This window comes from Elgaria multicarinata, chromosome 3 (assembly GCF_023053635.1).
Source record: "Elgaria multicarinata webbii isolate HBS135686 ecotype San Diego chromosome 3, rElgMul1.1.pri, whole genome shotgun sequence".
NCBI lineage: Eukaryota > Metazoa > Chordata > Lepidosauria > Squamata > Anguidae > Elgaria > Elgaria multicarinata.
This window is the reverse complement of record NC_086173.1, coordinates 62,937,564-62,998,511: the sequence shown is the minus strand read 5'-3', so window position 1 is coordinate 62,998,511 and position 60,948 is coordinate 62,937,564. Positions and strand designations below refer to the sequence as shown.

General features: G+C 46.4%; 2 protein-coding genes across 2 annotated transcripts; one reads left to right on the top strand and one right to left on the bottom strand.

Moving 5' to 3' along the window:
* The first annotated feature begins 334 nt into the window (after window positions 1-334).
* On the top strand, window positions 335-20,492 carry LOC134394772 (transitional endoplasmic reticulum ATPase-like). Its single transcript, XM_063120490.1, has 18 exons — window positions 335-456; window positions 2,198-2,309; window positions 4,531-4,703; window positions 6,769-6,911; window positions 8,745-8,875; window positions 9,596-9,727; window positions 10,067-10,169; window positions 10,653-10,786; window positions 12,011-12,146; window positions 12,931-13,043; window positions 14,082-14,246; window positions 15,388-15,510; window positions 16,134-16,346; window positions 17,182-17,360; window positions 17,925-18,054; window positions 18,285-18,443; window positions 18,650-18,801; window positions 19,652-20,492. The coding sequence occupies exons 1-18, from the start codon at window positions 437-439 to the stop codon at window positions 19,776-19,778; spliced, it is 2,445 nt and encodes an 814-aa protein (XP_062976560.1). The 5' UTR covers window positions 335-436; the 3' UTR covers window positions 19,779-20,492.
* A 763-nt stretch (window positions 20,493-21,255) lies between these two features.
* Window positions 21,256-24,955, bottom strand: PTGER1 (prostaglandin E receptor 1). Its single transcript, XM_063120494.1, has 2 exons — window positions 24,054-24,955; window positions 21,256-22,717 (listed from the first exon to the last, which is right to left on the bottom strand). The coding sequence occupies exons 1-2, from the start codon at window positions 24,882-24,884 to the stop codon at window positions 22,463-22,465; spliced, it is 1,086 nt and encodes a 361-aa protein (XP_062976564.1). The 5' UTR covers window positions 24,885-24,955; the 3' UTR covers window positions 21,256-22,462.
* Between the last annotated feature and the right edge of the window lie 35,993 nt (window positions 24,956-60,948).

The window sequence follows — 60,948 nt, the reverse complement described above, 5'->3', positions numbered from 1 at the left end:
TTTCGTTGTCTACAGCGGTTGTGTGAACTGAGGAAGACCGGGCCTTGAAACGTGTCAACTACTGCCTTAATCTGACGGGCACGCTTGCAGTCGACGGGGCTGTGTAACCAATTCGCCCCAAGCAGACATATACGCCCCGGCCGCGTGGTGTCCAAGCCACCAGCCTTCTGTACGGGAAAATCTTGGCAGGAGCGCGGGCTAAGAGGGCGGGCCTGGAGGAGGCTGGAAGCGGGGCGGGGGGCAGAGCTGGGCGACGGTCCAAGTGTCGTGAGCAGGCACGGGGGAGGCAGGCAGGCAGCGCGGGGCACCCGGGCAGAGTCCTCCTGTGTGACCGAGGGGGAAGGGGCGCAGGAATCAGCGGCCCTGCTGCAAGGGCGTGAACGGTACCGGGCAGGGGCGGCCCCAGGAAGGAGGGGCCCCGGCCAGAACAGCCAGCATGCCCGCCACGGGAGGGGAGTAAGTGGTCTTGCGCGGAGTGAACGCGACTCCTGTGTTCTCCCTCCTTCCGAGGGGCTATGTGGGGAGGGGGCGATTCGGGCGTGGGAGCCGGAGGGCCGGATTTGCTCCCCCTCCCCCTCCCACCAGCTCTGGGAGCAGCTGCGGCGTAGGAGGAGGGAGTAAAAAAAAAAAAAGCTGGCCTGCGGAGGGGCGGCAACAAGCAGGGAAGCTTTGCTCGGGCCTGCCGCGGGGCCCTGTGAAAAAAGTTTGGAGGAGACTTTCCCAAAGTCCAGACATGGTTGCTTAGCAGCGGCCGGGCTATGGGGGATTCCCCAGACGTGGGAATGGTTTTGTTGTGGTGTTGCTAATGCCTTTTCCCTCCGCGTAAACGCGGAGTTTTCTAAGCCTGACGGGCGGGCCTTTGCTCCTCGAGTATTTCCAGAGCTGGTTGTTTTGGGTAGCCCGAGTAGGGGGCAGCTGATGTTTATCTCCGACAGTGATCACACAGCCTGGGCATGGAGGAGGGGGGTGGAGAGCGTTACCGGGATATTTATAGGTTCTGGAATCTGTCCTGGGGGCAAGACTTGAAAGAAACATGAACCTCCTACTGGTTATTTGTCTTCCTCCTCCCTCCCTCGGAAACAGATATATAAAGAAAATATAACAAAGGGTCTAGTGGCGCCTTATAAACTAGTAGATTTATTGCAGCATAAGCATTGTGGACGAGAGCCCATTTTGTCAGATGCGTCATGGAATGGATTTTTGTCCACAAAAACTTATGCCACGGTAAACATTAGTCTTTAAGACATTATTTTGCTTCATCACACCAAGGGCTCCTAGTGTTAACCTTCGAAAGGCATCTTGCAACTATTCCGTCTTGTCTTCCTTAATAGGTTTTGTTTTTGTTTTGATTTTTTTTGGTAGATACAAAGGAGAAGCAGTGGAAAAGACACAGAAGGGCTACCGATAGAAGACAACGTCATTTGGACCCCCCATAAAATTCCGTGGATAAGGCAGGGCAATTGCACAATAAAAAGTGTTGTCTGGAAGTGTCCTAAGATGGCAACCTCTCTAGAATTTCCTGGAAAGGAAATTAGAACTGTGGGTGCTTTCAAATGAAACTTTTATTGTGCAATCAAGCTGCCTGATTGACAGATTTTTAACAGAGAGTTCAGACGTCACTGCCTTCCATTTGTAACCCTCCTGTGTTTTCCCACTGCTTCCACTGTCTTTTTTCTTTCCACAAAAAGGAAAAAAGAAAGAAAGAAATCCATTCAGGAGTGAATAACAGAATAACTGCACAATTTCTTTTGATTGGTAGTGCTAGGAGCTGTCTGCCTGATAATACTTGCTATGTAGGCTATGAGTTATTTTCACAACGTATGGATCTGGTACAACAAAGACAGCTACATCCAGTACAGCAAATGTCACTTATTGTAGGGTGATTTGACAGCTTCCTTCTTTCAATCTACTTAGGCCATTTCCCCAGCATTCAAACCACTACTCCATGGTGATAATGAGGGCTGTGCTGTTGTGCAAGTGTCAAAGGCACCTTTTAGATAATCGCGGCAATACCTACAACATGAACAGCATTTAAGAAGGATGGGGGCTCAGTACCCCCCATCGTGCCCACACACATTAAGTTCCCTCATGTTCATAGATCTGAGAGACCTTTTGTCTGCCTAGAGATATTTTTAAAATATGGGAAATGGTGTATAAATGTATGAAATCATCATCACCATCGTCATCTTTCCTGCAGCCCCAAGGAAGAGGATTATTCCACAGCCATCCTACGTCAGAAACATCGTCCCAACCGCCTCATTGTGGATGAAGCAGCCAATGAGGACAACAGCATTGTGAGCCTGTCTCAGGTAACTACATGCACTGCTCTATCTTTTCTGTCCCTAGTAGACCAAGCACTATCCTGTGCCCCACTTTCCACAATCAAGTGAGGTACCACTTCTTCATTCTTAACAGTATTCATTTATTTATTTATTACATTTTTGTACTGCCCAATAGCCAAAGCTGTCTGGGCAATTCACGACAATTAAAAAACGTACAATATATTACTATTATTATTATTATTATTATTATTATTATTATTATTATTTATATAGCACCATCAATGTACAATAAAACATAATATAAAACTTAAAAAAATAAAAATTTCTTACCCATCTCTCTGATCGGATCGAGGCAGGGAACAACAAGCATACACAAAATGCTGATTAAAAACATAGCATACACTGTTAAAAACATCCTAAAAACATCCTAAAAGCATGTTAAAAGTATCCTAAAATTCTACTGGATAGGCCTGCCTGAAGAGATCAGTCTTGATAGCTTTCTTGAACGCTAAAAGACTGTCAAGCTGACGAGTTTAAAATAAGACAACAGATTTAAAAACAATTAAACGGAAGGATTAAAATGCCTGAGAGAATAAGAAGTTGCCCCAAAGACCACAACATAGGTGAGCCTCTCAAGAGGGCATTCCACAATTAAGATGCCACAACAGAAAAGGCTCTGTGTTCCATAGTTAATGCACTTAATCCACTTTCCCAAATCCTGCACCCAATAAACAAAATGCCCCCATCTCACTGAAAACTATGATGCCAACCAAACCTGAACAGAACACAATGGGGAGGGGATATTTATGCTTACCCTTTCCTATAGTGTATGAGAAAGTTTAATAGGGAGAAACTAAGGTCAAGGGTTGTGTATTGTATTGTTCATATCCCCCAAATACATTTTTATCTCAAATTCCAGGGTACTTTAAGCATTTGGGAGTTCTGACTCCTTTATAGGTCTAAGAGTATCTGGGTGGATTAATTAGGATTGGAGGAAGTGTTTCCTCTCTAATCCTAATACTGCTTTCTCTCTCCAAAGGAGACTTTTAGTTTCAAAAGGTCAGAACCCTTAAAACATGATGGAGAATCTCTGGACTGTAGGCCGAATTTGGCCTGGCAGGTCTCTGCATCCAGTCTGTAAAGACCTCCTATAAGGCACCTCCCTGAAGCTTCTTCCCCTTGGAGAAATGAGAGGGCTCAGGTGAATAGCTCCTGAACAAGCAGCTGACTTGAGCATTCCTTGAGTTGCTAGCTTGATTAGTTTCATTCCCACCTTGCTTTCCCAAGAAGGAAAAGTGAGGGACGAGCAAAGCCAGTTCGTGGCTGAGCTGCTCACTGAAGGAGTGGTCCTCAAGCTGGTGGCTGGGTCTGCTTCACTCCCCCTTTGCCTTTACTAATAGGTAAAGGCAAGAACACAACGAAGTTGGCTCACTGGATTAGAAGACTGGGTAGCACTTTCCTGGCCAAAATTGAAACAGTTCAGAGACAACAAGAAGATTTAAGGAGTCAAACTTTGGCGTTTCAAGGAGCCTTTTGGAGCAATTCAGCAGTTAGAATCAAGTGTGGCCTGAGACACAGATCAAATATTTAAAGATGGGTTTGTGGAAGGTGTATCTGAGCCAGATTCCAGCTGGACATCAGCCAGATTCCAGCTGGACATCAGGAAAAACTTCCTGACTGTTAGAGCAGTACGACAATGGAATCAGTTACCTAGGGAGGTTGTGGGCTCTCCCACACTAGAGGCATTCAAGAGGCAGCTGGACAAGCATCTGTCAGCGATGCTTTAGGGTGGATTCCTGCATTGAGCAGGGGGTTGGACTCGATGGCCTTGTAGGCCCCTTCCAACTCTGCTATTCTATGATTCTATGATCATGCATTGTGAAGGAAATTTAAATAGCTCCTATGGCAAAATGGGGAAACACCTTTTGTGGATTTGATGTACTGAACATTTACATGAAGGACACACCTGAGAAATACACATACGTAACCCATGTATGCAGAATTATGCCAAAATGATTTGAGCGCATGCCGTGAACTCAGAAAGGTATCCTATAGATTTGATTTTCTCCAGGAACACAGGCACTAACACACATAACGGATATGCAAAAAAAAAAAAAAAGAAGTTCCTTCTCTTATAGATGTGCCACATGGACACACTCAGAAACAACATCATAAGCAAACTCGAGTAACTGCATGTCCACTTAACGGGACAAGTTGTTACTTCATTTCCATTCTCGGTTCTCTGAAGGTCAAAATGGAGGAACTGCACTTATTCCGGGGGGACACAGTGCTGCTGAAGGGAAAGAAACGGCGGGAGACTGTGTGCATCGTCCTGACAGATGACTCCTGCCAGAATGAGAAGATTCGCATGAACCGCGTCATCCGCAACAACCTCCGTGTGCGTCTTGGAGATGTGGTCAGGTAGGGCTGACCCAAGTTGGGAATGGCGACAGGAAAGCTCTTTCAACCGCACTGTGCTGTGTAGAGCAGAGATGAGCAGAAGATAGATCTCCAGATCTTTTGGACCAGAAGCCCCTGCCAGCTTGACCAGTGGTCAGGAATGCTGGTAGTTGAAGTCTAAAACATCTGGGGGCTGTCTATGCCTGGGGAAAGCCCCGAGGTGGCTCCGCGGTGGCATTGTGTCATTTATATGATGCAGCAGCCATTGCGGAGCCATCCCAGGGCTTTTCCCCGAATCTCCGAATTAAAAAAGTCAGTGACTTACCTCAACTTTTTTTCTGTGGAGCAAGGCGATGTCAGTGCATCTGTTGCCTTGCTCTGAAGTTGCAGCAGAGGCGTGGTTGGGTTGATGGTAACCTCTGATTGATCTCCATCAGCCTGGACAGGGGGGCGGGGGCGGGTCAGTGAGCCAACTAACTGCAAAATCTGCACAGAACTGTTTACTTTTCATCTTGCTTTATTCATTTTATAGGCTGTTGCTCTCTTCCCTCACTAAAACCTCTGGTGGTGGAAGAGGGGCGGGGAACACAATGCTATAGTTGTTGGCCTGGCTCAGAGCAAAAACCTTCACGCCTCACCCCCACCATTGAACAGTCGTTTTTGTTGGTAGTAGGTAACAGGGGAGACGTTAGCCTGAGGAAGAGGCAAGCGAGCCGCCTCGAGAGAAAGCCACTTAACATCGATTGGGGCCAAACTTGTGCAGCAGCACTGAGTAACCAAGCAAAGTCTTGTTGAGCCCTTCAAAAGCCAGCGAGTGCTGCGTGTTGAGATCATAGGACTGAAAAACTGCCATGCAACAGCTGAGGAACAGAAGCAACTGGGCACACCCACCCACACCCCGGAGGGAAAATCCTTCCTTCACCCTATTCCAAGCAGCCCTCATAATTCCCCCCTTTTCTATTGGGGGAGGGGGGTGTCAGCTGAGGGAGGTAGAAAATAGTGCCCCCCCCTTTAGGTTCCCCTGCCTGAAACTGTCCATTGGGGAAATTCTCTGTTTCTATGGTCAGGAAGCGGGCGGGGACGATGACGGGGACACATGCAGCCGCGCTCTAGCGGCAAAATGGCAGAGCATGGAACGGTGACACGGGGGCAGCTCCTCGCAAACCCTGCGCTCACTCCTTGCCGTGGGGACAACCCCACAGGAGCGGTTAGGGGTTGCGGTGCCATTGCATCATCATATAGACACCTCCCTGGAGATCTTCTTTCTGCCCCCTTGTGTAAGAAATTGGGATGGGGGGGTTTCTGGAAGTTAACACGTGCCATCGTCCGCAAGAATCATTACTTTAAGGACTAAATACGGGGATTTGCACGTGTTGGGCATTGCTAAGCCTGAGTCCATGGGTCCTGGGCCCCGAATGTATTTCCCAGGGCCTTGGATCTATTCCATAGAGCCCACAGGTGTCAATTGGTGCCAATGGACATCATTTTCCTCAGCTTAATTGACATGCAGGGGGCAATTTTCAAGGGGGGCTGTTGGGGAGGGAAGGCTTAATTACAGCACACACACACACACACACACACGCCATTTTCCCTGCATGGCAATTGCTTAGAAAAAGAAGTTTTCCATTAGTTTGGGATAATACAAATTAATTGAAGCATTTATTTTATTTGAGATGATCTGGATGAGATTGTCTGGCTTTGCCTCCTGTGAAATTTAAATCAATCCTGGTAATGACTTCTAAATTTGCATATATAGATATAAAGTAGCAGATGCAGATTTTAATGCAAATTTGTGTTCTGTGGGTCTTTTAAGTGCCTAGCGATGCCCTTCATAACAGCCTTAATTATTGGGAATTTGCATGTGTGAGCTCATCTAAATATATATTTATTTAAAGTTGGGCAACATAGAATCTGAGGTGTTAAATTCAGTGACAACCACTAGAACTTTGTAAGGGCCACTGTGTCAAAGTAACATACAGGGCTGTTCAGTACGTTGCAGTGCCACAGGATTCAGGCTGACTCTAAAGTGATGTATGTGTTGTGCTGTGCTGTATTCTTGGGGCCAGCGGAGTCTTCCTCTGTATAGTGTGCAGGCCTGCCCAGACGTGAAGTATGGAAAGCGGATCCACGTCCTGCCCATCGACGACACAATTGCAGGCTTGACTGGGAACCTCTTCGAAGTTTACCTCAAACCGTACTTTCTGGAGGCCTATCGACCTGTCCACAAAGGTAAGGAGGGACAAGATGACATAGATCTGTGAAGGGGAACCTCCTGCTAGGACTCTCTCTCTCTCTCTCTCTCTCTCTCTCTCTGGCCCACCAAACCCTCCCACCAGGCTACGCCCCCTTGGTCATGCCCCCACATCTCAGGCAGGAAATGTAGAACCCTGTATTGGCTGATTGGGCTGACCAAGCAGAGTGCTCTGTCCCTGTTTCGCCAGCCTGATAGGCCTCTGTATTGGCTGTGGAGAAATTGAAGCCATTTCTCCATGGGCAATATGGAAGCCAGTTGGGCCGGCAAAACAGGGACAGAATGCTCTGCTTCACCAGTCATAGAATCATAGAATAGCAGAGTTGGAAGGGGCCTACAAGGCCATCGAGTCCAACCCCCTGCTCAATGCAGGAATCCACCCTAAAGCATCCCTGACAGATGGTTGTCCAGCTGCCTCTTGAATGCCTATAGTGTGGGAGAGCCCACAACCTCCCTAGGTAACTGATTCCACTGTCGCACTGCTCTAACAGTCAGGAAATTTTTCCTGATGTCCAGCCGGAATCTGGCTTCCTTTAACTTGAGCCCGTTATTCCGTGTCCTGCACTCTGGGAGGATCGAGAAGAGATCCTGGCCCTCCTCTGTGTGACAACCTTTTAAGTATTTGAAGAGTGCTATCATGTCTCCCCTCAATCTTCTCTTCTCCAGGTTGATTGACTAGATCAGGGGTGGGCAACTTGCGGCCCTCCAGGTGTTTTGGCCTACAATTCCCATAACCCCGTGGCTAGGGCTGAAGGGGGCTTGTAGGCCAAAATGTCTAGGGGGCTGCAAGTTGCCCACCTCTGGGCTAGATCATCCCACTAGAGTTGTCATGAGAGACAAGCTTAAGTGGGAGGAAAGCAATTCTGAGGAGAAGGTAGTTGGAATGAAAGGGGGTCGTCTAAGCAGGCATGGCATCGACAGCTAGCGTGGTGGGGCAAATACAGTGACTCACAGGCTCCATGGCTGGCCCTGGCCCTGGCCTCCATTCCCCCTTTCTTTTTAATGACCTAGCATAGTAAAGAAAAGTGCCAGGCCAGGCTTCTGCCACTGCATCTTGGTGCTCACCCCAACATACACCGCATCGCAGGCAGGGCCCATAAGCACTGTGGATAATGAAATGGTGACTGAAGCTGCCTTACTTGGCATTTCTGTTTTCAGTGCTGGGCTGAAGGAGCACCAGGTGGCTGGAGCTGTGCTGTTTCAGTACTGCTGCCCATTCCCTCTGTTACCCACCTCTTTTATCCATCCTCTCCACCCTTAGTCAGCTTTGGAGGAGGAGAGCGCTGGAAGACCTGCATACCCAGAGTCCTCCCAAACCCAGCACTGGCCCTGCTTTTCAGTATCCAGGAGGGTGATAGGAGAGGAAGCGTTTTCTCATCCTCAGCATGGATTGGGTGGGGGTGCTTGGCAGCCCTACTGGGATCTATATTCCCAGTTCCCTCTTCATTACCTTTCTGTTTTACCCCTGTATCACCATCTCCTAGTCCTCTCGGTCCCAAAATGCATTGGTAGGTGTAATCTGATACCTGCAACAGCTACCACTGACTAATTCATTCAGACTGCAAATCTCCATTTTGAGAGTCTGTCTAAACTGGCCACAGCTAGCCCAGGTTTCTTCCCCCATCCCCTGCATTTTGTAGATGAAGAGTTTTGGAGAACTTTTAGTGGAATTTTGATGGATCTTGGATTCTTTTTCTCATGGACCAGCATGGCTGTCTTTGCTTTTTATATCCGCCTTTATTTTGTGACTGATGAGGATAATGAATGTGACACAGTTCACACTAAGAACAGGCTTCCTCTTTCTTTCTCAGGCGACATTTTCCTTGTGCGTGGTGGGATGAGAGCTGTGGAGTTTAAGGTGGTCGAGGTGGATCCCAGTCCCCACTGCATCGTCGCTCCTGACACCATTATCCACTGTGAGGGAGAGCCCATCAAACGAGAGGTGTGTGTAGCGACCAAAGCGAGCCACTTCAGGGCTGGGAAAGCTGGCAGCGGGGTATCTATCCCTGGGTGCCAGTGGAATATTCCCCAGTACAGATGGTGCAGATAAGGAAAAAGGAGGAAAAGCACCACTAAGCGGTGTGACAAGAGAGACGGGCTCTGGCGCTGTAAAGGATGATGAATCTTTAATGGTATTTGTCAAAAGATAAGAGTTTTATTTTAAAAAAGCTCAACGTTTCGGATACCAGGATCCTTCATTAGGAGCTACAATCAAAATATAATATAAATACCATATAAGTATACAAAACAACACCCGTACTTTGAAGAATATTAAACATGATTTTTCTCAAAGGTTTTTGAGCTTTTTTAAAATAAAACTCTTATCTTTTGACAAATACCATTAAAGATTTATCATCCTTTACAGCACCAGAGCCAGTCTCTCTTCTCTCACAGGTGGTGCAGAGCCATACATTTGGGGAGTGAGATCTGCCATACAAAGTTACCACGGTGGAGGTGGATCCCAGGGGAAAAAACAAACATTGGTGGAAAAGAGAGGGGCAAAGGGAAGAGCTTAAGATAGGAGGCCTCTTGTCTCCTTAGAATAATCATCAGGTTGGGGACTATGGTACAGTCTTTGATGGAAAGGGCAGTGGGGGGGGGGCATCGTGCTGTCATCATAGAAACGTGGCCCTGCTTTCTGTCCACCCTTCTGATCTACCAGGACGAAGAGGAGAGCCTCAATGACGTTGGCTATGATGACATTGGGGGCTGCCGTAAACAGCTGGCTCAGATCAAGGAGATGGTAGAGCTGCCACTGAGACACCCAGCGCTCTTCAAAGCTATTGGTGTGAAGGTACAACAGGGGAAGTGGGAAGGTCAGGACATAACGGGCTCCGTAGTATCCATGCATCATCATTGTTGATGTCTAAAACCTATTACCACAGACAGCATGGACATTCCCTGCATTTATTCCCTCCACCTTTCTCTCCAAGCAGGATTGGTCTGACTCACTGCTTCTGAAATAGCAGGAGCCCTTTCCCTCACTGGAGGCTCCCTTGCCTTGCATCCTCACCCAACTCATTGGCCCAAGTGTCTTTCCTCATCCATTGGGTTCTCTCAGGGTCAGGTAAGCCACTTATCTTGCACTGATGCATCTTATATGACTCCTCTGCTTTCTCTCCTTCTTCCTCAGCCTCCACGAGGGATTCTTCTTTATGGTCCCCCTGGTACTGGGAAAACACTTGTGGCTCGTGCAGTTGCAAATGAAACTGGAGCCTTTTTCTTCCTTATTAACGGTGAGAAACATGGCATGGAGGTAGTGGGGTGAGTGAGCAGGTGGGAATCTTTGGAAATGGTTTATCCAATCTGAACATCCCAATCCGCTCTGTCCTACCTAAAAATATGATAATGATGATGACGATGATTTGTAGGTACATGATGCCCTACAAAGTGACACAGCAGAATTTCAGATTAGAAACCCTGTGCTGCGTCCAAAGTAGTTTCCAGCAGGACTGGCATATTGTTTTCTGGGACCATGCGTGTCCTTTTCCAGCTGTCATCTGGGGAAGCCTTCTCCAACGTGGCGCCCTCCATATGTTTTGGACTACATGTAAGCCCCAGACAGTATGGCCAATGGACAGAGATGATGGGAGTTAAATTCCAAAACCTCTGGAGGGCGCACCATGCTGGAGAAGACTGCTTCTCAGTGTCCACTTCACCTACTCCAAAGTATAGAACAGGTTGGCCACGTGTGTTTATGGTCTTCTATTCTTCCATAGGCCCAGAGATCATGAGCAAACTGGCTGGGGAATCTGAGAGCAATTTGCGCAAAGCCTTTGAAGAAGCGGAGAAGAACGCTCCAGCCATCATCTTTATTGACGAGCTGGATGCCATTGCTCCGAAGAGGGAGAAGGTAAGGGATGGCGTCACTGGAAGCGAAAAGTAAACCTCAGGGGGAAACATTCATCCTACTCCACCCAAGGGCAGCTTCATCTCCAAACTGGGATCCAGTTGGCTGTCCTCTCCTCAGATATGTGGGTGGGGAGAGGCATCCCCCTATAAAGGGCTGCCTCTGGAAATCTCAAAGGCAACTACATCTCATTATTGGTTGGAACATGAGTTTAAACCGGGCTTACTCAACCTGATCACAACTCCCATAACTCCTGACCCTTGGCCATGCTGGCAGGGGCTGATGGGAGTTGTAGTCCAAAACATTTGGAGAACACCAGGTTGATTTAAACTAAGCCTGTACTCTGCCCTCAACACAACATGTGCAGTGTGTCTGGACAGAGATAAGCTGGCCTTTTCCTGGTTGCATTTCTTGGAAATGCAGGTGGGACTATTGATTGCCCTGTCACATTCTGTACAGCTGGTTAGCATGAAAGGGAAGAGGAAATGGTGAAATGGAAGAAACCCAATGTGATGTGTGTGTTTAGAGTCCATGATGTTTTGCACCAGGATAAGTAGCAAAAGCAATGGCTTTCTCAGCCTTAGCTGGAGCCAAGCTGTAGAAGCCGAGTTCCTATTATACATCTCTTCAGCTTGGCAGTAATGGGACACAACACAAAAGCACTGAACAGATACCCTAATGTTTTGCTGACATGATAATGTTAGTGGAGGAAAGTACATTTCCCCATCTTCCAACCCTCTGGTATTATTTCTTTACTACACATATATCCCTCCTTTCAACCAAGGAACTGGAGATAGTGTACATGGTTCTTACTCCCTCTGTTCTGTACTCACAACAACCCTGTAAAGTAGGTCAGGCTGAGAGATGGTGACTGCCCCAAAGCCACCATGGCTGAGTGGAGATCTGAACCTCGGTCTCTGCAGTCCTAATCTGACACTCTAACCACTACAATGAGAACCCCGCAATAGCTTATCCTGTTTCCTTTTGTGGATCCAGATATAGGAGATACAGTGCTGCAAGCAACACGTCCCCATTGTCTTGATTGCTCCTCTCACCTTGTCTCCATTCATGGTTCCATCCCCAATACTTCTCTCATGAATATCCGTCATTAGAGGGTGCTGTGTTCACACCTTAGGCCCAGGGCAAATGGTTGACTTTTCCAAGAGGTCTGTTGCTAGCATGATTGTCAAGATGAATCCTCACCTCCCTTTTGCGCACCCATTTCAGACACACGGAGAAGTGGAACGCCGCATCGTCTCTCAGCTGCTCACACTCATGGACGGCCTGAAGCAGCGCTCTCATGTTGTAGTCATGGCTGCTACCAATCGACCCAATAGTATCGATCCTGCTCTGCGCCGGTTCGGTAAGAGACTGTTCCATATCCTACCAGAGTGGTCTGGGCCACACTTTACAGAGGAGAGTCCTCTGTTTGAAGGACTGCCAGAGAACAGTCCTCTATCTGAAGGCCTATCCAGAGAAAGAACCATAGGAGGGGGGAGAGCAGCAGGGACCTTGAAGTGGCCCATCAGCAGTGAGCACTTGGGGACCACAGGCTGAACTGCACAGGGTATTGCTGCAGTCTTCAGCATTATAGCAAGACACATTGTATTTCTTTTAAAATTATACTAATTCTTTCTAAATTTGCATCAATAGGTTTAAATTAGCACATGCCCATTTTATGTAAACCTGTGTCCCTTCTTGTCCCCTTTTTTGGTGATGCATTTCCTCTTTGGGGACAATATATAAGTGGCCATCCTATATTCTCATCCGTCTGCCCTAGACATTCTCCTCCCTTGCAAGTGGGCTTTAAATCCATTCAGAAAGAAACCAGACTCCCAATGTTACCAGTTGCTCCTAGGATACAAGCTGAAGTTTTTTTCAAAAAATTATACTTAACATCCTGCCTTTCAGCCTAAAGGTGCTGTTATGAATTACAGGCTTCTACTAGACCCATTAGGCTATAGCCTCCCCACACACCAACCTACCCAGGCAACACCAAGGCACACATCCTAACTTGCTAGACCCTGATCCATTAAATCAATTGGTTCCTTGTTCATAAGATGTGATAGTTGCATGGACAAAATCACACATGCAGTGCTGGGCAATCTGGTTCTTGGGCCTGGGCTCAGTGCTTTTCTACTCTGCAGGGCGCTTTGACCGGGAAATTGACATTGGGATCCCAGATTCAGTGGGAAGGCTGGAAATCTTGCAGATACACACCAAGAACATGAAACTGGCTGATGATGTGGACCTGGAGAGGGTGAGGATCAGGGAATGGATGTCTGCAGGGAGGGAGGGTGGATCTATGGGATAATTAAAGATGTATAGATTATATAGAGATTAGTAAGGGCTTGTTCACCCATGCATTCTCTCTCTTGATTTCCTGCAACATGACTTGTGTGTCTTAAGGAGCCATTCCAGATCAAATACAACAGCTGGAACTTTCAGATCATCTTGAGCAATGCCTTTCGAGAGGGTCACTTCCCTCATTGATCAAGACTTTCAGAATCACCTGGTAGACCCCACTATGTGAACGTATCTGGGTGGTGGAGTGGATAGCCATTCTCTTACTTGCAATGCTGTGATGCACAAGAAAGAAAGCAGAGCTCCAATTCTGTGGTGCTTAGGTTCTATGGACTCTGGGTTGTTCAGGCAATCTAGAGAGTCCCCAGTGTGCATTGAGGATTGTCTGATTGGGCTTCTGCAGATCCTTGCTCATGAGATTGGGGATGGAGGAGTAGATCAACAGTTTCAGAAGGTACTCTGTGTGTATTGGAGGATGTCTTTAAGTATAGACTGTTGGACCTGGGATCTGTCTTCCGCAAGAGGAAGGGACCTTCTTCTGCTCAATTTTGGGAGATCCCCACCTCCCCCAACACCACCGCTCACCCCATTCAGCAGTTGTCTCCTGACTCTCTCTGTTGCACTTTCAGGGGATTGGATGGGCTGCTGTGGGAAGGACAAGGTAGAAAAGTCCACTTCTGCCAGCTTAAATCTGGATCTAGCCCCAGAGTATGGGGTGCATTACCTTTTTCTGAGCTTAACTAAAATGTGTGTTGCCTGGGACAGCTGGCCATCGCTCCAGCTGTGTTGACTGAGTCCTGGCAAAGACCCACTTTGCCTAGGACCAGAGACCTAGGCAAAATGGGTCTTTGCCAGGACTCAGTCAACACAGCTGGAGCGATGGCCAGCTGTCCCAGGCAACACACACTTGGACTTGTCTCAGGGACCTGGCGCCTGTCCCCAAAGTACTTGTATGATGAAAGTTCCCACCAATGCATCCAGCCTGTGTTTGCAGGTGGCCAATGAGACACACGGTCATGTGGGTGCTGATCTGGCAGCGTTGTGTTCTGAGGCGGCCCTCCAGGCAATCCGCAAGAAAATGAGTGTCATCGACCTGGAGGACGACACAATTGATGCCGACATCCTCAACTCCATGGCTGTCACCATGGACGACTTCCAGGTAGGACAGTTCCAAGAGTGAGCCGCCCAAAATTGTTTGCCCATAGTAACTTACACGGTTTTAGGACTTAATTGGATGGAGTTCTCAAAAGGCTAGCCATCTATAAAAATTAAGAACAGAGTTGCAACCTTACTTCCCCCAGTCCTGCCTCCAGCTTTATTGATAGTGTAAAATTACATTTTTATATTCTAGAACTTCAGTTGCTTCTGTAGTCAAACTTTAAATACTGCTTACAAGTAAATGAAACTCAGCAGTTGTTCAAGTGATGCAGTACACAAAAGTCATACGTTTTGATTCCTGTGAAAATGTGTTTCTTTTCGTGTCCTGAATAGCTCCAAATTGTTTATGCTGTAAGCACTGATATTCTGGGTTCGATTTAATTTGAAATATCTAATGTTTCCCATTATCTTGTAGTAGACATTCATTACTACTGTTATTTCAGTTCTTGATTTCTCCCTCACTCTCACAGCCATTAACAGGCATGTGAATTGTTTTGTTTAGCCCATGTAGCTGTATGCTCTAGGTTAGGCCTAATACTCATACGTGATGTTATAACTGTTCCTGGAGTCAACATAATGTGCTCCCCAAAATAGAAGTTCACTCTATCACTGTTTCAGCTTTGATTATCAGTATTATTTAATGCTTGTATTTCTGTCAAATTCCCTGCAACATTGTTAGAAAATCCATCCCAGTCCAAGATTTCAGTGGGCTGCTTTGCATGACACGACAGCCCACCATGGGCTATTTAACCTACAGTGAGGCTGCGGGGCAGGGGCAGCCGCCATTTTGTAACAGATCATGGGTTATGTGAAGGTTGTTTAGCCTTCGCTTCAACCACACTTGCTGGGTTTCCATGACACAACAATCCCAATATGCAACCCGAGCCGTGCTGTGTTGTCTGAACTAGGTCAGGGTCTTGCATGTTTTCCACATGAGCTGAAACTGCTGGCCCATTCTGTCCCTTGTTGTAAATCCATTCCCAACACCTATTGCACCATTCCTATGCTGGTGTTCCAGTTTCCTTGTGGACAGTTGGCTGGGAAATGGAGACAAGCAAGGTGTGGCCTCTGTCAGGGAGGCACGAATTTCAGCCCGCTGCTGTGTCAGTCACAACGCTGTCCTGCTGTCTTCTGCTTTGCAGTGGGCCCTTGGCCAGAGCAACCCCTCAGCCCTGCGTGAGACTGTAGTGGAGGTGCCGCAGGTCAGCTGGGATGACATTGGAGGCCTGCAGGAAGTCAAACGTGAGCTACAGGAGCTTGTGCAGGTCAGTAGGAGCGTGGTGTGGTCCTAACTTGCCCAGCTTCTAGTACACGGAGAGGCAACCTGGTGCCCTCCAGATGTTTTGGTTTACAACTCCCATAAGATCCAGCCAGCACAACCAGTGGTCAGGGATTATGAGAATTGTAGTCCAAAATATCTGGAGGGCAGCAGGTTGGAGTAGCCTGATTTTAGTTACATCATCTACATTTACAGGTACCCTGTAAATGTAGATTGCATTTACAAGTGGGGAACTTCTGACCCTCCCAATGTTATTGGACTCCAACACCCACCAGTCGTGGCCGGCATGGCCAATGTTCAGGGATGGTGGTAGCTGTAGTCAAACATTGGAGTGTCCTCACCCCGACCCTAACAGAATCAGCACACTGCTCTGATTGCTCAATGGACAGAGGTGTGATTGTATGAGGGACGGAGTGTTGACACAGGATAACACCGACTCTTGTTTAACGGGAATGTGGTGTTTTCTCGCTCCGTTTCGGCCCAGAATGGTGGTGGGTGGTGCACATAACCCACAGGTAATGGAGGCAAAGTAGGGGAAATTCCCTACTGGAATGGCTAAGAAGAGGGCAGTACCAACTCCGTAACCCTTTGCTCTCTCGCCCTCCTCAGTTCCCAGTGGAGTATCCTGACAAGTTCCTGAAGTTTGGGATGACGCCATCCCGAGGTGTGCTGTTCTACGGACCGCCTGGCTGTGGCAAGACCCTACTGGCCAAGGCCATTGCCAACGAATGCCAGGCCAACTTTGTCTCCATCAAAGGCCCTGAGCTACTCACCATGTGGTTCGGAGAGAGCGAGGCCAACGTCCGTGATGTTTTTGACAAGGTGCAAAATGGGGGGCTGGGCAGATGAAGAGGGCAGAAATTCAGGGGTCCCGTTACTTGCTAGTAGGCCGTGCCAAGAAGCTAAAAGGAGAAGGGGGCTGTAATAAGCCTGCAGATTCTTTGAGCTTTCTGTGAAGCGAGTTCACTGGTGGACCTATTTGCCTATTGGTCTCCCACTGGAACAAACAGCACACTTCCTGATAGCCCTCTTTGAGCCCAAGGGGTGACTTTTATTTTGGAGAAGCTCTCTGAGGCTGCATCCCAGTGGTGGGTGGAGCCAAGGGCAAAAGGGGCAGGGCCAAAATAGCACTCTGTTGTAGTTTAAAGCTCTTCCTGCCAATAACAAAGCCTTAGGAGAGGCATTTCAACCATTCAGAATGGAGGGAAATTGTGCAAAAGCATCCTGCTCCCCCCAAATGATTGGCAGTCAGGGAGAAGGGTGTGTGGCCACCTGGAGAACCAGATTGGGACCACAGGCCAACCAGATTCAGCCAGTGGGCCTGAGGATCAACCCCCCTGCTACAGCCCTTGTTTTGTTCACAGCCTGATGAGCTGCCTGCTAAGGACCCATCTTTCCTTGGCTTGGTCCTAACATATCCTTTGAGAGTTATTGGGTTAGGAGCCTCTAGCTCTTCATTGCCAGTAGGTCAGAGTGGGAGCTACCCAGCCCGCACTTCACTTCTTTGGAAGGATGCTTCTCTAATGAGGGACGGCCCACTGCTGGGATGATGCACTGCAAAGGACGCAGAGCTTTTGAGCACTAGCCGTCAGCCATCACCGCCCCCCTTTTTCCTTCTCGCATTTTCTAGCTCACCTTGGTCCTTTTTCTTCCCCAGGCCCGGCAAGCTGCTCCCTGCATCCTGTTTTTTGATGAGCTGGACTCCATTGCCAAGTCCCGGGGTGGTGGTGCAGGGGATGGTGGAGGCGCAGCTGACCGTGTCATCAACCAGATCCTCACAGAAATGGACGGCATGACCAACAAGAAGACTGTTTTCATCATAGGTGCCACCAACAGGTGAGTCTTCCCTTTCATATGGGAGGGAGGGAGGGAAGGGTGAGAGGGAAGGTGGGATTCTGGGGCTCTTCTCAAACAAAACTGCTCTGGTGATGTGTGGGTAACAACAGCCCATTTGCCACCGTGCCAGCTTAGCCGCTCAAGCCCCAGATTTTGTTCCCTTGTACCCTGCTAGGTATTGGGGTGGGATTGGAGGTAGAGCTGCTTCCAAGTCGCAGGGCTCCCAGCACTACCAAACAAAGGGTGTCGTACGCCTGTTCCATCTTTTCCTTCTTAACATTTTGTTGTTGTTAAGAAAAAGGATGGAAGAAGTGGTGGGAAAAGATGGGTTGCAAATGGAAGACATCATTATTTGTCCCCAACCCCCAGTAAAGTTCTGTGAATGAGGCAGGGCAATGGCTCAATAAAAGCCTTATCTCAGAGCACCAGAGGCTGCTTTGAAGACACGCCATTAAGGCGAGATGCCAAAGAATGGAGCCACCCCTCTGTGCTGTTGCTGAGCTGAGCTGCAGAGTGCTGTTCCCAGGGTGAGCCTTAACTTGCTTCTGCCTCTTTTGCCTCCAGACCAGACATCATCGACCCAGCCATCCTACGTCCGGGGCGCCTGGACCAGCTCATCTACATCCCCTTGCCTGATGATAAGTCCCGTGTAGCTATCCTCCAAGCTAACTTGAGAAAGTCGCCTGTCGCCAAGGTCAGCTGAGGGGCAGGGCTGAAAGTAGGGGTGGGAAGTTGAAACAAGGTGGGAAGCAGACGCTCAATGTGGGAATTGGACTCCAAACCCACCCCACCCCACCCACACCCGCTGCCTACCTGCAGAGGAGGATGCTCTGCAAGAAAGGAAAATCTCTTTCTCTTTGAAGTGGGAATGTTTCTTTATGCTTGCAAGGCACTTCCTGTTGTCCGTGGATCTTTTTCCAACAGGACGTGGACTTGAACTACCTAGCTAAGATCACACACGGCTTTTCGGGAGCTGACCTCACTGAAATCTGCCAGCGGGCCTGCAAGCTTGCCATCCGCGAGGCCATTGAGATGGAGATCAAAGCAGAACGGGAACGCCAGCGCCAGAAATATGCAGCCATGGTATGGGAACAGGACTTGCCCTCCTCTCAACAGGGCCTGGCCAAATTCCTCCCCATAGTCTTACGCCCTGCTCTTGGCTCTCAGTACCTGACAGCCACCATCTATCTTAGGGCCACGTTGTCCTACACTGAATTGATCTCATTGAGCTATGTAGCCAATAAAGACACAGGCGGACAGAGTGGTGTTTTTTCTCCCCTCTGGAACAGGATGATGATTATGACCCAGTGCCGGAGATCCGACGGGATCACTTTGAGGAAGCAATGCGCTTTGCACGCCGTTCAGTCAGCGATAATGACATCCGCAAATATGAGATGTTTGCCCAGACTTTACAGCAAAGCCGTGGCTTTGGCAATTTCAGGTAAACTTTTTGCTTCCTCCACCCCAGAGTTTCACAACCTTAGCTTTCTTTTCAAATGGGATAGAACAGCCTTCCCCAACCTGATCTTTTGGACCACAACTCCCAGCTTTCCTGATCATTGGTTATGCTGGCTGGGGCTGATGGAAGTTGAAGTCAAAACATGTAGAGGGCAGAGTATGGAAGGCTGAGATAAAGGTACCTCAGCTTGACTATCATCTGAATTTGTGTGGGATGCATTGTCCAGCAGATTAGAAATATTAATTGTATGCCCCAGCAGGGCACTCAAGGTAGCTCATCAGATGGAATTCCATTTACAAAATACTGAATGTTACAGTGTGGATTATTGCTGTTCAGGATTCCAGCTTCTCCTCTCTACTCCCCAATTTTCATTTTTTTCCTCCAACAGTCAGTATTTTGTGGCCACTGAGTATGCTCAGTCCTCATTGGCGTTTCCCCTCCCATAGGGTTTTTCTGAGGTTTCCCCCCCACCCACCCTGTGCTTGTACAAAGCTTGGGGTTCTCCCCTAGCCTGCTAACACTTCCCTGTTGTGTGGCCATGGGGACTACATAAGCAGTGGCTCTCACAGCCTGAACATGAAGGGAATGTTTCAGACTGGAGGGATGTAAACTGGAAGTGTATTGTAATGAAGATTAAATTGATCTGTATTGCACTCCTTTAAATAGGAGGTCTTCTGATGCCCATTCACACCCACATTCCAGCAGAACTAGCTGGATGTTAGTACCTTGTTTGTGCATGACTAACAACTGGATCAGGGCCCACATTCGTTATACAAAATGCAGAACCCAACTTTCCCCTGTCCTAAACCAACATGGCGCTCTTTGTCCACAGGTTTCCATCTGGAAAGCAGAGCGGCAGTGGAGGAGGAGGAGGAGGCGGCAGCGGCAGTGGCAACGGAAGCAGCAGTGGCCAAGGAAGCCTCTTCCAGGAGGAAGGCGATGATGATCTCTACAACTGATTGCCTGGGAAACGGCCACATTTGCTGAGGTTGTTGGCCCTGTATGCTCATAGTTATTGTGCTCTTTAATGTAAGGATTGGTGCTTGAGGCCCCTCACCCCTGTATGCAGAATCTGAGCTACTCAAGACAACACACCTCATGCCTAATTGTGACAGGTGAAGCCAGGTGCCTCCTCCAATTGTTTTGTCTGGTTTGGCCCCCGACGGAAATCTCACGGCCTGCATAGCTGTCAGATGTTAAAGCAGTACCTATGGCAGTCAGCAGGTGGAGCCAAAGCCTAAGCAGCTCTCAGAAGAATTTTTAAGCCGTGCCCCTCTGGATCAGACCAAAGGCATCTACTCCAGCATTCTGCTTGCAACAACCGCCAGCCAGCAGCCTATCAAAGCTCAGGAGCAGGCTGGAAAGCTGCCCATATATTGCCCCCTCCCTCACCCCCCACCCCGTGTCTCATCTCAAACCGTTCCAAGCTGGTGCCTGTTCCTTGCAGTGTTTGTATTCCGATGGCTTCCAGTTTATAATCCAGGTAACTGGAGGATCTGAATGCTCCCATCTCCCCTTCCTGGTTGGGCCCAGCTGTCTCCCAGCAGCCCTGTCTATCCCATAACAAAGTCAGCTTTTGAAGCCTGCTTTATTCACGAGGTCAAAGATCTCCGGTTTGTATTATCAGGTGACACAGACTTCTGGGTAACCAATAAACTGAAATTGCATGGCAATCATATTGGGAGGAATTCTGTAAACAAGACAAAAAAAGAAGAAGTACAAAGCAGTAAAAGCATGATCTGTGTGGTGCCTGTGTGTGCTTTGAGAGGGGACTGGGTGGCTTGGGAGGCCATAAGATCTGAAGTGGCAGGGACGGACCCTCTTCCTACCTCTCCCACCAATTCTCCTCTGTTCTGGGATCATAAGGAAGTTTCTCTTCTGTTGTTGGCCCCCTTTGCCAGACTTCAACCAGGTTTCTATAGGTTGAATTACACACATGCTCTGCACCACCCATTAATAGGCTAGGTGGAGCACAACAGTCACAGAATGAAGACTAAACACAATGAAGGATAACCGGGGAGCTCTGCCAACCAGATAAGTAGGGACGGCAGAGGCAGCCGACAGCAGGAATGTTGGGACTGAGTCAGTGACTCAAAGACAATAAAGTGCAACAGGCCAGAATGTACCATAGAAATGCTTTATTGTAGAGCGTCCAGCGCTTTTTAAGAGCTCTCTCACAGGCCAGGGTGCTGGTATGCTACTTCACAGACCCTGCAGACAGGTTTTTCCTTACCCCTGCTGCCCCGTGTAAGAGCACACAGGAAGGCCCTCAGGAGCCAATCAACATCCCAGCGTACGGGGTAGCATCCCACCCAAAGGTACCCTGTTTACACTCAGTTGGCCAGCCCCACCTCTCCCAGGACAGTCCATTGCAGGACTCTCAGCAGCCTCCTAATTGCTCATCCTGGGCCAGACAGCAAACTCCTAGACAAGCAATGTCATATGAGTCCATTTTATAAGTGCCCAGTCCTCAGAGGAGCTTTCCCCTTGAGTTTGGGAGCCCATGCGACACCACTATTTTCTGAGATCACACTTCCAGCCGCCTTCACCATCCATCATACTCACGTTGACATCGAAACTAAAGGCCACCCCGTGCCATTGTGCCGCTATCTCCAACACAGTTTACATAACTATCTCAGAGCTATACAAGGCGATTTCTCTTGGATCAGTTTCCTCTGAGCAAGGGCTATAATATTTGTATAAGAGTTTCCTTGCACAGAGCTGAAATGCAGCACCCTCTGGATTGGGATGTGGAAAGTGCATCATGGGCTGTGAATAATCAGGTCACTGCAAGGTAGCATATTAAACAGAACACAGCATGTCCACTGCTCTGCAGCTAGATGGTGAGTTTCCTGAACCCAATCATCCAGAGATGAGTACTACCTGAGGACCTCCTTTTTGATCTCCACAGATGTCCCCTTGCCTGGTAATCAATCCACAAGCCAGCCCAATGCTCCTGTCAGCTTACGGTTGAAACATACAAAGAAGACATGGACGACATTGTGCTCTGAACCACCAACATCCCACTACTTTAGACAGCAGCACTAGTAACAGCCCAACAACAGCGCATGGCTTGTACCAGGAAGCATTGCACGCATTCAGAATGCACTGAATGATGGCTTTCATCCCTGCTATTGACAAAATTGCCTGAACACACACAGCTGCTTTAGACTGAGTCACACTGTTGGTTCATATGGCCCAGAACTGCCTCTTCTGAGTAGTGGTGGCTCTCCTGGGCCTGAGACAGAGATCTTTCCCAATCCTGCTTAACTGGAAGTCCCGTAAATTAACCCGGGACCTTTTGCATGCAGAACATGTGCCCCTCCCCACACAGAGGATGATCAATCCTTAGCAAGTCTCCCCTAAATATCCAGTGTCTCTCATTCATGGGAAAGTTCCAACTATGCAGGGAGCTGGCCCAGTAGCGTGCTCTGCTTCACCACCTTGGGTCCCACAATCATGCTCTTGCTCCAGGATCACATTCAGAGGGCCGTCTTGGCTGCCGTGTCACCTACAGCACCATCAGCCAAGGGACCTGGTTAACCAAATCCCAAGGAAACCATTGTGCACACACTGGAGAATGTGCAAAGGGCCTCTCAGAAGGCCTTCAGAGTAGAAGTACTCCTGCTTGCTCCAGCGGGGGCTAGATGCGGCCAGCAGCGACACTGCGCTCAGAGCTTTGGAAGGAGCTGGCCTCCCAGCGGTCAAAGCGGACCGTCTTGAGATCAGGGCGCCGGAGAAGGAGCGTGAGGAGCTTGCGCAGCACAGCCCGCCGCAGCAGGATATATACCCAGGGGTCCAGGATCTGGTTCCAGGAGGCAAGGCGCACACCGAGGAAGAGCAGCTGGTCATAATTCAGGGCTCCACGGCGATTGCTCACTGACAAGATGATGAAAACCTGGGAACAGAAGGGGGAAGGACAATGGTGAGAGGACAGGACTTCTGCAGGGGCCTGACAGTAGGTTCCTACTATCGGCCCCTCTCTAGTGATTCTAAAAACCTGGAAACAGAGAACTAGGAATACTGCACACGCACATACCAGCTCCTCCCACACAACCACCAAACTAAATCTGCAAGTGCATCCCATCCACCCCCAATAAGCCAGGGGTGTAGAACCTACGGCTTGGTGGCCCAATCCTGCCCTCCTGGGTTCCCAGACCACACCTCCTTTTCCTGCCCCACCACTTTCCCCCTAACCACCAACTGTGTGGGTGGCTTCCCAGCTTTTGTGCAGTTTTTCTCTCCATTTTAAAAGGCTGAAACGCCTTTCCAGAGGCTTAGTTACTGGGAGCAGGGAGCTTCAAGCTAAAACATGCTGGGATTTTGGCAATGCACCCTTTGCCTTTGGCACTGCCCAGCATTGGAATGAGGCCACTGAGAATTTCTCCTAAATGGAATTAGGGTCTCCTACTGAATGGAAATCCAGGCCCCATGCAATAAACACACAACTGTTCCCTGATAAGGGCTTCCTGGTCTCCATGGGCTCACGAGGGGATGGTGGCTTCTTTCATTCTCTGGACCTCCAAGAAGAAAAGGACCTACTAAGTCTGCTTTGAAGATGCCCACACACCACGTCAGTTTGAGCTGATGCTCTGGCTTCTGGATGGCAAAATTCTCCCTAGAAGACACCTCCCCTGACCGGAGAGTCCCATTCCTCAGTCAAGGAGACAACTGTGTGTCTGCATCCCACAGTGCCATAGAGTCTACCCAGCTTGGAGACCTCCCTACTGCTCAGTGGTTCAGCTAGATAATTTTAGACCCTGGACTTCAGGGTCATATGGTGGGAGGCCGTTAGACAGCCATGCACACACTAGCATTTCTGTCCCCCTCCTCCAACTGCCCTGCTTTAAAACTGCTTCAATGTTCCTGAGATGTCAAAACAAAACTATTTGCAAACCCTGATAAGAAATAATAATAATAATACTCTGACTCAGAGTATTACTCTGAGTCAAGAGTATTATTATTATTTGCTATCTGAGCCTGTGCAGCTTTGCATTTCAAACCCACTGAAATCATAGCACCATGACTACACGAATAAAACAGAGTTTCCTTCTGCTGCTGCCCTGATCACCAGCTGCTGTTGGGTGGTCCTTTGGGGACTCCCAGGCCCTGGTCCACTCCCCACTGCAGCCCTGCTAATAGTTCATCATCCTGCTGCAAGCCCTCTCCCAGCTCCCTCCGAGAGACTGTTTGACCCTTTCAATGGCCTTTGTGCCATTCATCCCCCTACTCACCAGTAAGGGGCTCCAGCAGATGCAGGAAACCACCATGATGCCCAACAGCTGCACAACCATCTCAATGTCGTGGGCCTTGGCTCGCCGGTACCCAAGTTTGCGCTGACCGCGGAGCCGGGCTCGCATCAGGGTGAGTCCACTGAATGTGTTACAGACAAAGGAGGCCACCAACGAGACCAAGCCCAGCAAAGAGAAGAGCAGGGCAAAGGCCACATCGGTCCAGGCTTCTACCTTTCGCACCTTGATGAAACACCAGACGCCTTGGGCCTGGATTTCATAGCTCCCAAATTTGCAGAAAGGCAACAGGGCAATGGCTAAGGCGATTGCCCACAGTCCAACCAAGGAAAGCTTTGTCCGGCTTGGTGTGACCAAGGCGGCATGCAACAAAGGACGGGTAATGCCCACACAGCGCTCCACCGCCATTATGAAGCCCAGAAAGAGTGGGCACAATCCAAAGAAGACCATAGAGGCACCAAAGAACTTGCAGAGGGCTCCAGAAGGGTCCATGTCTGCCCAGCCACGCTGCGTGGCGTAGAGATGCAACACAAAGGAGCCCGGGATGACATGGCCTGCTAGGTCCGTGATCACCAGGCTGCTTGCAAAGAGCAGGAACGTGGCCTTGGAGCGGCGCCGGAAGCGAGCGTAGGATTGCACCAGGATCACCAGTGCCACAACGTTCGAGACGGCACCCAGGGTCATAGAGAAAATGGGAGACGCCGCCGAAGGAGCGCTGCTTCGGGACTTCACCAGCTCTGTGTGGCTCGAGGAGTTGTTCATCCGGAGGAGGAAAGGTGGTGTCTGGGAAGAATTGGGAGGGAGGGTGGCAAACATTATGTCAGTGGCTGCCTCCAGGTGCAGGCATCTGCAAGGGCAAAAGAGACATAAGAAACTCAGGCCCTGCCTTTGGGAGCTGTACAGAATCCTATACATTTCACTTACTTTAATTAATAGCTCAACCCTATGCATATCTACCCAGAAGTACGTCCCAGTGCGTTCAATAGGACTTACTCCCAGGTAAGTGTGCATAGGATTGCAGCCTAGATGATGATGGCAATGATGATTAGAAGAACAAGCAGGAAGTTAGGGGAAGAGGGACAAACTTTGGAAGACATCAGCAAAGTCAAGCTACTTCTAGATTCTAGAAGATTAAGGATGCTTCCAGATGGGAAAGGCAGGATAGCTGCACACTGGCTTTTTTAAAGAGTGCAACCAAAAGAGTTGCCCGTACTTCTCCTATCAATTGGGTATCAAGGGTTGAATAGTTTAGGAAACCACACACAAGAGTGGCACTGGGGAGTATTTGAAAAGTACAGCAAGTATTAGAAAATAAAGAACATAAGAACCATGCTGGATCAGACCGAAGGTCCATCTAGTCCAGCACTCAATTCACACAATGGCCAACCAGCTGTTTGCCAGGGACCAACAAAGCAGGACATGGTGCAACAGCACCCTCCCACCCATGTTCCGTAGCAACTGGCCCAAATAGGCTTACTGTCTCAGATACTGGAGGCAGCACATAGCCATCAGGGCTGATAGCCTTCTCCTCCAGGAATTTATCCAACCCCCCTTTTAAAGCCATCCATATTAGTGTCCATCACTAATATGTAAACTTGTAACATTAATTTTCTTTTGCAAAAATAAAACACATCTTCTTCTTCTTCTTCTTCTTCTTCTTCTTATTATTATTATTATTATTATTATTATTATTAGAAATCAAAGTTACATTGTACTTTCCATTCCCCATCTCACAGTAAATGAGGAGTGGTGTTTTTTTTAGTTTATTTCTAACATTAGGATTAAACAATGTAAACACATTTAACCTATTATTACATACACAAGAAAGCTTGTGACGAATGCTCTGTCACATTCTTTGGATTGTACAAGTCATCGCAATTTTTAAACAGGAACGAAATGCCCCAAACCCCCCTGATGAGGATGAGTTGGGCCTCTCCCTGGGAACTAGAATCTACTCTTCCAATGGTCGTCAGGTCAAGAACAAGCTGAAACAAATCATGAATCTAGAAGAGTAATCCCAAAATATCAGCCCATTATAATTTATACTTTGCCATTAAATACACAGCTGAAAAAGATCCAAAAGCCACAGAAGGATAAAACTTTTATGAAGACCAACTAAAATGTCACATAATAGTGTAGGCAAGCTTTCAAGTTTTCTGTAACTCTTTATGCAGGATGTTAAGTAAAATGATAAGAGTTGGTGGGAAAGTCCGTAGTTTCTGGAAAGGTCTGCAGTTTCTAACAGTTTTAATATTTATTTATTTATTTATTACATTTTTATACCGCCCAATAGCCGAAGCTCTCTGGGCGGTTCACAAAAATTAAAACCATCATAAAACAACCAACAAGTTAAAAAACACAAATACAAAATACAATATAAAAAGCACAACCAGGATAAAACCACGCGGCAAAATTGATATAAGGTTAAAATACAGAGTTAAAACAGTATAATTTAAGTAAAAAATTAAGTGTTAAAATACTGAGTGAATAAAAAGGTCTTCAGCTGGCGACGAAAGGAGTACAGTGTAGGCGCCAGGCGGACCTCTCTGGGGAGCTCATTCCACAACCGAGGTGCCACAGCGGAGAAAGTTTTAAGACAGAGAACACTAACTCAAGATTCTAGATCATCTATAAAAATGAGGGACCAACCATCACTTTGTCCCTATAGCCCTGAAGTCTGTTTTTCACCTAGTTGAGTCTAATCTGAGTTCAATGGGACTTACCCCTAGGTAAGTGTTCTCAGGATTAGACTGTTAGGGTAGGGTATATGTAGGATTCCACCCTAACGGTGCACTCCTACACATATATACTCAGAAATAATAAGTATTAAGCTCAATGGGGCTTATTCCTAGGGAAATATGATGGTTGCTTTTGTCAGAAAAACACCTCCCGTCCCGCAGTCTATCTTATTATTATTATTATTATTATTATTATTATTATTATTATTATTATTTATTTATTTATTTATTTATATAGCACCATCAGTGTACATGGTGCTGTACAGAGTAAAACAGTAAATAGCAAGACCCTGCCGCATAGGCTTACAATCTAATAAAATCATAGTAAAAGAATAAGGAGGGGAAGAGAATGCAAACAGGTACAGGGTAGGGTAAGCAGGCACAGGGTAGGGTAAAACTAACAGTAGAAAGTAACAGTAGAAGTCTGCACAACATCAAGTTTTAAAAGCTTTAGGAAAAAGAAAAGTTTTTAGTTGAGCTTTAAAAGCTGCGGTTGAACTTGTAGTTCTCAAATGTTCTGGAAGAGCGTTCCAGGCGTAAGGGGCAGCAGAAGAGAATGGACGAAGCCGAGCAAGGGAAGTAGAGGCCCTTGGGCAGGCGAGAAACATGGCATCAGAGGAGCGAAGAGCACGAGCGGGGCAATAGTGTGAGATGAGAGAGGAGAGATAGGAAGGAGCTAGACCGTGAAAAGCTTTGAAGGTGCAATCATATACCCTCTTACCTGGGAGGAAGGCCCATCTAGTTCAATGGGCCTCAATTTTGCATAGATATAAGAACATAAGAAATGCCATGCTGGATCAGACTGAGGGTCCATCTAGTCCAGCACTCTGTTCACACAGTGGTCGATTATTTGCCGACCAAGGGACCCCTAAGCAGGAAACAGTGCAACAGCACCCTCCCACCCATGCTCCTCAGCAACTGGTGTATATAGCCTTAATGCCTCTGATACTGGAAGTAGCACATAGCCATCAGGACTAGTAGCCATTGATAGCCTTCTCTTCCAGGAATTTATCCAACACCTTTTTAAAGCCATCCAAATTGGTGGCCATCACCACATCTTGTGGTAGTGAATTCCATAGTAAAACTATGCACTGTGTAAAGCAATGCTTCCTTCTAGTTGGGATATTTTATTCCAACATGCATCACTGTATACCTGCATACATTGACCCACATGTTCCATTTGGATGCCCATTTTCTCAGTTTGGAGAGATTCTTTTTGAGCTCCTCACAATCCCTTTTTGTTTTAACCACCTTAAATTATTGGTTTTATCAGTAAACTTCGCCATTTTGACGCTCACTCCTAATTTTATGACCAAGTTAAAAATAATTGCTCCCAATACAGATCTCTGTGGGACCCCACTATTTACTTCCCTCCACTGGGAAAAATTACCATTTATTCCTTCTGCTTTCTGTTCTTTAGCCAGTTACTGATTTATAAGAGGACCTCTCCTCTTATTCCATGACAACTAAGTTTGCTCAGGAGTCTTTAATGAGGGACCTTGTCAAAAGCCTTTTGGAGCTCTTTGAGAATTCTAGGATGGATACCATCCAGGCCTGGTGATGTATTTGCTTTTAATTTGTCAATAAGGTTAAGCACACCATCTTTTGTCACCACTATTTACCTCAGTTCCTCAGACTCCCTTCCTGAAAGCATTGGTTCAGGCACAGGTACCTGTCCTATAGCAGTGAACACCGATGCAAAGTTTTCATTCAGCTGCTCTGCAATCTCCCTGTCCTCCTTTAGTACCCCTTTAACTCAATTGTCATCCAGCTATCCAACTGCTTCCCTAGCTGGTTTCCTGCTTCTGATATATTTAAAATATTTTTTTCATGGTTGGCCTTGATATTGTTAGTGATATGCTCGTCAAAATATATTTTTGCATCTCTTATGGGGCCTGTTCAGAAGACACCTTAAACCCTGCAGGTTAAGGCTTTTGGTTAAGTGCAGGGTTTGAGGTGTCTTGTGCGATGCATTTTGCTAACCCCTGCTCACTCACTAACCACTGTTGGGCTATCTGCAGAAGGGTTAGCAGCTCTATCCATGGTTTAACTGTTGTGTGTGACAGCACAGTTTGTGGTTAGTGCTAACCCCAGAGAACCACAGTTTTGCTAATCACAGAGCCTGAAGTGTTGTCCCTTCGTATGCTTGCATCGCTTTTGTGCAAGTGTGTGTTCCCTTTTATTTTCCTCACTTGGGCAAGACTTCCATTTTCTGAAGGAAGCCCTCTTTTCTACAATAGCTTCCTTGATACTGCTAGTTAACCATGCCAATGACCTCTTGGACTTGGTGCTACCTTTCTTAACCCATAGTATACATTTTAGCTGTGCTTCTGTTATTGTGGTTTTGAGCAACTTCTATGCATTTTGCAGGGATTTAACCCCCCTGACTCCCCCTTTCAACTTCCTTTTTACCAGTTCCCTCATTTTAGAGAAGTTTCCTCTTTTGAAGTCAAATGTGACTGGATTGGACTTCCTGGGCAGTTTCCTACTTAAATATAAATTTAGCCTGATAGCACTGTGGTCACTATCACCAATAGGTTCAACAACATTTACATCTCACACTAGGCCCTCGACAATGCCATTTAGGATTAAAAATATTTATAAGACTGTGCTGCTAGACCCATTTAAAACTGCAGTTTTGGAGGCTTCAACACCATGCTAAGCTTTCTCTCTCTCCCACTCCTCATCCTTGTTATTATGCTTAACAATCAGTCTGAAGAGGAGTTGTGGGGGACTGGAAAGCTTACTCATTCGCTTGCAACATTTTAGTTGGTCCTAATACTGTGGCATTGAGCTTTTGTTTTCTAACACACCAACATGGCTACCTACTAAATTTTTGTATTGTTTGGAAGAGAAGCACATTCTTCTTAAACTGGATAATGGGATGTGGTGGTCTAATTCTTCTATTAGCACCAGAAGCAAATTGTATTAAGTTATAGCTATCATTACCAGTTTTGTAGCAGGTGTGTGTGTGTGCTTAAATAAACAGCTTTCAGTAGTAAGCATATGCAGTATAATTGAATTGCTTCTCTCTCTTTTTTTAATTCCTATTGTCTGGCTCAACTAACCTGGGGCTATATTCGGAACCAGATGATTGAGTCATAGCTCCTATTAAGGCACTGTCACTCCTAATTGCCTCTGTGAAGGAGAAACAGAATCACCCCAGGTACACTTAAAAACATAGCACAGATTTGTTAACCCCTTAATAGCCTTTAACCGTCCTTTTGTAGTCACAATCTAATCCCCACCAGTGATAGAGATGTTAAAAGCAGGGAGGAGGTTGGGAAGAAGTTTATTTGCTACTTTAATCATAGCAGTAGTGGAGTTTGTGTATTTGTTACTTTACTACATTGGTAATAATGTGGACTAATTAATGAGGTTATTAGGACTACAATGTTAATTGGCTTGATCAGTTATAAAACTTTTAATGGACTAAAAAAGTGCCTTCAGTTGTATTTTTTTGCACATACAAGTACTTATAAAAACTGCAGATGGCAAACACCATCTTTAAAAAGGTGTGTGCACACACACTTCTCTCTTAAAAGACTGTTCATTCCAAAGGGGATACCTCTTCTCAAAGGATGCCTGGTACAACCAAGTATGTACCTGGCTTCAGGAATATTTTTTTTCTAGATGCACCTTAAATGCCAATTTTGTCAATTAATCAACTGAAGCTCATCTGATAAACCAATTAAAATGTATTCAATTGCATTGTCTTGCATGATAATGTGGTACATGAGTTAATGAGGCACTAGGCTCCCAGTCTGCATTATCTAATGCAAGCCATGCCCTTTCAATCCAACAGTTCAGCCTTAGCCAATCTGATGCCCTCCAGATGTTTGGGCCCTTCACTCCCCTCAACATGGCCAATGGTCAGGAATGCTGGGAATTGTTGTCTAAAACATCTGGAAGGCACCTAGTTGGGGAAAGGCTGCAACAGTCCATTCTGCTCAATTCCTACCATGCATGGGAAACAGCAACAGCACTTTCTGCTTCTGTATCAAGATGGGGCCCTTTCTAGAGCCTGCAGTATCCCGAGCTACCACTTAACTGTCACATATGTATAAGTTAATCACATACTTATAAGTTAATCACCCGATTCTTTTGCTCTGAGAGCAATCCCTCTTGAAGAACAAGTAGTAGGCATGGATTAGAATCCCCACTCCGAGCTATGCTTGGACACCCTGATTGAAACCATAACAGAGTAGTCAAGTTATGTTAACATGGAACTATGATTTTCTGTAACAACCCCCCAGCTGTTTCTGCCTCTGTTGAGAGAACTTGTAATGGCACATATCACACTCACTTCATTTACATTAACTTCAAATGACTGCCAACACAAGAGACAACCACTAGCAGGGTTTAGCATCCCTACTCCACAAGTGTAAAGGAAACATTCGAAGGAGCAATTTCCAGAGGGGCTGCCCTGTTAGCTGTTGCACATCCAGCCTCTGTTGTTTTTGCTGCATCTTGAATCAAATCATCACAATCCCATTACGGTAACACTATATCCCTCTTGCTCATTTATACCTCGTAGGACACCTAATGGCATTGGTTGCCATGAAATGTGAAATAAATGGCAGGAAATAACACTATGAAAGCAGTAGATGGAATGTGTAATGTGCCGCAGCAGTTATCAGTGCATTTCAATACCACTGTGAAGCAGTAGTGTAAACCTAGCCACACAGTCTTAGGGTGCTTTCAAGACCATTTATTCCAGCATAGGCTTTCGTGGACACTACTCACTTCATTGGGTGCAGGAAACGTTAACCTCAAAGTGGCAGATCTTCCTATTATTATTATTAATAATAATAATATTAATATTTATTTATAAAGCGCCATCAATTTTCATTGCACTGTACAGAATAAAACAAAACAAGACAATCTGCCATATGGCTTACAATCTAAAATCACCATTAGAGGTTAAGCGCTTCATGGATCACATCTAATGAAGCATACGGGTCCACGAAATGGAAGGGTTAGTCTCGAAGACTGGCGCAAGATTACCTGCGATTAAAAAAATCGTTCCTTCTCCCTTTGCTGGTCCTCTTGAACCATCATGGCTGTGGGCACAGCACGTAACAACAGTCCTCTCGCCTCAAGACGGGAAGTCTCCGCTTATCTCGGACGGGTCTCGGAACAGAGAGGCCCCGTTGAGAAGACACCTTAAACCACGGCTTTAACCACGGTGGTTACGCGAGAAAGCCGGGTCATGTTCAGAAGGCACCTTAAACCAAGGCTTTAACCACAGTGACTAAAAGCCTTATTCACAGTGGTTAAAGCCATGGTTTAAGGTGTCTTCTAAGCACGACCCGGCTTTCTCGCGTAACCACCGTGGTTAAAGCCGTGGTTTAAGGTGTCTTCTGAAAGGCGCAGAGAGACGCTCAGACCTTTAGGGCGGGTACGGTCGGTGGGCTCGTCCGTCTTGAGGAGATCGCCCTCATAATATCCTTATCAGATCTCTCTCTCTCTCTCTCTCTCTCTCTCTCTCTCTCTCTCTCTCTCTCTCTCTGGTATTCCGGAGTCATCGACCAAGAGTTCACCTTTCGGAGCCCACCGACCGCCAGTTGCTGCCTCTCCTCCGCTGCGCTCCCTTCCCGTCCCATCGAAGTAGCTGGGATGGAGAGCTGGCGGGAACTGGTCGAGCCCTGAGGCGACTCACCTTCTGCAGCAATCCCTCTCGCGCGCGCGCTCCCAGTGCGTCCAGGTCTCGCCTGCAATTGCGTCCCGGGAGAAGTTGAGCTCCGCCGCGGCTCCTCGACCGCACTCCGGCCAAAGTACTCACAGCGCTCGGCTCCGCCCGGCTTTGCCTCTGCCTCACCCTTTCTTGCTCCTCCGCCGGTTATAAGGCGCGACGGGCTGAGGCACTAGGGGGCGCGCTGAACTCCTCCTCCGCGCTCGGCCCGCACGAGGGGGCGGCGCACTCCCAAGAAGGGCTTGCTCCAAGACGCCTCTCCTGCAGGGAAAGCTCTTCGGTAGCCCCGCGCACAAAAAGATGGTGTGCTCAAGGGAACGGGCGAAGTCTCGGTTGCTGGTTCGATAGTCGCTGACACGGATTAGGTCCCCAACACCACCCCGAGCTTGCGTTGAAAGGGAGGAAATAGTGTGGGTCTGTAATGCAGCCTTTAAATAGCCTTTAAGCACCCTGAGTAGGAGCACGGCCAGTTGGATAAAGGAAGTAAAGGGTTCAATTAATTCCTCTTAAGAGAGCTCATACCTGCACCCCATATTTCGACACCTGGAGTGCTTCCTTCTAGCACTACCAATTAAAAGACTTCGGGCATCTTTTTCTGTCATTGAGAGATAGTGTGGTGTAGTGGTTAGAGCGTTGGACTGGAGATCCCATTCTAGTCCCCACTTGCCTTGAAACTCACTGGGTGACTTTTGGTCAGTCACTGACTCAGCCTAACCTACCTCACAGGGTTGTTGTGAGGATAAAATGCAGAGTGGGGAGGATCATGTATGCCACCTTGGGGTCTTTGGAGGAAAAGGCAGGATAAAAATGTAACAAATAAGTAAATAAATACATTTCCTCTTTAATGGGTTTTCTATGGAAAGAAAAAGACACAGAGGAAGAAGTGGGAAAACTTGGGAGGGATATGAGTGGAAAATGTCATTGTTTGGGGGGTGGGAGGAAACCCTGCCCCACTCCCCGGTAATATTCCTGTGAATGAGGCAGTGCGATTGAACAATAAAAACCTTTTCTGGAAGCACCTCTGACTTTCAAGAACTAAGAAGGCCTGAGACCAGCCGTGAACTTAAGATGGGGCCTTGAGATACACTCTTCTACTCTCAAGTAGTCCAACTTTCAACTCTCCCCAATAGCCTGCTGTCAGCCTCTCCCAAATCACAGCAGCACCTACCATGATTCCAGGCCATATTCGCTGTGGTTAGCCTCCAACAAGTTGAAGCTGTTTTTGGTATTTTCTTAGGTTCAGATCTCAGCTGACAGGTTGGGCACATGATGGGGGCAATGCTCCTATCTGAGGACTCTGAGTGTGTGTGTGTTATTTTATGACCCTGTTCAGACAACACACTAAGCCACAGTGGTTAAGCATTTTGAGCTAAACATTATGGCTTAGCGTGTTGTGTGAACCATGACTTAACATGTCATGTGAACCATGCCTAACGATGGTGGCTACATAACCATGGGTTAAACATGCTCACTAATCATTTGCTGCAAAAGGGTGAGCGGCCTAGCCATGACTTAGCCTGTTGTCTGAACAGGCCCATTGTAAGTTATTTTTAACAATAAAGACCCCCCCTCCCTCCTTCCCAATTGTATAGTTGATGGTACAAGACATAAAAGAATAAGCACCCTTTCCCATGCTTCCTTCCCTACACCCTCATCTGGGAACTATATTTAAATTCCTATCACCTGGAGATAGTGGTGGGTGGCTGAGGGGGAAATTTGTCTAGACCCAACAAAGTGTTGCCTTGTTTTGAGCCTAAGGTCTGCTTTATCACAAGATGAGAGTTCCTACACAGTCGTCACAAAAGCTCCTGCGAAATGCATCTTACATGTATACACAACAAAACACCGTACATCTGCACTTGTGTCATGGTGTGTTACACGCAGGGTTCATGCAGCGTCCTATATCTATGCAAGAAATGTGTGAAGAGGCCCTCAGAGAGGCTGGGTCAAAGCGTCATTGCTACTAAAGGTTCACCCCACAGCATGAGGTTATGAAACCTTCAGGGTAATGAAAATGGGATGTGGTGTTCTCTGCTGTGTTTCTGGGAGGGTTACCCAATAGCTCAACAGCCTGCATTACGGAGGTACACCCGTTCTTTATTCTCCTAGAGAGATGTGTGTTTGTGGGTGTTCCTGCTAGGGCCCCTGTGAAAGCAGAAGTGATGGGGGAGTCTGTTTATTCTCTTGTGCTGAGTGCAGACTGTGAGATACGGATGCATTAGAATAGGCAGTGGGGATCTCTTCCTTCCACCAGCATGTGAAAGAGCGGTGAGGGTGGGGAGACAACAGCTAATTCACATCAACACCCAAAGACACTCCTGGGAATTGAGGTAGAGACAGCAAAGGGATTAGCGGAAGGTTAGAGTCAGGAATAGAAGCTTCCGAACCCATTGCTGGCCAGCGGGCAGTGTTGTGGCAAGACGCCAGGTAGATGTCCTGTCACAGCCTTCTCCATATTATGAGATCAGCACTGGCTCCAAATTTCTGGGGGGCCTTGGGCAACACATCCTCCATGGCCTCCTCCCTCAGTGGGTCTACTGTCTCCTCACCATTGTTACCAGCTGCTCTCACTCCTCCTCCTCTTCCTCATCACTGCTACTGCTTGCTGGGCAGAGCCGGTGAGCGAGTAGGCAATGGCATCTTCTCCTTTTCACCACTGTGACGTTACATTAGACTAGGCCTACCGCATAAACCCTTCTCAGGCTAAGCATCACCAGTTGAAAACCTGAGGGAGGATTAAATAAAACCTTTCTCTTAGCTATGAGGGAAACAGGTTAAATATAGGATTTGTTTTTAAACGTACTGTGGGTATATTCTGGTGAGGGTGTTTGATAACTGAGGCAGGTAAATAATGCTAAGCTGACACGTGGTAATTGGTAGCTAACAAAATAATAATAAGTTTATTGTCATGTTAAAAGCTTTAAATGAAAATATAATGCTTCTAATCTTGCTTAATCTAAACTCTTCACACACCAACCACCTCTCCCTCTCTCTCTCTCTACACCAATCCTATATACCTAGTAATTAATCTCTTCTCACTCCACAAACAATTCTAATTCCCACCAACAACCTAACTAACCTCCCTTCAGTCACTCTTTATATACTCCTTCCCCCACCTTACTTATTACATCACAAACCACACCCACTCAATTCTAATATTCCATACTCACCAGACATACTAAGCAGATGCATACAAGATACGCAATTGTGGCGTAACGCCACAATGACTACCATTGTCTGCGCCAGAGGAAGAGGCAGGTGAACAAGCAGGTTACAATGGCAAAGAGGAGCAGCAAGGTCAGGTCCAGGGGGCTGTCAGTGGATCCCTCCCTGCCGGAGTGTGGGCCTTCAGCAGCAGCTGCCCAGCCATGCCTACCCTTGATGCTGGCTCTGCATGCGATGCAGCCTGGCTATCTGCTCGATTCTGAGTTGCAAGTATATAAAAAAGAAGCATCTAGTAGCTAGAACACCCCAATGCTTCCTGCTTTCTCTTGTTCCTATTCTTGATTGTAGGGCTGGCGGTGGGGTGGCGGTGGGGGTTAAGCAGGGTACAACATGAGCATGATCAGAATAGGAAGGGCCTAGGACCAGTTTTCCACTCAAACGGTTCTTAAAGCTCACAGGGGCAGGGCCTGCCCAAGACCACACTGCTGTTGGCATATGTATCTCTCACCCACGGACAGAAACACTATGGCCTTTCTTTGAAGTGCAGCTATGTGTTTATAGTGAAACCTGATATCCAGCAGAACGGCATGACTGTTCTGTAAGGCTGTACGTGTGTGTAGAAGAAAGAATGACAGCATTTTTAATCTCTGCTGCTTGCTGGGGTAGAATCATAGCCTTCCAAGCACAAAGCAAAGCAGATTCTGCTTAGTTGACCCACACTCCAAGATTGCAGGAACTATCAGGAGATGGAGCTGTAATCCAGAGGAGAAAGGCAATAGGCAGCAGGTCAGGACTGCATTGTGCCAGCTTCATCCACAGACTGACGCACATGTTACACAATCCAAGTAAAGTGTGTCTGACTGAAACATAGTTCAGATGAGGCTTCCCCAATTGGAAGCCCTCTATATGGGTTAGACTACATGTCCCATAATCCCTAGCCAACATGGTAAATGGACATGAATGATGGAAACTGTAGTCCATCACACCTGGAATGCACCAGGTTGAGAGAGGCTGGCTTAGACCCAGAATAATACTCCAGCTAGTCCCAACCTCCACTCCTGTAGCCAAGGAAGAGATGGGGATGGCCTTGCTGTGAGAACTGTCATGCTGCCAATCTCCACATTTAAACAAAAGTGAGGACTAATGAGCTCATGTAAGAGCTGGCTCTGTGCGGCGGTGTGTGTGTGTGTGTGTGTGTGTGGCGCACAAGCAGAAAAGCTTTAAATGCTTGAAATAATAAAAACAAAGTTGCACTGCGTTCGAGTCCTAACTCTACCATCAACTCACTTGGTGGCCTGAGGAGAGCTCTCTCCACCTCTGCCTCCCCTGTGAAATGTGGTGGTGGTCATAATCATGAGTATTACACAGTTGCTGTAAGCATTTGCTTTTCAAATCTCTTTGCCCCCCTCTTATCAACATCTCCTCTTCTTTATTGTCATTGGCCCTCTCGTCATCTCCATTTTGCTGGTACATTCTTCTTAGCTAATCTTAGGGTTATTTCCTTTATGTCATTCCGTCCATCCTCTCTCTCTCTCTGTCCCCATTCAGAAGACACCTTAAACCACAGTTTTAACCACAGTGGTTAAGCCAGAAAGCCTTATTTACCGTGGTTAAAGCCATGGTTTAAGGTGTCTTCTGATCACGACCTGGATTTCTTGTGTAACCACCATGGTTAAAGCCGTGGTTTAAGGTGAACGGGGCCTCACTCTTGCTGTCTCTTTTCTCCAGAACTCATTGCCTCCTAACATCCTCCTTGCAACTGTTTTTAGTTGTACCTACCCATTTATCTGGGAGTAAGCCCCGCTGAATTCAATGGGGCTTATTTCTAAGCAGAAATATAAAGGACAGCCCTGCAATGTGCATTTGAAAATGTACCTCTTCTCTTGGATCTTTCTCCTCTGTCTCTTTTTCTCTCCCCCACCCTCCACCTTTCCTTCTATCTCCTTTCCTCATGGTGTAATCTTGTAGAGTATAAACCTGACTGGAGGGTCCATTCCTTTTAGTCTGCGCAGAGCCTAGCACTTTATAAATAATAAAGATTATTATCAGGATTATCTCAGTGTGGTGCCAACCAGGAAACTTTCTGAGATATAAGAAGTGTCCACTGGATGTTCTATTCTCCTCTTCCTCCTCCTCCAGCCTCTCCTCCTATCCTTGTGCCCTGCCTCCTGAGACTGTTAGAACAAAATGAGAATTGCAGCAAGGAGGAGAAGCGAGGGGGGTGTCTGTTGAGTGGAGCAGCAGGACAGGAGGCAGAGTGGTTGCCTCCTCTCTAAAGCTTTTAAAGGCATCACCTCTGAGTCATGAGTCATGATAAGAACCACAGGTAGTAGGGATTCTTACAAAAGAACCGAAATAGAGGGAGGTGGACAGTTCACCCCTAAATGCCTTCCACACTGCAGGGCACTGGGAATTCTGGGCCTACGCAAGCACAGGCCGTTGTAGCGAGCAAAGCTCATGTCTTCTCAAAGAAACGCTTGGCTGCCTATGCTCTGGCTTCGCTCGGCATATGCAGCTGTCTCTCCCTCCATCCGAAGATGAACCGCAGCTCTGGAGAGCTCTGCCCGCTCCCACTTTACCATCAGAACCCACAATCCTTTGTGGCCCCATTAGGGATAATGGCTCGAGGGCTGCTGAGTGCTTTAATAACAAGATTGTGGTTGAGTGTGGCAGGCCTCCAGGGTGCATTCCCAGCAGCAGCCCCAATCCTCTGGTGAAGAGGGAGGGGAACAAGGTTACGTCTTGCCACCAGAAGCACCACTCAGGACCTGGAAGGAGCTGACTTGGGGGAAGGTTTATCTGCTTCCCCCCACCCCCAGCAGCTCTTCCAATGCTCCCTCAACCCCTCCCCATTCCCATCTTCTTCTGCTTTTATCAGCCCCCAACCTCATTGCCTACTGCCAAACCCCTTTCATCCCTGAGAGATGCTCCTCCATCGTGTGAATGTATGATTTTGAAACGAATACCCTCAGAAGTGCAGCATCTCTGTTCAATTCTGCCAGGCCTAAGGGCCAAGGGCTACTGTTCACGATAGTCATAGGCTACCTCCAGGATCAAAGGCAGCATCCTCTGAATGCCAGTCGCTGGGGACCAATGGTGGGTTAGGGTGCTCGTGTCCTTGTCCTCATGTCTTGGTTATAGGCTTCCCAAGAAGCATCTAGTTGGTGACCATGGGAAACAGGATGCTGGACTAGATAGGATAGTGATAGACTTGTTTTGGTGCTTTTGGAAGCTGAATCTGATATGCAGGGGGAGATCAAAGCTGGAACAGCAGGAAAAAGGAAATATATTAGCAGCACAGAGAGAGAGAGAGAGAGAGATCAATGTTTGTCAAGCTATTAGGAAGTTAGAATTTAGTATTGATTTATTTTTACGTCAAGCCACTTATTTAAAATGTATGCCAATTTCCTATTTTCTATGTACTAAAATTTGGCACAGGCAAGAAGAAGTGTCTGCCTGGATTCCAAAAAGTGCTGATTTCACATAGTCACAGACAATATCCACAACTGACAACACTTTAGAATGAAATAAAATACTTTTATAATAATTCATTCACTCACCATCCAGTTCTGTCCCCCATTTTCCGGACATGTCTGGGCAAAACCGGGCAGACGGTCACCCTAACTTAAAGCTGTCATCATGATTTTCCTTGTCCCCACAGAAAACAAAAACTACAACTTCTAGTATGCCTTTTGCCCACCTCCTTCCCTTCTGTTCCTGATGGGGCCTAGTAGCTGAGGCAGCCAACCCAGGTGCTCTCCCTTCAGTCCCAGGATGGCTAACCACTTCCAGATTATGGCTGCCACAGCCTGATCAAACTTCCCTCCCACCCAAGGCTATTGAAACAGAAGAGTGAATAGAGGAATGACTGATAGCTAAGGCTAGAATGGAATGATGGCAGTTGGGGAAAGTCAGTTAGTAGGGGCCAAGTTAGGACTGAGAGATAGCGATGCCAGTACTACACCTCCCAGCATGCCTTTGGTGGCCCTCAGGTGCCGATGTCTTCTGACAGGCGCTTTCCTCCTCTCGTGGCTGATGCTGCATCCAGGAGTAGCATCACTAAGGAGTGGAGGTAAGCGGCTGTCAGTGGACATGCATAACTCCAGCCAAGTCCTGCTGGGACTGCCTCAGCCCACACTTCTCACCCACGAAGTGCTCCATCAGGAGCCTGTACTGAAGATCTGGATCTAGGCTGGGCACTTGTCCCCCTTCATCAAGCCTGTTTCTGGGCATGCACAGAGTGCTTCCCTTTCCTCCCTCTTAAGGGTGAATCATGTGCTTCCCTCAGCTTCTGAGAAAACCGATATCAGGACAGTGTACCTTTGAGCATGTCCAGAGCTTGACCTCTCAAAGACAAGCTGTTGTATCTAGTTATGATTTTAAAACCACACATGACAGGTGGGAGGAGGCACCACAAATGGTTGCAGCCCATTTATGTGGGTTGTTTCCTTTTATACGGAATTGCTTGAGACTGAAGTTAGGAATCAGAATGGCCACCAAAGGCCAGTAATTCTGGCCTCCCATCCAAGGCATGCTGGGAGTTCTGCCCAAGGAATGCTGGGAATTGTAGGTGTAAACCTAGGTTTTTTAATGAAATTCTTTAAAATACTTAAACCCCCAAAATTAATGTTTTTAGATTTTTTCTGATCTATGTACATGAAGACCTGCCTGGGTGAACAGCATTAAGGCAGTACCATATATGGAAGTGGGTAAACATTTTGGGACATACGTGACACACAAATACTTTCCGCTTTATAGGTAGAGATTGCCCAGAAAGTTTCAGCTATTTGTTGGTATAAAAATGCAATAAATAAATAAATAAGCAAAAACCTTATGACAGATTCATATAGCCTTCCGCCTTAAAGAAACTCAATTGCAATGCCTTTTAAATTTCTTGTAAGGCAGGCATATTATGGCTGTCACCAGTTTTATGCATTTAGAGCCATTATCAGCTGAATAATTGGCACAAATCAACAGATTTTCCCGACATGGAGTGGTAGACATGCATCATGATTGATTGATTAAATAATTTGCCTTTCTGTTTCCTACATTGCAGTATGATGTGTAACTGTAAGTTATTTTGTTATGTGGAGAGTGGCACAGGAAGGATGTGTTGTGGTAGGCAGGAACGTCTGCTGTCCTGGGAGTGCATACAACATGTGGAGTTAACTTTTAATCAAATTAGTCCAAATTACTCTTTGTCAGTCAAAAAGGTGGCTTGGTGAAATGACCAAAGAACCCCCTACATGCTGGGGAAATTGCTATACCTCCAGTAAGAACCAGAAGAAACCTGTTCCCTTAAAGGACTTGATGGCACTTGATGTGACTAAACACCAGGGGCATTTGATTGTGTACATGATCATGCTCTTTCTTTACTATCAATAGTAGAACACTTTCCAAGGCAGCACAGTTATTAAATCTGTTGCTGAGAGAGCTATGGTACTGTCTGCATATTCCCAGCAGAATTAACAACACTGCTGATATATTAAAATTACTGTTTTAACTGCCATGAAAAGTGATTGTGTACATGAAGCCCATGGGTGTGAACATAAGAACAGAAGGAGAGCCATGCTGGATCAGACCAAGGGTTCATCTAGTCCAGCATTCTGTTCACACAGTGGCCAACCAACTGGTGACCAGGAACCCACAAGCAGGAGACTAGTGCAACAGCAATCTCACACCCATCCCACCAAGCTTCCATTGGGCTGGCAAACAATATGGAATGATGACCTGGCAGAAGGGTGCAGGCATGGTGGGTTGACACTCCATCATCATCATCATCATCATCATCATCATCATCATCGCTGCACCCCCTTGCTACCGCCCACAAACAGTGCCTCATTTCGCCATGATACACATACACAGGCAGGCACTGATGCTTTCATGGTACAACCAGAGAAAATACTGCATTTTCTCTTTTCTGAAATAGCACAGGATAAGACAGGGGAAAGTGCATATGTAACATGTCCCTAAGCTCAGCCTCTGTACCAGAGGACTGGAAGACAGCCAATGTAACACCAATTTTCAAAAAGGGATCCAGGGGGGATCTAGGAAATTACAGGCCGGTTAGTTTGACATCTGTTCCAGTTAAATTGGTTGAAAGCATTATTAAAGACAAAATTAGTAAGTATATAGAAGGACAGGTCCTGGTGAAGAAGAATCAACATGGCTTCCCCAAAGGCAAGTCCTGTCTCACTAATCTACTAGAATTCTTTGAGAGTGTCAACAAACATGTAGACAGGGGTGATCCAGTGGACATCGTTTACTTGGATTTCCAAAAAGCTTTTGATAAAGTCCCCCACCAAAGACTCTTGAATAAACTTAGTAGACATGGAATAAGAGGAGAGGACCTCTTATGGATCAGTAACTGGTTAAAGAACATAAAGCAGGGAGTAGGAATAAATGGTCAATTCTCCCGATGGAGGGAAGTAAATAGTGGGGTCCCACAGGGATAGTATTGGGACCAATTCTTTTTAACTTGTTCATAAATGATCTGAATTAGGAGTGAGCAGTGAAGTGGCCAAGTTTGCCGACGACACTAAATTATTTAAGGTTGTTAAAACACAAAGGGATTGTGAAGAGCTCCAAAGGGATCTCTCCAAGCTGGGAGAGTGGGCATCCAAATGGCAGATGCGGTTCAATGTAAGCAAGTGTAAGGGGATGCATGTTGGGGCAAAAAAAAACCCCAGGTTCAAGTATAACCTAATGGGATCTGAGCTGGCGGTGACTGAACAAGAAAGAGATCTTGGGATTGTGGTGGACAGTTTGATGAAAATGTCCACCCAGTGTGCGGCCGCTGTAAAGAAGGCAATCTCCATGTTAGGCATTATAAGAAAAGGAATTGAGAATAAAACGGCCAGTATCATACTGCCCTTATGCAAATCGATGGTGCGACCACACTTAGAAGATTGTGTACTGTTCTGGTCACCACACCTAAAAAGGATATTATAGAGTTGGAAAAAGTGCAGAAAATGGCAACTAAAATGATTAAAGGGCTGGAGCATCTCCCCTATGAGGGAGGGTTACATCAACTGGGATTGTTTAGCTTGGAAAAAAGGAGGCTAAGGGGAGACATGATAGAGGTGTACAAAATTATGCATGGTGTGGAGAATGTGGACAGGGAGACATTCTTCTCCCTCTCTCAAAATATTAGAACCCGGGATCATCCCATGAAGCTGATTGGTGGGAGATCCAGGACAAATAAAAGGAAGTACTTCTTCACACAGTGCATAGTTAAATTGTGGAACTCACTACCACAAGATGTAGTGATGGCCACCAATTTGGATGGCTTTAAAAGGGGGTTGGATAAATTCCTGGAGGCAAAGGCTATCTATGGCTACCAGCCCTGATGGTTGTGTGCTATCTCCAGTATTCGAGGCAATAAGCCTGTGTGCACCAGTTGCTGGGGAACATGGGTGGGAGGGTGCTGTTGCACCATGTCCTGCTTGTTCATCCCTGGCTGATGGCTAGTTGGCCACTGTGTGAACAGAGTACTGGACTAGATGGACCCCTGATCTGATCCAGCAGGGCTCTTCTTATGTTTTTATGTTCTAACACTGTGCAGAGTTTGTTATTTGAACCATTGTTGATTATCATGTTTTGTGGAAGACACTGTTGGTTATTTCCTCGGCCACCGCTGGTTATTTCATCAGCCATAAGGTCGCAAGGTGAGCAGTCAAAGTGGCTGCTGAAGCTCTAGTCCAGCTGGCAGGATACATTTTTGCCAGCAATGGCTGATGGGATACTAGTGGGAGGACGGTGGGGAGAGAGAGGGGGGATGAGTGAGTCAACTCAGCATGGACTAATAGTCAGCTCAACACTGATCCTAATCCACACCACAGTTGATTATTACTATGTTGTGTGGGGAATACCCCCTAGATAAACAACTATCGAGTTGATTATTACCCCACCACTGACTATCATGTTGTCCTAATGCAGCCAGTGTGAACCAGATCACCCCTGCCTACAGGTTTATTAACACTCTCAAGGAACTCTAAAAGGTTAGTGAGACAGGACTTAACTTTGCGGAAGCCATGTTGATTCTTTTTCAACCAGGCTTGTCCTTTTATATGCTTACTAATTTTATCTTTAATAATGCTTTCAACCAATTTATCTGGAAAAGACATTAAGCTAACTGACCTGTAATTTCCTGGATACCTTTTTTAAAAATTGATGCTACATTGGTCGTCTTCCAGTCCTGTGATACAGAGGCTGAGCTTAGGGACATGTTGCATAGATCAGCAATTTCATATTTAAGTTCTTTAGAAGATCAACAATATCATTTTTGAGTTCTTTAAGAACTCTAAGATGGATACCATCTGGGGTCGGTGATATATTTTCTTTTAATTTGTCAATAAGATTGAGAACTTCATCTTTTGTCACCACCATTTGCCTCAGTTCCTCAGACTCAATTCCTGAAAACATCAGTTCAGGCACAGATATCTGTCTTTATATCGCCAGGAGAAAAGACTGATGTGTACACAACCCTGAGCTATTCTACACTAGGCTGTTAATCGCTGTATCTACTTTTGGTTTCATTGCAGAACTGAGATCCGAGCACTACACAAAGAGCTTTTCCTTTTCTGCTTTTCTGCTACATAAGCTCTAGGTGGAGCTGTGCTATAGCAGAATAGTGCCAATACACAAGTAGAAACAGTGCTATGAAAAACAATACCCCATTTTTCCTGTTCTAAAAAAAACCTGGGAAAGTGCTCTGAAAAAGCTGAAGCAAAACTGGAGGGTCACCATGTTGTCTAAAGAACCTGTAAACAACTGTAAGTAAGGCATCACAAGGGCACAATAAATGCCTCGAATAAGAAAAACTCCATGTCTTATGATGCATGCAGATGGTAGGTAATATTTCCCTACTCCTGTACCTGTGTAGGATGTGTGGCCAGTTACTACTTGTAAGGCCCCTGCTTTGCAAGTTTCAAATAGTGGTACTCCGGAGGCACGCTCAAGGAGCAGAGGAGCTGTATTGCATGTGTGGTTGGTGAAGCTCCTCCACCAACAGTGTATACCTGATGGCTCTTCAGACTGCAGCTGTTAGCAGCAGGCCTGCAATGCTTGGGCAGTCTGCATGCACCACATGTGCACACGTGCAAACAAATCAGGCTGTCTCTTTCGCTTCTGCCCTCTTTTCAGGGGCCTAGGGAAGGAAAACAGAATGAGACAAGAGGGCAGGCCGTGTTCTCCACCTTCTCCTCTTAGCACAAGACTGTGGAACAGAATGCGGAGGGGAGGGGGTCTTGAAAGAAAAGAGGCCATGTTGCCAGCCCTGAGGAAATAGGGCTGAGGAAACTCTCTCGCAAAGAGGGACAGGAGGGGGTTCTCCCAGGTGAATTCTGTTGTACAGAAAAGCAGCAGCAAATATTTGGGAGATTGGTGAACTCTATGGGAGCTTCCAGACAATGCTTATATTTTGCAATTGCCATGCTTCATTCACAGAATTTTATGAGAGGTCCAAATGATGACATCTTCAATTTTTAACCCTCCTATGTTTTCCCACTACTTCTTCTGCCTTTTTACTTATCAGGAGGAGGAGGAGGAGGAGGAGGAGGAGGAGGAGGAGGAGGAGGAGGAGGAGGAGGAGGAGGAGGAGGAGGAGGAAGAAGAAGAAGAAGAAGAAGAAGAAGAAGAAGAAGAAGAAGAAGAAGAAGAATCACCATCATCAACATCAACAACAACATCATCATCATCATCAACATCATCTTTTGTAAAAACCCCAGAGAGCTTTGGCTATGGGGCGGTATATAAATGTAATAAACAACAACAACAACAACAACAACAACAACAGCATTAAGGAAAAAGAGAAAGAACAGCCCTCCGTCTAGATGTGCCTCGCTCATGCTCTGGACTGTGGCACTGCCCCCTTCGTGGGGGTGGGGGGAGCAAAGAGGCAGAAAGGGGGGTAGGATTACCTTGGAAAGCCCGGAGCCAAAAGGGCTGGAGGGGGGCGCGGGCGGCTTGGACGCCACCGATAAAGCGCCATCTGGCAGACTTGGGGGGCAGGGAGGTTGGAGGGAGGCGGAGCAGGTGTCCCCCTCTCCCTGGGGTTCCTGTTAGCCTTGGGCTCTCCGCCCAGCTTGCATGAGATTAGACTGAGACCTCAGCTCGCAGCAGGCGAGCGGCCTCCCACCCGCCACCAAGGGCCCCAGCCGTGCCTCGCTCATGCTCCAGACCATGGAGCTGCCCCTTTCATGGGGGGGGGGGAGCGAAGAGGCAGAAAGGAGGGTAGGATTACCTTGGAAAGCCCGGAGGAGTCGGGAGAGGGGCATAGCAACCTGTATCAGCTGAAGCCATTCTAGAATTCCTGAAGGCAAAGTGGGTGTGGCAAAATGGTAACATACCTAAGCGTTTTATATGTATAGATGTAGCAGTTGGAATTTACTGCCAGATCTTTGGCTACAGGCCTTTGTAAAAGTCAATCATCCAGATGTGCACAGCAGGCTAGAACTATTTTTATTTTTCCCTAGAATGTCTTTGCAAGATGGTAATTTAATCATAAATGGATAAAATCACTCCTTAATTAGTAAAGAGGAAACATGATGTAGGCTGGGAAGTGTCTCCCTGGAGAGGTACACTAATTGGGACTGTTTGTATGCTGGTTAGATATTCTGAGAACAACTTCTTGCCTTCCCCTGAAGGAACTTTCATCAGCTTTCTTTTCTATTAGACAATCATCTGCATATGGGGAATCCTATTGTACAGCATCAAGTGAAGTTTTCCTTCCTTGAAGCTTTCCCCAACATGCTTGCCCAGAGCCATTTTGGCCCTAGGGGCAAAAGAAGCTACCCCACCCCTGGGGCTAAAGATGCTTCCTCCGTGGGCACTTAAAGAAAATGCTCTATGGTTTTTGATGGCTTATAACCACTGAAACATTCACCTTTATGGTGGGGGCTGGAAAGAAACAGTCAAGCCCCCTGTCTATAAACCCAAATCTTTGTTGATATGAATCTAGGTAAAGAACATCACACTGCAGCAGCAACAGCGATTTATTTCCTGAATTTTTTTTACAGTTCAGTTATTAATGCGCACAAGCACATTATTGCATATATATGATGCTATAGAGTAGAGCCGAACGAAGCAATAAATCTTATCTGCAGAGCTCCGCAGATTCATAGAAGAGAAAATGTGAGTATGCAAAGGAACAAGGCAGCAGACGAGGATACGAGCGGGGGACTAAACACGTCTCCTGTCTCTCGCTGCCCATTCACCCCTCTTTCTTTTCATTTTAAAAGCTCCCTCTTAATTCAACAACAAAAAGGGAGGGAAGAAACGAGGCAGCCACAGGACGCGATAGGTGGGAAGCCGGGGTATCACCCAATCACTTTGTCATACCCTCAAAGCTCCGCCCACATGTCAAAATGTGATTTAACTCCCCCAAAGACACATAACCATAATGCGGTGCAAACTCGGACGTTATCTAAAAGTCGTGGTAAATCGTGAATGTGAATATGTGCATTATCGCATTAAAAAAACAGCGCTACGGCGAATGGACGGCTGCGTCATGTGTCCTGAAATGCAAATATGTGCATTTAGGTCAGGGTAAACAAGCCATATAGACAAGCCCATGTTGGAATGCAGGCAGCAAATAAGAAGAAAAAGTTTAGCTGTTGTCTGGAAACAAGCTGTTTGCAACGGATGCTGCTTTAAAGCCCAATGGTATCTATTCAGCGTCATGAAATGGTATGGAACTTAAGGGTCCGCAAAGAAAGTTATAGACCGTTAATGGAGGATAAGCTATAATCTTCCACAAACTAAAACATGAGTTACTTAAAACCTGGGGAAAAGTAGTAATGGCATGTAGTAACTGAATAACTACACTTAAAAGAACACAGAAAAAGTAGCATCTTTGTGGTCTTACCTCTTTATACCAACTTCATGAAGATAGTATGCAACATGGACTTCAAGTCATATAAATCATTTGGATTGGCATAAGCTTTTTTACGTTTCAATAAATGTTGTCTATTTCTGAATTTTGGGGGTATTGTATCTAGAATTTTGTGAATTTTGCAAACAAATAAAATTACCGGCGAAGCAGAAATAAACCTCAAAACTAGCAATGCCTGTCTGGATGCTTGTGTGTCTCTGTGCTGAATTGAACATGGAGGCAAGCAAGATAAAGATACACACACACACAAAGCAGCATGACTCTCCAAGATCCAAGAGTGCCATTTACCTGGTCTTGAAAACCGGCTTGAGTTTCACTCTTCTTCTGAGCTCTTGTCCTGCAGCTAACATCATCATCATCATCATCATCATCATCATCATCATCATCATCATCATGCCATCTATAAGGCCCTCTTCCCTCTTGCTGCTCACCCCTCTTGTTTTTTCCCTCTGTGGCCTTCCACCTAGTCCCAGACGCAACACTCCCCCACTTAGCACTTGAGCTTGCAGGCGGAAATGGTCTGTTTATATTAATAATAAAACGCCTGAGATGCAAACAGCAGAATATGGGCTTGGATTCCAAGCCAGACCTCCATCACTGCAGAATCAAGGTGGAAAGTAAGGAGAGCTATGGGGGAACCAGGAAACATTTTTACTAAGGATTTGAAAACAACATCAAAACTGCTGCTTCATCATGGATCACTAAAACAACGCAACATGTCTAATGTTTAACCCTTCATCTCAAACTCTTTGTGCTAAGAACTTGCAAACATGTGACATTATTTTCAAAAAATTATTTGCCTGCCTATACATACCTATGTAATTCATTTGTGGCATATTGGTATTCCCACAGCAAAACAAAAGAAAAATTCAGTTTTCTTCTAGTTTAGAAAACATCCCAGCCTCAATGAAATTTCTGCTCACCATAGGTGACTGGAATACTGCCTATTTTCATGTGCATTTTTTGCCACCTGATAGTTTTTCTTGTCTCTCGTCACTAGTCATCAAACAACATGTTGATTTCTCTGATTATCAGGAGCTAGTCCAATAGAGTGGGGACAGTAAATCAAAGTGGGGGGAAACTTTGTAACCCAGTCCTTCTAAAAATCTCACTCACTCTCAAGGACGATTCAAACAGACATGTAGTAGTTCACTTGATTGCTCAACACTGGATAACACAACTGAATGTGTGGACGTGTTCTGCTGAATGGCATTGTGCTTGTGACGTAAAGGGACATGATGAAAGTTTTAGCCACGGTATCGGACATTTGTGCAGGCAGGTCACCACTTGATGCTGCAGCCATCCAATGATGGCCAGATGTGTAAACAGCCCACATGCATGCATGCGCATGAAAACACACACACACACACACACACACACACACACACACACACACACACTTTGTATCTAACTTCCCATTTCTAAATTAATAGCTGCACTAGGTATAATTGCAGAAGTATTGTGTGTTTAAATTTACACAGAAAGACAGAAAAAGAGTGTGCAGGTAAGAAATGTCCACAGCTTACCTACTCATGGTCTGACTGTCTGCCCCCAGTCTTTTCTCCTTAGTTAAGATCCAATTCTGGAAGTGTGCTTAAATGGGGGAGGAGTGCTTAAAAGAGGGGAAGTAAGCAGCTAATAGGGAAAGGATTCTGCACTCCTCTCTTTTGGTATTAGAGTTGAACCTCCACCCCACACCTCTCTTTCCACCTGATTGGGGACAAACACCTGACACCATCATGTCTATTTCGGCCTAATGCCATCCCCTTAAAAATTGAACCTGGAAACTATGATACTGGGAGATATTTTGGGGATTCCAACATGAGCCTAAGAATGGAAAATCATGACTATACTGGATTTAAACAACAGTGGATTAAAAAGCGACTGTTAACTACACAAACCATTTTTTTAAAAATTGTAAGCTTCCAATTTGTAATCTTTTCAGAACTGTTTGCACTAAGGACTTGCTATGCCTGAAATTGTTTGCATATATTTCATGTGTTTTGTGCTCTCACACTGATGATGAAGTGCTGTGGTTGTACATGTGGGCTCAAGTGGATTCTTGCGAAATCAGCGTGGATGCACAGATTGTTAAATGCAAAGCTGTGTAATGAAGTACTTAATGTAACACCTGAAAAAATTAACTATTAGGTATAATTTGAAAGCTCATCTAGTCATAAGCCAACAAGCAGTTAGTCTAAGTTTGATAGAAACCAGGCCATCCTGACTCTTTATATTTTGGCTGCAGTTCAGGGATAATTTCCTCTTGCCAATAAAACATTTTCTGTATTTGTTTGGGACGTGAAGAGGTGGGTTGCAAGTTCGGAGTTCTGCACTTTGATCCCAGTCTTGCCTACGTACTTCTCACTATATTGATAAAATAGTGTCAGTTGTCCTGTCATTTGTACAGATCAACATGGACCTAATCTACACCAAGCAGGATGTTGTACTATGAAAGTGGTATATAAAAGGGAGGAGCCACACAACTGCTTTATAGTGGTATTGAAGTGCACTGACAGCTGTTGGGACCCATTGACACATACCATATGCCGCTTTCATAGTGAAATATCCTGCTTGGTGTGGCCTCTGCCTTTTATATGCCGCTTTCGTAGTGCAATATCTTAGTTGGTGTAGATTAGGCCATACTCTCTTATACCGTTCCATTGCTTGCTAGCACAATGAGCCTCCTGCTCCCCTCTAGGAACAGCAGCAACCCTGATCTTCAACACTCGTTAAAGATGCCTCAGCCTTAGCATACTTCTAGATGGAGGGCTACTAGTGCTAGCATTCATAAGGGATTGTGCTGCCATCCTGTCTTTCCTTCCGTAATGGATTTTCCATGGGAAGGCGTTTTAGAGGCTTCTGGGGCGCCATTGCCCTGCTGCATTCACAGAGTTTTACCAGTGTATGTGTCTCCAGATGTTGACGTCTTCCACTCATAGCCCTCCTGTGTTTTCCCACCTCTTCTTCCATCTTTTTTCTGAAGACAGAAAACCAATTAAGGAGAAAAAGATGAAATAAATGCACAGGGCCTTCTGGTTAGCAGCTCTAGGAGCCCTCCATCAAGAAGCACCACTAGGGAACTCAAGGCAGAATTGGCCCTTTGTGTCCACTCATTCCTTATCACGCCTTACTGATGTTTTATACCTTCATTACTGCTTTGTTGCAAAGGATCTGGAAAGAAGTTCTAGGGCATGACCAAGGGTGTTGATAGGCTTGGGATCTTAGGGCAACTGGCCCCAAATCTATCTCAGAGCCTGGGTCTTCATTGGTGCCATTGGAAGGTTCCCCTCCCTTTCAACGTAATTGCCATGCAGGCTTCTGCACTATTCTGAATGGAAAAACAGTACTACTGTGTAGTACTGCTAAATAGGAAAGGAAGCTCGTGTCTAAAAGCACCCTACTGGGGCGGGGAGGGGGTGGTCACTGCCAAGTAACAGAAACAAGACACACCTAGGATTTAATGTGTGTGTGGGGGGGGGATGGGATACACTGCAAGGGAAACGTGCAGGACCCGCATTTAAGGAAAAACAACGCACTAAAACAATTTTTCAAAAATCCACCTTTTCCAGAAAATCCACCTTTTCAGCAACTGAGGAATTGCTGCGGATTCATGACATCTGTCGCAAATGACCCCAGTGTGCTCTCTCTCCCTCAGCCATGTAGTTGGCTCTTGCTGTATTAATTTAATCCTTTCCCTCCACACAGTGGAGCTCAACAAACGCAGGGTGGGACTTTTCCCTTTGGTTTCCCTTCGGAGCCTCTCTGAAGCAATGTTGTCGAGAAAACCTCGGTTGGTACATTGCAACAAGAGGCTTGTGCAAGCGTTTTCTCCTCCTGTGCCCCTGTGGGACTTTGAAGATGACAAAACATAGCAGCTGCCCAGGGGCAGAAACAGCTTAAGAACCTCCTGAAGGGAGGAGAGGGCACACATTTAGCAGGGCCTGAAAATCCAGGGGGCCTGGCCCAAACTAGAAGGGCAAAAACAGACATTCCTTTAAATCGGCATCTGGAGTAGGTGCAAGGCCTCCAATTTGGACCAGGACCCTAGAATTAGGGTGTAGAGGGGCTTTCAAGATTTGGATCTGGGGCCTTGCACATATTCTAGACTAAAATGGTGAGTAGGTGGTACTTAGGGTGACCCTATGAATAGCAGGGCAGGCCTCCTGTATCTTTAACAGTTGTATTGAAAAGGTAATTTCAGCAGGTGTCATTTGTATATATGGAGAATCTGGTGAAATTCCCTGTTCATCACAACAGTTAAAGTTGCAGGTGCCCTGCCCTCTTTTAAATCTGGTCACAGTATACAGTAGCTGCAGAATAGCTCCTGCAACTTTAACTGTTGTGATGAAGAGGAAATTTCACCAGGTGCGACATGTATACAAATGACACCTGCTGGAATTCCCTTTTCCTGTAAAGGTACAGGAGCCCTGTCCTCCTTTTCATATGGTCACCCTAGCGGTACTAGATATGGAAGTAATGTCTGCTTTGGCCCTAGGACTTGTAATTTGAGACAGAGCACTTTCTGCTTCTGTATGTGGCATGCTCTTTCAAGAACTACCTTCTCCCAGAGTTCCTGGAGCATAAGTAGGCAGGATAGGTAGCTGATGGGAGGGACAAAGCACCGTAATAATCAGGTTTCAGAGAGGTAACTGTGTTATTCTTTTGTAGTAAAAATAAAGAGTTTTGTGGTGCCTTAAAGACTAACATTTATTATGGCATAGATTTTCATCGACCTCTTCATTAGATGTATGAAGTCTAATCTTTATTGGGCAAGTATTGAATGCAATAGATGACTTTCTACTTCATTCATCTAAATATTGGGCCATCCATTTCCCCAGGAAAATGGAGGGATTGTCCCTGCTTGCTCCCGGGATCCCCTATGTGTCATTTGGATGCACAGGGATGATCCTGGGGAAAAAGGAAGGGGTAGAAACAGCCCTGGTTAGCTATCCATCTGGGTCCCCAGTAGGATTTACAGACCCAAAATATATTTGAGTAAACTTCTGGCTCACACTCGCAGACACATACTCAAAATACTGCCATGTTTGAAGTATGGAAGAAAAGCTGTAGTAATTAAGGAAACGTGGAGATTGTGTAATTTAGAAATGTGGAAAATATAGAGTTGTATCCAGTGGTGTTGTTCTGCCAACAGAAAGAAAACACTGGCAGAATGAATTTCCCCTCTCCGCTGGAGTCCCCACCCCCATATCCTCCCCAAATCTGCTCCAGAGGGTTGGGGGAGCCTTGGTGGATAAAGGGTCTCTAGGGAAAGAGAGGATGGACACATCCCATCACATGAGCAGAAGTCCCATTACATTAGTGAATGTCTGGACACACAAAACTTTGATCAAATCGTAAAACTTTTCTTTCCCGAATCACACAATTGTATACATGGGATGGGATCATGGGATGTATGTGGGACAGAGGCCTGTGTTACAAGTTTGTACTGGAAAATTGACAGCATGTTGGGATATATAATGTCAAACGAATAAAAAAATACCAACAAAATAGTTTACAGATACAAGTAATACCTTTTATAACCTCAAAGCTTAATGAATCTCTAAAACAGATAAACATAAAAATGTTCACATATAACAAACACCATATATATTTTGAGCATAAATAGGCCTTCTTCAATGTTCAATCACAATTTTGCAGAGGGAACAGGGGGGAATAAAAGGGAAAGAAACATCATGAGTCTCTTGTCTGATTTCTGGGTTCTGACAACTTCTCATTCCCCTGCTAACCTATTGTAAAGTGTGTTTTTTTCTTTGTTGATGACACAACAAGAGTTCAGACAGGCCAAGGGGGTATGTGGCATGGAAGGTTTGATGAGGATTAGATAAACATAAAGGGACCATCCAGGATCTTATCATGGGTTCCATTACTGTGAGAAGATCAAAGGCGGGAAATGAGTTTTCCTCAGGGCACCTGCCTTTCTGTTCCTGCATCTTGGTGGAGGTCTCTATTTCTCTTCACTCAAACAAGACTCCTTGGTCCCAAATGTCCTAAGGCTCAATGTGATTAATATCCAACAGATAGCGTATTTTGAGGGTATGGGGTGGGGTGGGGTGGGGTGGGAGGATAGGATCACTAGAGCTAAAGAAGAGAAATATTTACAGGTTTTCCCAAGACGGCCTCGTGATCTTTTTTCTGCGTGGTACTTGAATCCCATCCAGCCATGAGGACAAATTGTTCTATAATTTACTTCATGCCAAGAGTGCCAACTCTAAACATATTCCAGGGGGGCAATTAATTTGAGGTTTATTTGCTTCTGTCCGGGACACTTCGGTGCTGATGTTACATAAACATTGTGTGGTGGGGGAACCCCAGCATCACCATAATCTAATCTGGTTTGGAAGAAAGGAAGGAAGTCTAGTAGAGGCCAGACACCTTTATTTCAACAGGAATCTTTTGCCAAGAACGGTTTCTACTGCTGATGCACATTCCTCTTCTGGTCCCCAAAAGTAAATTGTTTTGCTTGGCCTCTAGGGGCCTCTGCATCGATTGCTCTTAATGCTGGCTCAGTATAGTACTGCACCAGCTTTGTGCAATACCAAGGTTGCTTGCGGCAAAGCTTGCTGAAATTCTAGAGTGATTGGGAAATACAACCGTGAATTGCAGTTTCAACACACCCTGATCATTTGCTTCAGTAACTGTACTAGTAAGAAAAATTGACACCTATCACAACAGATAGTTATATAGCTTTTCTAAAACACCACAACAAAACCAATGTTTTGTTGATTTATTTGGGGACATTTGTTGAGTGCAGTTTAACATATAATGTAATTATTTATTTGATTTATTGTTGCATTCATATCCCACCTTTTTTCCTCTAAGGAACCCAATATTTACAATATTCCATCTCAGTATCTGTTGCCTTCAAACCATTAACTGTCCCAAACCCACAACTGGAAATGTTAAAATTAATAATTGGGGTTTTTGTTTTATTTATTTTTTAAAGGGAATATGGCAAGATTAATCCTGGCCTTAAAGACTGAAGCAAAGGGAGGTAAGAGAAACAGTGAACAACAAAAGGTGGCAGGAAGGGGAACCACATGGGGACAACATGGCTGGAGATGGCTAAATCGCAATCATCCCCATGAGAGGATCCTTGATCTTTATTGAAAGTCTACAATCACATAGTGGTTAGGAAAGATTGTTCCATCCATTGCGTTCCAGATAAAGTTCTTTCTGCACCAGCACTTCTTGTTACAAACATTGACGATGTGTTTCTTAGCACATTGTTGACCTGCGGAACACACTTTTGGAGATTTGCAAGTTGCAGTTTGCTTACGTAGGTACTTCCTCTCTCAAGGTTATCAGACTATTCCTTGAATTTCTGAAGCAAGCTATGTTTGATTGCACATAGCCAGCTGCTATGGGGTGCACATTTAAAAGCTGGGGAGGGGGGAAGAGGAGAAATCGAGCTCTCTCAAAAACCATTGCAAAGTAGCCTGATCCAACAAAACCACAAGTGCCCAGTTCAGTGTGGTTTCTGATGCACCTTGAAGACAAACCCAGAACTACTACTTGCCTTCCACACACATCGAAAATGGCACGTGATCCCATTGCAGGTAATGAAGGAATCAGATGCACACCAGCACAATGAATTGTTCTGTTTCCACATGCATAAGGTGTTACATGTATAGCAACAGATAAAGTGATGGTATAGGTAGGTAGGTAGGTAGGTAGGTAGGTATATTGATGTTTATGGCATATTGGCAGCTTGGCCATGTTGTGCCTCCCACCAGAAGTGCAGAGTGAACAAGTAGTTGGTCCTTAAAGCCTGGCTATCCAAATCGTAAGTCGGAGCAATTACATATCTTCATTTCGAGACACATGTGAATGCATATCCACACTAAAGTACTGGGCACAGCACTACCGTGCCCTTTTGCATGCAGGATTTTTGGACTGCGCAACATATATTATTGACTATCCCGCCTCTTCAAGATCCAGAGCCTCATGAAGCAGAATTGATTTGTTTGTTTTTTCACTACTCGTGTATTAAATATATAAGGATATTTACACTAGTTCTCAAAACAGCAGCACTGGAGAATGCATGATTCTCAGCCACATGGATTTTGGCACTAACGTCCAGTTCCCCATAAACAGCTCCACAGGAAATGTACAGACAGCACAGCTGTGTTTTTGCAGCCTCACTTAGCACGTGCTAGCAATGCTGATGTTTCCCCATGGATTTGAAGAATTAATACGTAGTTAATGACTCTACCTGCTGTGAAGGCAGCTTAATAGACAGGATTATACAGTTTGGAGGGGAAATTATTGGAGAGTTTGAGACAATCCAGATAGGCATCTATGTCACATACGTGTGGGGTGGAAGATAAGCCGACATCTATCATGAAGGAGGAACTTGTTAGACATACTTGGTAAGTTCATATAGTTTCTTGTAACACAGGGTTGTTGAACCTCTTTGAGCCTGAGGGCCGCATTCAGCTTCAGAGAAGCTCTCAGGGGCCAGATTTCAGCAGTGGGCAGGGCCAAAGGTAAAAGGGGCGGGGCCAACAATGCCAGCATGTTGTAGCTTAAAATTAGGGGTGTGCACGGACCCCCCGCTCCGCTTCACTTGCAGATCTGCCATTTTCCGGATCGGGCCGCCCCGCCCCGCCCCCGCCCCGCCCACTTCCGCTCCGCTCGGAGCTCCAGATCCGGATCCGGAGCTCCGTTTCCCCCCCCCATAGGCTTGCATTGAAAGCTAAAAAATTATACAACTTTTTTTTGGTTCAAGTTAGAAACTTCACGTTTGGCACCATGACACCTCATGGGGGTATACACATGCACGCCAAGTTTCAAAGCAATCCCATCATCCCCTGATTTTTGGGGATTTTTTGAAAATCGGGCATCCCATTCACACCCCTTTCCATAGCTCCGTCAATGTGCACGTTAGAAACCTCAAACACACCACCATGAAAGCTTATCCAGGGATACATACGCACGCCGAGACTCAAGGCAGTCCCATCATCCCCTGATTTTTGGGGAATTTATGAAAATCCAACACCCCTTTCCATAGCTCCGTCAATTTTGCACGTTAAAAAAAAATCTCAAACTCACCACCATGACAGCTTATCCAAGGCAGTCCCATCATCCCCTGTTTTTTGGCGGGGCTTAAACCTGCAAAATTTGGAACTTCCAAAACTCCAAGTGAGCGCAGGAAGGACTTCTCCCCTGAGTCAAAGCCACACACACACAACATCCCTGCGAGGTGGGCAGGGGAGGAGGGAGGGAAGGCAGGCAGGCAGGCATGCAGCTGGCATTTCTGGGGGCATAAGGAAGTGAGCCAAGGATAAGCCAGTAATGCATATAAAATGGAATAAATCAATAAATAAACAAAGGAGGGGTGGAATTAAAAGCAGCAGTGTTGCTCAATAAACAGAAAGAAGAACTTTTTTAAAAAGGCTATATCTGTCTTTTACCAGCAATAGGGGGACGTGCCCGGGGGAGGGGGAAGCAGCTGCCAGTTCAACTCAAGACAGCCACCAACAGCTCTGAGATTAAGAAGTAAACGCTCACTTCAACTCATAACAGGCATCGTTCCACCGTTTTACTCTCTTTGGAAGGCTCTAATGGCCTTCCAGTGCAGGAGAGAGTGGGGGCACGTCCACGATGAGATGCCCTAGGGGAGCTCATCCCCTTGCACCACATCTTTTCAGTTGTTCCCCAAATTTAGGGTGGGGAGCAGTGCTGTGTTTCTATCTCTTATTCTTGGCTTAGTATATGATTTCAGGTTGTGTTTGTGCATTTGGTGGGGCTACTGTTTTAAAAAACACTGGGAAAAGCCCGTTCAGATGAAGAAAGAGAAGTTTCCCAGAATCCCAAGTTACCCGTTTTGCCTATGCCCTCCTCTAACTTTGGGATCATGTGATCATGACTGGGAGCTGACTCTGCCCCTCAGCCCTTTGAAAAAGGTATTTTTCCCGCTGATTTTTTAAAAACTTCTAGCGCGCGACCTGCACGACGCAGAAAGTTGAGAGTAGTCTCAAAATGACCCCCATCCATGACTCTCTGTGTACAAGAATTTTCAGAACGATAGCTTAAAAACCAACCCAGTTATGCCCGAGTCTTTCCCGCAATGCAATCCTATGGGCGAAAAGCCGAAAACGCCGTTTGAGCCGCGCAGTTGACCCGATTTTCAAACAAATATAGCACGCGACCCGCACGACGCAGAGAGGTGAGAGTGGTCTCAAAATGACCCCCATCCATGACTCTCTGAGCACAAGAATATCCAGAACGATAGCTTCAAAAAGAACGTAGTTATCTGCGATTATTTGCCGCAATGCAATCCTATGGCGAAATGTTTTCAAGATGGCGACCGGAGCGCTCCGCCTGAACTCAGAGCTCCGAAAAATGGGCGCTTCTCTTCGCCTTGCTTCTAGGGGGTCCGCGGTCCGCTCCTACTCCGCCTCTGGGTAAGGCGGAGCAGGCCAATCCGCTACTGCTTCTACGTTCCTAATCGGAGCGGATCACACCCCTACTTAAAATGCTTACTGCCAGTAACTTACCATTAGGCATTTTGACTTTTTAGAATGGGGGGAGGAAGCTGTGCAAACGCCAGGAAACCGCCCAATGATTGGTAGTGAGGAGAAAGGGCGTGGCCTTCTGAGGAACCTCTAGAGGGCTGGATTGGAGCCCAAGGAGGTCGGATTTGGCCCACGAGCCTGAGGTTCAACACCCCAGATATAATAGTTCCTAACATTTCTTCAGAAATTATAGTTGTCTTTATTCAGTGCCTAACAGACCCACTTATGCTGCCTGTCCTAAGTCGTACATACCTACAATCTTAATCAATTTCCACTTAAGGGGAAGGGCTGCAGCTGAGTGGAATAGCCCATGAGTTGCATACAGAAGGACCCTAGTTCAATCCACAGCACCTTTGCTTAAAAGGGTTGGGAGAGGCCATAGCTCAGTGTGACAGAGCACATGCACTGCATGCAGAAGGTCCCAGGTTCGACCCCCAGCTTCTCCAGATAGGGTGGGGAAAGATTCCTGCCTGAAACCCTTGACGGCCATTGCCAGTCAGTGTTGACAATACTGGGCTAAATGGACCAAGGGTCTGACTCAGTCTAAACCAGCTTCCTAAGATCTCTGCCCAAGTTCCTGAAGACCCAGCAGCAGTCAGACCAGGCAATATTGAGCTGGGTGGACCAATGGTCTTCCTCATCTGCTCATGCTGTAACCATCCTTCTACTCTCCCAAACAAAGTGGAAGAAGGTTGAGTTTTTCCTTCACCTACAGTTTGCGCAATGCCTATATGGGTGCAGCATAATGCCTAACAATGCTAGCAACTTAATATGGAACCAGGTGGTTGGCTGGGATAGTAAGTACTCTGGATTCATTATTCCAGAGAAAAGTGATATACTCTGTGCAACCCAGTAGTTTACTCTGTTAGTAGCCTGGTGATAAATCCCATAAACAATGAACCAAGACTTGTTTGAGGATAGCTGTGGAAAGGAAAAGTTATGGACATTGGTGCATGAGAGGAAAAGGTGTTGGTGGAACCATGCGATAGGAAGGACCAAGAATATAACCATCCATTTCCGCATCCCATGTAATCCACAAGTCTGTGTACCAAAAGCAGAGGGCAGGTACCCTGCAGAAAGGTGCTTGCCTGCCAACCTGAGAGTTCCGAAGGGAGTTACTGGGATATAGGAAGCTGCCTCATAGCAGGTTAGATTACTAGTCCATCACGCCTAATATTGTCCACACTGACTGGTAACAGCATTCCAGAGTCTCCACCAAAGGACTTTCCCATCACCTGCTACCTGCAGATGCTAGGGCCGCCTTGAGGCCCAGCATTGGGCAAAAGGCGAGATACAAATAAATATAATAATAATAATATAGGGACCCAACCTGGGACCTTCTGCATACAAAGCATATGGCCTACTAATGAGCTTCAAAACCCTAGCTTTGGTTGTGTTCATGTAGATTGCACAGAGTATGGAGCATAGAGTGGCAAGGATGGAGGACTCCTGAGGATTTATTCAGGCTCATTGGCAGACTTCTGTGGGTTCAGGTGAGTCTCATAAGAAGGAACCACATATAAGAAGGAACCAATGCATAACCCTTAGCATGGGACCACTCTTAGGCCCTTTTCCTGCCCACAAATTTCCTTGGTGGAGTCACTTGCCATTGGCATGGGACAGCAGTGGAGCGAGCAGCAGCTCTGAGAGAGAAGTGTAGGAGGCAGGGGCACTCAGATATTGTACCATGGGGTGCCAGCACGGATTCCTAGTAATGGCCCTTCAGAGAAGGAAGGTTCCATCTTTGGGGAAGGCTGGCCCTTCTACTAACAGTGGCAATGCCATTGTTGCAGTTGCCCTCATGAGCTCCATTGTCCATCCATGCAAGGGACAGAGCAGCGGGAAGGGACATGATCAGAAGGAGGCGAGTGAAAGAAATAACCCGTATGGGTTTCAATCCTGGCTCAAGGCATTTTGCTGCCTGAGGCAAAGAGCAAGATGGCGCCCTCTCCCCTTCCATGTACAAAAGCTGACTGGACTGATAGCCAATTCTTTCTTCCACCCTGGCAATTGGGACAGCGTCCTTCTCCACCACACCTGAAGGCAGCAGATTAGTTTAGGGGGCACAGGGCAGGCCATGTGGCACATAGCTCTCTCCTCTAACACCTTGCCACTGCTGCCACCTCTCATCATCTGCTACCACCTGAAATAACGGCCTCACTCTACCTAATGACTGGGCCGGCACTGATGAGTTTAGAGGAGCAGAGTGACAATCCTGAGAGCTCTGTGAGCCATTTTCATGTTCCTTGTTTTTAAGGTCATCTCCGTTCATCTACATCCTTGTAGACTGGTGATCAGCAGAATCTGAACAATTGGCACAGGATGCCAAGAGTGGCAGATTTCACACCCACACACCCACACCCTAGATTTCTAGCCATGAAGAGATACAATTGACAACAAGCCCACACATGCCTTAATAAACACAGTGTGATTGTGAGCTGAAAACAGATTACTTCCAGATGTTTGCTGGCCCATCTGCTATGCCGCAAGTGCAAAAAGTCTTCTGCAAGGAAGAAAAGAGACCACATTCAGAACTCTTGTAGGGAGCCCACAGGCTGCAAGGGAAGGGAAGCAGCATGCAGGACTTTTCCTTTGAGATGGACCCAGGGCTCTTCCATTCCTCCCACAAAAGCAGTAGATGCCAGACTTGTGTCTGCCTGGCCTAACGCCAGCCCCTGAAGCATGGGATCTATCAGCAGGGCGGTGAAGGCTTCTGGATCTCATCAAGGGCAGTGCAAAAGGCATGCAGCCGCCAGAGTTTTCAAATCTCCCTAACACCGAAGTGGCCCCTCCCCAGGCTAGTCCAGAGCTGTGCAAGTGCGGCAACAGCTGGGCCGGCTCTCCTTGG

Bases quoted from the DNA above. Each gene is read 5' to 3' on its own strand.
- LOC134394772 (XM_063120490.1), top strand. From the start codon at position 437: ATGCCCGCCACGGGAGGGGA. The intron at 6,912-8,744 runs GTAAGGAGGGAC...TTTCTTTCTCAG, and splicing joins CTATCGACCTGTCCACAAAG to GCGACATTTTCCTTGTGCGT. The intron at 10,787-12,010 runs GTAAGGGATGGC...CACCCATTTCAG, and splicing joins TTGCTCCGAAGAGGGAGAAG to ACACACGGAGAAGTGGAACG.
- PTGER1 (XM_063120494.1), bottom strand. From the start codon at position 24,884: ATGTTTGCCACCCTCCCTCCCAATTCTTCCCAGACACCACCTTTCCTC. The intron at 22,718-24,053 runs GTGAGTAGGGGG...TTCTGTTCCCAG, and splicing joins TCTGCTGGAGCCCCTTACTG to GTTTTCATCATCTTGTCAGT.